The sequence below is a fragment of the Salvelinus sp. IW2-2015 genome, linkage group LG17 (genome assembly GCF_002910315.2).
Source record: "Salvelinus sp. IW2-2015 linkage group LG17, ASM291031v2, whole genome shotgun sequence".
Classification (NCBI taxonomy): Eukaryota; Metazoa; Chordata; class Actinopteri; order Salmoniformes; family Salmonidae; genus Salvelinus; species Salvelinus sp. IW2-2015.
The window spans coordinates 22,716,028-22,788,116 of record NC_036857.1 but is presented as its reverse complement, the minus strand read 5'-3'; the positions used below and the strand labels follow the sequence as shown (position 1 = coordinate 22,788,116).

The following is a 72,089-nucleotide window of genomic DNA, read 5'->3' as shown; positions in this document are numbered from 1 at the left end:
AAGGAGATGCATTTACTGCTTGGATAGTTCCATCTGAGCCACTGACTTAATCTGGCTTTAATTCCATTTTGTCTACAAATGAATAAATAATATATTGGATTCATGTCTCCATCTCAACCAAAAATCTAAATAAAGAATAGGACTAAATCAAATCAAACCTTAAATGCACTTTAAATCAATTTTGATTTGATTTAGTCCTATTCTTTAACATAGATTTTCGGTTGAGATGGAGATGTGAATCCAACCTATCAGTTATTAATTTGTAGACAATGTCACACCTACTCCTGCTCCATCCCTCAGAAGCTCGAAGTTGCCGGTCTACTAAACACCGGCAATTAAATTATGCACACACCTGTTCCCCATCATTACGCACACTGGTCATCATTTTCTCCTTGATAACTCTTCATTTAGTGGGCCATGGCCATAGAGCCCACTTTTGACTCAACTGTCCATAAAACTCAACCAATATACTGACTCAACTCCAGCTCACTTTAATAATGGAAATTGATGGAAATTGATCAAAAATGTATCACTAGCCACTTTAAACAATGCCACTTAATATAATGTATATGTATATACTGTACTCTATATCATCTACTGCATCTAGCCATCTTTATGTAATACATGTATCACTAGCCACTTTAAACTATGCACTTTTATGTTTACATCACCTACATTACTCATCTCATATGTATATACTGTACTCGATACCATCTACTGCATCTTGCCTATGCCGTTCTGTACCATCACTCATTCATATATCTTTATGTACATATTCTTTATCCCTTTACACTTGTGTGTATAAGGTAGTAGTTGTGGAATTGTTAGGTTAGATTACTCGTTGGTTATTACTGCATTGTCAGAACTAGAAGCACAAGCATTTCGCTACACTCGCATTAACATCTGCTAACCATGTGTATGTGACAAATAACATTTGATTTGATTTGATTTGATAGCACATCGCTAATAGTCGGTGATAAATATCATAGCTAAGCTGGGCTTGGTTAAAACCCAAGATAGGACACCCAAGGGTAGCTGTATATAGAGCAATTCTCCAGTAGGAGATGCTGCCCAGTCTTTTTTAATGATAGTGGATATAACTTTGAAGATCTGACATTGTTTTAAAGGTACAAATTCAACATATTTTATAAGGTTTGTCTATGTTGAAATTTGATTACCATGATGACAATCCTATGGTTGAAATTTCACCGTCAGTTTACTTTGATTATTTTTTTCAAATCCAATGTATTATCCACGTAGATTCCACATCACAATACGTTGACAAATTACGCTGAAACAACGTTGATTAAACCAGTTTGTGCCCAATGGGTAGCTTCAGTTGTTGTCTTAAGAATTGCCTTCATGTTGTCCATTGTCTATACTGCCATCATACTATAGTTTGAGTGTTTGGGACAAGTCACACAACATCAAACGAGGCCAGTAGCTGTAGTGTAGACCCACCCACTATTCTTCTCCTGTGTGGCAATGTTGATCTGTATTCTCCGCTATATGAATATCTTCCCACTCAGTCGTACAACCCGATATAGTGCCATGTCATGCTGAGGTCTAATATGTGGTAAATTGTGTTTTGACAGCATGAAATCTTGTTTTCCAGAGGAACTGATACTGCATAGCCTATTGTGTCACCCTGCAGAGGCTCACTGTGCCTGCTCCTACAGACCCCTATCCTTAACCTGCTATTCATAGTTTCCACACTGACAGGCTGGCATCAACGCTCACAGTTTATTAGACTGCTCCCTGAAACAACGTTCACTTTGTGTGGAGAGGTGGCATTCTCGTTGTACTAAAGACGTACCAAAATATTGACCTTCATTGGAAAAATAACACTAATGGTGGATATTAACCCTTTTTGTGTGCAGTGATAAGCAGCAAGTAATCTAAAGGCCTATCCTTATCTACTTCTGTAAATTGCCCACAAATTCCACAAAAAGAGAAGAAAAGCACTGGTGAAAATGCTTGACAACAAAATGTCCTTCTAATAAAAGTGGAACTGCGAAAATCGTAGTTCACAGAGTTCACACAGATGCACAAATAGACACACGCCATTTTCCCACACAAGTGAGTGACGTGTGAATGTGTCTCTATATAAATATGCCTTTAATTCCCTATACTACTGCTGAACGGTTTAACAGGATGCAATGCAGTGTTCTGCTGGTCTCTCAGATGAACTTCTAGAGAAACTACAACAGCTGCAAGCTCACCCCTCTGAATCCACTCTTTATGGAGGGAGAGAATGCATCTGTTCTATGTGGCAAGCTTTAACCTTATATGATGGGGTCAGAGTAAATGTTTTACTTTGATTTACCAGAACATCTAAGATTCCTTACAACAGGAAGTGTAATCTGTTTTAGATGTTGTGGTGGAGGTGCAGCTGGTGAGTGATGGGTTTCAGATCTAGTTATCGGTTTGTTAATGGGGGTTCCTCTTTCTAATAGGTTTACAATGTTTGCTCACAGAAACCGTTATGGATTCTGCCAATGTTCGCTCTTTCTCTAATCTCTCTCTGCTCTAACTCTCATTAAAGGGGTGTGAATCACCACGCCAAAAATATAATTCTATACAGAATACAAATGGGAATTTGCAATGACTGCTTCCGACTACTCTATTCAAGAAATCTATGTTTAGTGTGAAGCGTTTCATTTCAGGACCACTTTTTTGAAAGTGTAGAAAACATGGACAACTGACAACATTATTCATTTTAATCTGTACTCCACTGAGTTTGCACCGGTCAAAACGTTTTAGGAACATATTTAGCTAACTTTTAGGACATTAGTAACCAGGGAGATGTATTACATAATGCTTTTTCAACAGTTGTGAGGAGAGAGTGTCTGATGTAAAATGGACACATTTCAAATGAATTTCTCTCCCTCCCATTCTGAGAATGCCCTCCTCACACACAATAGCAGGAAGTGACTCAAGGCGAATGATCTTCGTCAGAGCTGGACTCACTCTACAAGTTTGGAAATTTCCAAAATGTACATGTAATTTAAAGATCCAAGATAACCAATATTGTTGGTAATATTTATTACTGGATATTAGTCCAATATAGGAATCCAAAGACAATGGCCATTCAACAATACAAAGACACATTGTTATTGCAGTTATTGCGCCACTATGCTTTGTCCTAGCATGTCTCAACACAGTGACAAAGGGGGGTCTGACACCTACGGAGATCTGAGGGACGCTTTCATGGCTGTACTTTAGCACTTCTTAAAGAGGACGTCTTTGCTGGGTTAGAAGCACAAGAAGGGAAGCGGTGACAGTAACCGTTTCCTGTCTCTAGAGAGAGGGGAAGTAGTCGGGTTCAGGCTGTTCTGGAACTCAGAGCGTTCTGGGATGTTGAAGAAAAACAGTCACATTCATACTGTACAGTACAGCACACAGAGTACCAGTCAAAGGTTTGAACACACCTACTCATTCAAGGGTTTTTCTTTATTTTGACTATTTTCTACATTGTAGAATAATAGTGAAGACATCAAAACGATGAAATACATTACATATGGAATCATGTAGTAACCAAAAAAGTGTTAAACAATTCAAAATATATTTTATATTTGAGATTCTTCAAAGTAGCCACCCTTTGCCTTGACAGCTTTGCACACTCTTGGCATTCTCTCAACCAGCTTCATGAAGTAGTCACCTGGAATGCATTTTAATTAACAGGTGTGCCTTGTTAAAAGTTCATTTGTAGAATTTCTTTCCTTCTTAATGAGCCAATCAGTTGTGTTGTGACAAGGTATGGGTGGTATACAGAAGATAGCCTTATTTGGTAAAAGACCAAATCGATATTATGTCAAGAACAGCTCAAATAAGCAAAGAGAAACCACAGTCCATCATTACCTTAAGACATGAAGGTCAATCAATCCGGAAAATTTCAAGAACTTTGAAAGCTTCTTCAAGTGCAGTTTCAAAAACCATCAAGCACTATGATAAACTGGCTCTCATGAGGACCGCCACAGGAAAGGAAGACCCAGAGTTACCTGCAGTGGATAAATTCATTAGAGTGAACCTGTCTCTTATACACATCTAGATGTGTATAAGAGACAGGTGGAAATCTGTCCTTTGGTCTGATGAGTCCAAATATGAGATTTTTGGTTCCAACCTCTGTGTCTTTGTGAGATGCAGAGTAGTTGAACAGATGATTTCCGCATGTGTAGTTCCCACCGTGAAGCACAGAGGAAAAGGTGTGATGGTGTGGGGGTGCTTTGCTGGTGACACTGTCAGTTATTTATTTAGAATTCAATGCACACTTAACCAGCATGGCTACCACAGCATTCTGCAGCGATATGCCATCCCATCTGGTTTGCGCTTAGTCCCACTATCATTTGTTACTATCATTTTTTTTTCAACAGGACACCTCCAGGCTGTGTAAGGGCTATTTGATCAAAAAGGAGAGTGGTGGAGTCCTGCATCAGATGACCTGGCCTCCACAATCACCCGACCTCAACCCAATTGAGATGGTTTGGGATGAGTTGGACCGCAAAGTGAAGGAAAAGCAGCCAACAAGTGCTCAGCATATGTGGGAACTCCTTCAAGACTGTTGGAAAAGCATTCCATGTTAAGCTGGTTGAGAGAATGCCAAGAGCGTGCAAAGCTGTCATCAAGGCAAAGGGTGGCTACTTTGAAGAATCTAAAATATATTTAGATTTGTTTCACACTTTTTTCTTTACTACATTATTCTATGTGTTATTTCATAGTTTTGATGTCTTCACTATTATTCTACAATGTAGAAAATAGTAAAAATAAAGAAAAACCCTTGAATAAGTAGATCTGTCCAAACTTTTTATTGGTACTGTACATTCCAGTGTTAGAAGCCTAATCTTCCACCATTTCAAGCATATGTAAATCAACCAAACAAGCAGAGACTTGGAAATGGATGTACAGACTGTGAAAACAGCCACCACTGCACTTCGCTGTGTGTCAGTACAGTCCTGAATGTGTCAGTCCAGTGTTTGTCCATGAAGAGAGAGGATGTTGACTCACCAGGGTTTTCCAAGAGCCAGCTCCCGGAAAGCAGGGAGAGGATGGAACTCAAAGATACTGTACTGTGTTCCCAGACGCTTATTGTGTTTGTAATTCCGAAGAATTGTGCACACAGAGTCCCAAGCACAATACGCAGCTCTTTGTCCATGGGCCAGGCATGGCTGTGTGTGTACATTGTTTGAATGTGAAACAGATAACACATTGTTCCATTAATTTCCGGTAATGATGCCAGTCTTTGTCTAAGATTGACAGTAAACCAGTTCTGAAAGTACAACTTCATTTACAACAGCATTTTAATAACGAGTGATGATGCATATACAGAAATCTCATACGTAGACAGATTATTGTTGATTTTAAACTGATTAATTGGCCTAAGGAGCCATCAAAATCCAATGCTTAAATAATGTGTTCCATGCAGATCCTCAGTGCTAGGACACTGCAGCTGTTCTCGTCACAGATTACATGTTAATTTAGTCATCTCCTCAAAAATGTCAAATGGAGAGACTCCAAGTCAACACTGGTATAATACTTGCTGTTGCATTGTGCTTCACAAACAGGCTATAAGCTCTCAAGAGCTACACTCACTGTCCCACACACCCTCCACCAGAGAGAGAGAGGCCATAACATAATGCCAGAAGGAGAATATCAGTCACTAAGTCAACTGTGATGTGATATTTCAAGAGAATCACCGATCCCAAGGGGATCTGTGACGACAGTGAAAGTGGAAGACTCAAAACAAAGCAAACTGATGACATTAGTGACAGCATTTGCATTTGAGCATTGTTTGTAAAAGTTGTCACAGTGGAATAGGGGAAGTGAGGGTGGCTGGCGTGTGGTTTCTGTACGGTGTACGTTTTCGAGTTTCAGATGGTGGTGATCTCTGAGCGTGACATATTCATGCCCACATAATTAAATACAACACTATCACATTGTATCTCTGTGGTTATGCCAGGGATGTAGTACATCACATATCACTCTCACTGAAGCAGTGGTATTGAAATACCCTGTAAAGTTTTAAGCAAAAATACTTGAAAGTACTACTTAAGTAGTTTTTGGGGGTATCTGTACTTTACTTTATGTGAGCGGACCAAGTAATTGGGCGTCACTCTAAAGCGGGAAGGTGGAACAAACGAGTCAGGAGAAGGTTTTCTTGATTGAACACAGTTCTATATTGAGGGCATTTGGTCAACACAAACACTCCAACATAATCAATGAAAATCTCCCAAGGGGAAAAAAACATACATCTTCTTCTCCAGATCAAACAGGAACACAATACGATTGTCTTTAAACTACAACAAAAGTCACGGGATTGTCACCGTCTTAATGGTTCTTCATAGATAGCTCCTCTGTCTCAGTGGCCATCTTCCAGAGATAGTTCTTCCCCCTCACCCTGCTGGTTCCATACTCTCTCTTATAGGGGAAGGAGAATATCTCATTAGTAGTGTCAGCTTAATTGCCTCTGGTTACCTTGTCTCCCATGCCTTGTTGGGCTACCATCCGTGAGCCCAGCCTGTCCTCTGGTGGTCCTTCCACATTTACTATATATACTTTTGACAACTTTTACTTTTACTTCACTACATTCCTAAAGAAAAGTATGTACTTTTTCTCCATACATTTTCCCTGACACCCAAAAGTACTTTTGAAAGCTTAGCAGGACAGAGAAATGGTCTAATTCACACACTAATTCACACACATCCCTGGTCATCTCTACTGCCTCTGATCTAGCGGACTCACTAAACACAAGCTTTGTTTGTAAATGATGTCTGAGTGTTGGAGCGTAACCCTGGCTATCCGTAAATTTAAAAAACTAGAAAATGGTGCCGTCTGGTTTGCTTAATACTTATGATACTTAAGTATATATTTAGCAATTACATTTACTTTTGATACTCAAATCTATTTAAAACCAAATACATTTAGATTAGGATTTTACTGGGTGACTTTTACTTTTACTTGAGTCATTTTCTACTAAGGTATCTTTACTTTTACTCAAGTATGACAATTGGGTACTTTTTCCACCACTGGTTTTTCCCAACCTTGGTTCTCAAGTTCCCCCAACAGTACACATTTGTATTGTAACCCTGGACAAGCACACCTGATTCAACTTGTCAAGTAATCATCAAGCCTTCAATGAGTCGAATGAGGTGTGTTTGTCAAGGGGCACAACGAATCTGTGTACTGTTGGGGGTACTTGAGGACCAGGGTCTATGTCATGTAAAGGGCAGGTGTTCATGTTTTGTACACTCAGTGTAGGAACTAGTCAAGGCAGTGTTTGTCCTTCTTCTGGTCTCCATATATTTCCCTCTACAGAGTATGAGGCAATAGTTTTCAAGATGTATCATGGACATAACACCAAAACAGATGGTAACAGTCATAGCCATGGGAAGACACCTATATCAGTCCGCTTTAACAGGACTAGTAAAGGCCCAGGGCACTACTTGTGATTTTTAAATTGTTAAATTTTTACTTAATACCTTTTTTTATTATTTTTTAAGGGATGCTGCAGCAGTAACAGTACTGTGCTCACATGATGTGAGTTGGAATTAAATATGTTTTGAATAGAGATGCCCAACAAGGTTGTGCAAGCTTGTCCGCATGAAACGTTATAACCTGGATGGCTGGGTAGGGATAGCACAGGCCAAACTCACTTTAAGTCCACTTTATTTTTAAAGATTCATGAAAAAATCGGAACAAATACAGCTTTGTGTTATTATGGGGGATTTTACCTGCGTCACTGTTGCTCAAATCGATAATGGCCTTAGAGAAGAGATTAAATTAAGAACACTCTCTGTAAAGTCCCTATTCACTCTCAAAGAGGCAGGCAGGTTAAATTATTCATGGGGCAATGACCTTGGGCAGGTCCAGGAAACGTTGAGACAATAACAGCACTATTTCATCTATGAGCTCCACCTGGACTGGCTACAAAAGGAAATTCACCTAAGAAAAAAAGAAAAAAGGGCTAGCAAAAGAAAGATAGCCGATATCCAACATTTGTGAGTCAGAATGATGGGTTTTATGCCCAGCATTGGAGAGAAATCAAAACAAAAGCATGCCTCTGACCCACCGGCGCTCCACACCACACTGCAGCTAGGGTCTGACAGAGAGCTGAGGGGGTGCTGGAGGTTTCATTGCCCCCCCCTTCCTTTCCTGGCTCGGCCTGACGTGTGTTTGGGCCTCTTGTAATACTTTCTCTCTCTTTCGTGGGACTCTGGGAAATTGGCTAATGTACACTCCCTACCCTGGGCCCACATCTCTACTGAGACACAGCAGGCAGCAGCACCCAGCCATGACTGCCTTATCAGTTATGGGTGAACACCACAAAGCCAGTGGCTGGAGTGGAGAGATACAGTATATAGGTGTAATACACATTACACTTTTATAGATTGTGCTACCTGTGGTTATTGCCCCCGCAGAGTTGACTCTGTGATGGGCAATTTCTAAGTATGCAGTATGCTGAGCTCAGGGATTCATGTGTCTGAATGGGGAAAATGTTACATTTATGCATAGGGATTTTGGTTTTCTTTCACCATTATCAATGATGAGTTTAATATGTTATGTTGGCCTCATTGGAACAAATATGAGACTGTATGGTTTTTGGTTGTGAACAATTCAAGCAGATCCTAACATGAGAACAAATTGAATTGTCCTAAGTTATTTTGCTGAATTTTGGAATTTGGTATTCTATCCAATAACAAGCTATCAAAATAATGACGTCAATAGATCTGGAAACCACTATTGGAACACTCAGTGAGTCTCATTTCTCCATAAGCCAAGTTGTGTGACCCATGGTGGGTGTGTGGGTAGTAGATGGTGAAGAATGTTGGGAGTGGGAGGGAGAGCTCAATAGAGTCATTCTCATACAACCTATTAAATATACAATGACAGAAAATATGTTTTGTACCCAAGTGCAACAAAAGCCAAATCAGAAGAGAGACTACATGAGAGATCACAATTCAATATGTTGTAGAGAAATGTCCATGATGAATCCGATACAGTATTCAGTTCAAATTAACTTCATTTTAGGACATTATTAGTAGAGAATTTGATCAATTCTTATGCATAGGCTACACAACAACAGGATTGAGCCTGTATAAACTACACTCTAAGCCTACATCCATGATAAACTCACATAGACTGTTGGTGAGTAGGCTATACCAACAAAATTACCGATGTGTTACTTATATATTTGCAATGCCATGTCTGACCATTTGCCTGGTGTAGATGAGTTCAGCTGAGTTCCTGAAAGCCTCAAAAATGCTGTTTCGAATGGTCAACCTGAAAATGTGTCCCACAATTGTGGATCAGCCAAGGCCGTGAGCTCACTGTGCCCCCATGTGGACAATCTGTCACAATCTAACTCAACTGCAGTTTTGTACAATATGGACCGACTGCGCCAGGCACTGGGGAATGGCGCCATGCAGCGAACAACTGCCGGGGGAAACCAACCCCCTCTTTCAATTGGCTCCTTGATGCTACTCTTTCTAATGGTTCCTGGCTACTTTCTCGTTCTACGGGTCGCAGTAGCAGCCAGTTTTACAGACGAGAGTTTCGACTTAAGTTTTTAAGCCATAGATGATGAGTCAGATTTCACTGTTAATTTTGGACACAAAATAAGTATAACAAGTGATGGGAAACAGAGGCTTTATGAAGGTTTCAGCGCGTTCACCAAATTGTGCCAAAAAAACGTTTAATTACTCGGAGCTTCATTATCTGTTCCCAATGCACATTAGGGACATCTGCTGGTCAGCAATAAATAGCAGCTTGTGATGATCAGATAGACGTGTTTTCTCTCCACTATCTTCATCAAAACTGTGGCTCAGCGGTAAGTCGTTGGCTTTAATAGCCTATAATTAGTTGGTATACAAGGTTTACCTTGAAGTTGACTATTTCTCAAAAACGGAATATGTGGCATTATTTAGGACACTTAACACAGAAGCTTATACTATACTAAATAAAACAAATTATTTGAACAACAGTGCAGAAAGTGTGGTTTCACATAAAACAATTTTCAAAATAGTGTGCCTTCAAAGGAGTCGACCTCACACCTCCACTGTCCTGAATTTTCCATAGTTCACTACTCTAGCTGCTAAGCTACCAGTCAAGTGAAACTTTATGTACAAAATCCTAATTATGCTTGTAAATATGGTGTCCAGTAGAGGTATGTGTTTGAAAGTAGCTTGGAATCGAAGAAAGCACCAGAACCAATGCGAAATCAGTGGCACTCTAACTGAAGTTACACTGCAAACTTACTGCAGTAAAAAAAACGAGTTATATTGGATGCGGTATTTGCAGCATACTGCAGTTATACTGCACTCTAACTACAGTTGTACTGCAGATATACTGCACACTGACTCCAATCTTTTTTCGTAAGGGAAGTTTGAAAAAGCAAGTGATAAAATAAAGCTTCGGACATCATTGATGATGCCAGTTGGACATACTGCCAAATTCTCTAAAACGACGTTGGAGGCGGCTTATGGTAGGTAGAGAAATTAACATTACATTCTCTGGCAACAGCTCTGGTGGACATTCCCGCAGTCAGCATGCCAATTGCAATCTCCCTCAAACTTGAGACATCTGTGGCATTGTGTTGTGTGACAAAACTGCCCGTTTTAGAGTGGCCTTTTATTGTCCCCAGCACAAGGTGCACCTGTGTAATGATCATGCTGTTGAATCAGCTTCTTGAAATGCCACAGCTGTCAGGTGGATGAACTATCTTGGCAGAGGAGAAATGCTCACTTACAGGGATGTAAACAAATTTGTGCGCAACATTTGGGAGAAATAAGCTTTTTGTGCATATGGAACATTTCTGGGATCTTTTATTTCAGCTCATGAAACATGGGATCAATACTTTACATGCTGTGTTTATATTTTTGTACAATGTATATTTCAGTTTGGGCCAAATATATTGGCACCCCTGCATTTTTCTTAAATAATTCCCTACTTCTTCTAAAATAAGTTTAAAAAAAATATATATATATATCTCCTAGCCTACATGCATATAACAGTATATACATATTGTATTGTAGGCTTACAATAATATCACTTTACCTCCAGATGGTAATTGAGAAATACACTGTGTGTACAAACCATTAGGTACACCTGCTCTTTCCATGATATAGACTAACCAGGTGAATCCAGGTGAAAGCTATGATCCCTTATTGTTGTCACCTGTTAAATCCACATCATTCAGTGTAGATGAAGGGGAGGAGATAGGTTTAAGAAAGATTTTTAAGCCTTGAGACATGGATTTTGCATGTGTGCCATTCAAAGGGTGAATAGGCAAGACAAAAGATGTAGGTGCCTTTGAACGGATAATGGTAGTAGGTGCCAGGTGCACCGGTTTGAGTATGTCAAGAACTGCAACGCTGCTGGGTTTTTCACGCTCAACAGTTGTCCAGCCAACATGACACAACTGTTGGAAGCATTGGAGTCAACATGGGTCAGCATCCCTGTGGAACGCTTTCGACACCTTGTAGAGTCCATGCCTCGACGAATGGAGGCTGTTCTGATATCAAAAGGGGGTGCTGCTCAATATTAGAAAGGTTTTGTACACGCACGCCTCGATCTCACCGACAAGGATTTTGCGCAAACTGGTACCGAGCATTATATGGATATGTGTGCAACAAAAGTTAAACATTCGCCTTCTGATACCATTTCTGTCAAGCTGTGTACACATAGTTTGATGCATACGTTCGATAAATCGAACATATGCACCACCCTGAACGCTCTGTAACGCAACGCTGTAAGGCAAACACAGCGTTCATTTGGAAATTAATGTACTTCTGGTGTACCAAAATGCAATAACTCTGTAGGGTTATATCAACCCGTATCGCTCCCATATTATAATCATCATCATCAGTCCCATATTGCACCACCAGATAGAGCATGTATGGTATATACCAGTACTCCTGTGGTGCTAGCACAGATGGAACAATGAGACAGATATTTCACCGGATGTATAAATGTGAAGTACCCGCTTGGTGTTTCCACTCACTACCAAATATGGTAGTGATAGGAAGCCCATTTGGGAGATGGAACGTTTAATCTCAACACCATTTCCTGTTCCCAGAACTAGAATATGTTATAAACAGAGTGGACTAAGTTTTGTAGACCTTACCCTTAGAAAAAAAATTGCGTTGTTTTGGAGTGCAAAGGCGAATTGAGTTATTGCGCACTTCACAGAGGAGGCGCGCCCTAATGGAAATATGCAGACGCATACTAGAACACACCTATACGATCTCTATAGCTGGTGCTTGACTCTGCCCACCTCCTTGCTTGTTTAGCCCACTATGACTCATTTGTTCCCATTGCAAACGACAGGCAGTGGTCTATCTTGGTTTAGTTATAAAAATCTTTGCTGCTAGCCTCAGCATAACGGGAAAGCCTTGAAGTGATGCCACTGTTCTCCGCTGAACTGGAGGGGCAGATGACTTCTACAGCCCATTCGTTTCACATGGGGTTGAGTTGGCATCTACTGAGCTTGGACATGATAGGGTACAGATGAAGATCGAACAAAGCTTATATGTTATTGCACTTTTAATTTAGTCATTTCAACAGCCCATTCCCAAGTAGCCAACTAGTTAATACAAATCACACAGCTCAGCTAGCTAGCTAAATTAGAATGGTCAGGTCATAAGGTCATGTCAAATCATATGCATTAAATTAGACTTTCGTGTCATTGATTCATCTGTAGGCAAAGATAGCCTAAATATTAGCAAAGATAGCCTAAGTGCTTTAGTGTGTGTGGGCATCATTATAGAGATATTGTCCAGTGGACCCATTGAAGTGTGAATTAAATTATTATTACATTGGGTGCATTACATTGGTCGCATTACAAATGAGTGAAAATTGGCTTGTGCTCAAAAGATTTGATGGTTCAATGTCTAGGCCTACTGCCGATGTTCTTTAATGGGCACGTCTCCTCCTGGTACGTAGTGAGATGGCCTTAGATTTAAGGGGTGGAGTTGTGATGAAATCTTGGTAAATGTCCAAGTTTCTCTCAAGGGATCACCCGGGTTCATGGATTCATGGCGGGGACATGTGGTCTGCAGACGGTAACGAGGGAGTTGAGTTCAACAGGGGGGCGGCTAGTGCTCAGCTGTGAAGGATCATCATTTCAGTTGTATAAATTTAAAACGCTTCATGTATTTACTTGTGATTCTTTTTTTCATTTGAGTAACAGATAGTGGAACCTGATAAGGACATTGGTGACGAATGCAGGAGCTCTAGAAAGCATTCTAATAGCAGCTTGTCCTCTCACGAAAGCGTTTATTCATGTTATATGAATCACGACAAGGATTCTTGGAAGAAGCTATTTCTGTACATTTTCCTGGTTGTGATCTCTGCTGTGTTAATATTCATTTAACAGATGTCATAAGACCATTGAAGTGAGCAAGTTAATACACAGGTCTACATGAAATAAGCACTTTTGACCAGACCGTCAATGTGCTTCTGTCTCCTCCGCCCAAAATTGATTAGGTAGGTCCATAGGGATGTACTCAGATGAAAGGGTAGGCCTATTCAGATGGTTTACAGATGATGACTGCTGTGCTTTCTCTGACAGCTCTGACACGGAGCCAAACACATTCACACACACACACACCTATTTAGCCTACACCAATTTTCTGTTTTTCTCATTGCTACATCCTCCATGACAATAAATAACTCAAACCCATTGAGATATCCATACCTCTATAATAACATAAAATGTGTATGTGTGTGTTTTAAGTTATAGAATTAGACGATAGTCTATTCATGCAGTCAAATACTGTATACATTTGCGAATCAGTCCTTTTTGACACACAACATTCCTTATTAGATTAATCCCACTCTCAAACACAATGCAAGACTTACAGTATGCACTAGATTGTTGATATCTTTCCTTGATGCTTTCATATGTGCCCAACTAAACTCAACAAAAAAAGAAACGTCCTCTCACTGTCAACTGCGTTTATTTTCAGCAAACTTAACATGTGTAAATATTTGTATGAACATAACAAGATTCAACAACTGAGACATAAACTGAACAAGTTCCACAGACATGTGACTAACAGAAATGGAATAATGTGTCCCTGAACAAAGGGGGAGGGGGTCAAAATCAAAAGTAACAGTCAGTATCTGGTGTGGCCACCAGCTGCATTAAGTACTGCAGTGCATCTCCTCCTCATGGACTGCACCAGATTTGCCACTTCTTGCTGTGAGATGTCACCCCACTCTTCCACCAAGGCACCTGCAAGTTCCCGGATATTTCTAAGGGGGAAAGGCCCTAGCCCTCACCCTCCGATCCAACAGGTCCCAGACGTGCTCAATGGGATTGAGATCCGGGCTCTTTGCTGGACTTTGCAGAACACTGACATTCCTGTCTTCAGGAAATCACGCACAGAACGAGCGGTATGGCTGGTGGCATTGTCATGCTGGAGGGTCATTTCAGGAAGGGCATGCAGGAAGGGTACCACATGAGGGAGGAGGATGTCTTCCCTGTAACGCACTGCGTTGAGATTGCCTGCAATGACAACAAGCTCAGTCCGATGATGCTGTGACACACCGCCCCAGACCATGACTGACCCTCCACCTCCAAATCGATCCCTCTCCAGAGTACAGGCCTCGGTGTAACTCTCATTCCTTCGACGATAAACGCAAATCCGACCATCACCCCTGGTGAGACAAAACCTCGACTCGTAAGTGAAGAGCACTTTTTGCCAGTCTTGTCTGGTCCAGTGTAACAGTTTAGCTTCCGTCCCTCTTCTCACCCCTACCTGGGCTCGAACCAGGGACCCTCTGCACACATCGACAACAGCCACCCTCGAAGCATCGTTACCCATCGCTCCACAAAAGCCGCAGCCCTTGCAGAGCAAGGGGAACAACTACTTCAAGGTCTCAGAGCGAGTGACGTCACCAATTGAAACGCTATTAGCGCGCACCCCGCATAACTATAGCCATTTCACATCGGTTACACTCACCCCCCTTTTGACCTCCTCCTTTTCCGCAGCAACCAGTGATCCAGGTCAACAGCATCAATGTACAGTTTAGCTTCGGTCCTCTCTCCTCGCTCCTACCTGGGCTCGAACCAGGCTGCTCTGCACACACCGACAACAGCACACCCTCGAAGCATCGTTACCACTTGCTCCACAAAATCAACGGCCTTGCAGAGCAAGGGGAACAACTACTTCAAGGTCTCAGAGCGAGTGACATCACACAATTGAAATGCTATTAACGCGCACCCCGCTAACTAGCTTGCCATTTCACATCGGTTACACCAGCGATGGTGGGTTTGTGCCCATAGACGACGTTGTTGCCGGTGATGTCTGGTGAGGACTTGCCTTGCAACAGGCCTACAAGCCCTCAGTCCAGCATCTCTCAGCCTATTGCGGACAGTCTGAGCACTGATGGAGGGATTGTGCGTTCCTGGGGTAACTCGGACAGTTGTTGTTGCTATCCTGTACCTGTCCCGCAGGTGTGATGTTCGGATGTACCAATCCTGTGCAGTGTGTGTTACACGTGGTCTGCCACTCGAGGACGTTCAGCTGCCGTCCTGTCTCTGTAGCGCCTGTCTTAGGCGTCTCACAGTACAGACATTGCAATTTATTGCCCGTAGCACATCTGCAGTCCTCATGCTCTTGCAGCATGCCTAAAGCACATTCACGCAGATGAGCAGAGTCAATAGAAAGGCCTCTTTAGTGTCCTAAGTTTTAATAAAATCCTGTGACCTTAATTGCCTACCGTCTGTAAGCTGTTATTGTCTTAACGACCGTTCCACAGGTGCATGTTCATTAATTGTTTATGGTTCATTGAACAAGCATGGGAAACAGTGTTTAAACCCTTTACAATGAAGATCTGTGAAGTTATTTGGATTTTTACGAATTATCTTTGAAAGACAGGGTCCTGAAAAAGTTTTTTTTTTTTGTTGTTGTTGCTGAGTTTATATTACTTCCTGACAAAAAGTCATTTGACAAGGAGGCACTTTTCCATTCATCCCTCAACCCTCCCAGACCCAAGGTGATATTACAAACAGGGATTCCACTGATGTTACCATATACCAAGTATAGCCTATGTCACTGGAGACACTACCCTGTTGTTCTGTCAGACAAGTAACTAGGTTTCTTTTTTTCTCTTGGCACATTTAACTACAGAGGAAGAATCAGAACACAGTAAGGTATAACTGGAATAAAGCCTGGTGCGGTCATCACATGCAGGCAGCACGGGTCTCCTCAGTGAGACTGAGGCTGGCTTCCTTCAGAGAGTAATGGTCTTGATATTTAGACAGGAATGTGTCATGTGTCAGGGTTTTAGGTAGCCCACATGCTACCCCTACCATTGCATTAGTTCCCATTGGTTATCTGTTTGAGAGTTAATTTCCTAATTAGGCTAGTCAGTCCGTAAATAATGAAGCTGCAATTTGCCGCCTAGGCTAGAGACCAGGTCTTCAGCTTGTCAGGCTAATTGTGTGTTGTTTTGATGGCTCAATGCCGATTGAGTAAGGAACTCGTTTGTTTGTGTGTCCCACTACACTCAGCTCATTTACAGATTAATAGTTTTGAGTACTCCAGAGGGGTCATGGAGTTATGGATGCTATTCACAGGCAACCAGCACAATATAAGTGTGCAGTACAGGATGTGGCAGGAAGCTAAACTGTAGGGAAGAGTGGGGTAAGTTGAGCCACCCCTTGTTTCTAGGAAGCCCTACACAAAATGAATCATTTGACGAAATATTTAGGAAGAGGTCATCATTCACAGACTTCATGAAATGAAGAAACCACATGGAAAAAGTGGTAACCAAGTTACGTCCCCAAAAATAATTTTCACCAAGTCAAATGAACGTATTGTGTTAAAGGTTTCATGATGCTTGTATCTAAACCAAAGTAGATCATTTTAAGATTGTTCTATACATCAGTTGGGGTCTCTATAAGCTTCGATATGAGGTTCTGAACCTAGAATGAAAGAAAAAGGGCATACCTAGTCAATTGCACAAATGATTGCATTCAACCAAAATGTCTTCTGTATTTAACCCAACCCTTCTGAATCAGAGATGTGCAGGGGGCTGCCTTAGTCGATGTCCACGTCATCGCCGCCCGGGGACCAGTTGTTGTTGGGGGTTAACTGCCTTGCTCAAGGGCAGAATTGCAGATTTTTCTACCTTTATGGCTCGGGAATTCAAACCAGCGACCTTTCGGTTACTGGCCTAACTCCCTTAACTGCTAGGCTACCTGCCACCGAAAGTGCATCCTTGTAGCTGTGTGGGCTAATAAAGTCAAAATGTTTTCCTTGGGGTTGAGCAAATTGAAGTTGAGCAAATTGAAGTGTTTTCTTCCCAGGCATAACGCAAGGCATTATCGCTGGGATATGAGTTAACACCACGGCCTGGCCTATATTAAAAGTATTTGTTAGGTGTTAAGCCTGTATTAAATCTTTAAAATTATTAAAAGACAAAAAAGGGATTGTGTTGAATTGTGTTTGGGAAGTAAAGATAGACATGGTTTTAAAAAGGTAGTGGTAATATTTAATTCTGTACATACATTTGTAGCCAACTCAACTTACCCTGTCCCTATGCTCAACTTACCCCATACCCAGGGTAAGTTGTGCCAAGACACAATAAATAATAAAATATAAGAACACTAAATGGCTAAGTAGAATAGAATAAACATTTAGCATAAGTATAATACAGAAAAGCATGTGTTTTGGGAAAGGGGGGATTGGGGGCAAGTGTTTACATTGTGCAGTGTTTAGCAGTCATAAGAGTCTGGACAAGCTATGTTTTCAAAACTGTAATGTTTACATGTATTCTGATTATTTCCAGGGATACGCAACATCCTGAAATATATGTAGATATCTTTGTTTGAAAGAATACTATATTTCCCTTGACGGAGTGATGCTGAATGTCTCAATTTACCCCACTCCCCTACATAAGGAAATTCGAACTCCAGGCATGGAAAGGATATATATAACAGCCTGCCTGGATTGTGTGATTTGAGCCCATCACCGAGACTACAGTATGTTCATAATGTCGGAGATTAGGCCCCAGACTGACACTGAGATACTATGTACATAAGGTCTGCCTGCATGGAGGCTGCACCACACCCGGGCAGACTGCGTCACATCCGGTCGTGATTGGGAGTCCCATAGGGCGGCGCACAATTGGCCCAGCGTAGTCTGGGTTTGGCCAGGGTAGGCTGTCATTGTAAATAAGAATTTGTTCTTAACTGACTTGCCTAGTTAAATAAAGGTTAAATAAAAAAATACAAAATGTGCCTCTCCATTACAAGTTTTAGTTCACCACATCCTCTTCGACTGCCTCTCCTGCACATGTACTATATGGTACATGTGACATTATGAATGACAGTAAAATATATATATATATGTATATATATATATATATATGTATATATATATATATGTATACACAATATAATTGACCTTTATCAGCATGTAATGGCCAAGAATAGTCACTGTAGCAGCAAAACATGTGTCAAGGGAAAGGAAATACTGACATGACAAGCATACATATAGGCTAGTACAACTAAGTTAAACCAGGCTGAGGTAAGCAGGTGTGATAAAGGTGCCCATTTGTCATATCTATCATCTTTGATTGGCCGAATCAACACCATTTTACCACCTATCTTTAAAATTGGGTAAAAATGCAATAAATGTTTTTCGTTTGTCGCTGCTTCCTCATTTTGTTTAAGCGAGCATACCTGATTATGTTTGTTATAATTGCCCAAAGAGCGACTGAAAGTTGTTTTGTGTCATCGAAAGTTGCCGTTTTGTTTTGCTCTGCGTAAAGTTATCTGTTTTTCTATATATATTATTTTTTTCCTCTCTCACTGTGTTTGTAGCAAATGTGGATTATATGACTCTGGGGACGTTTGCATCAATGGAATCCCGCAAGCGCGTCACTTGAAAGGACGTCTGACTGAATACGAGCTGATTGGCTTCAGATCCTCGCCCCTGCATTGCTTGTATGGGAAATTACACTGCGCTCAAAACAACAGGGAACTCCGATTTCCGACTTCAGTGCATTCAAGACAACTGGGAACTCTGAAAGAAACGAGTTCCGACTGGGAAAAATCGTTTTGAACGATCATCCAACTAGGAATTCCAACTCGGGAACTCGGGCCTCTTTCTAGAGCTCCGGCTTTCCGTCCTAAAGATCACTGACGTCATGATTTCACCTCGTATTCTTCCGAGTTCCCAGTTGTCTTGAAAGCCCCATTAAAGGGGGCGTCCCTCTGACGTAATGGTAAAATAAAATTGATTGTATAAATCTGTTCCCAAGATCTCAATAACAGAACTACAGAGCAACTTCAGATGCAAGGTAACTACGGATATTGCTTAAAATACTAGTGAGATATAAACAGGTAAGCAAGCTCTCAGCTTTCAGGTATTGCTTTCAGTATGATATTACAGTGCATTCTCTAAGTACATTTATTTAGGTAATGAATCATCCTTGCTATTTCCTTTATTATTGACATTAGAACCATTTTGTCCTGAGATGCATAAATCTAAAAAGGCATAAATGCAAAATACCTTAGAACTGGAGGGGCATGCCATCCACAGTTGATGGGAGATAAAATAAAAGTTAGTCAGAAATATATTTGCCAGTCAATTGCTGCAAGGTAAGTCAAAAATAACAACAAATTATCATTATACAATCATACGGTATGTTAATACTGTTATTCAGTTATAAGAATGCTGCATGCACCTGTCAGCACGTAGTGGATAAGTTGTTAAGACCGGTATGAGGTACTACAGGTGTTCCCACATAGTTCCTCTGTTGTGCACCTTCTGTGTCCTAATCTAATGCACTGCCAGCTACACTATTTATAAAGCAATGTAACAGTCAGATAAAAGCATACTAGTGTGGCTACAAGGACACAGATACAGAGTCTCCCCCACTTTAGTTGTGCTGACAGACATTCAAATCAGTCTGTTACATTCAGTAGGGGTTCTACACTCCTCTTCCTTCATTTGAGTCCCAGCTCTGAAAGCCAACCCCTTCAGATGTGTCAGACATGTAGTTTGGTGTGTTTTTAAACTTCAAGGATTTCCAGATAATGGAGATGTAGTTCACGAAAACACTTAACTATGCTTTCTCAGAATCTATGGGCAGTCAGGGAGGCTCAGACTGCCTTTTTCAAGTTTCAAGTTTTATTAGTGGTATGTATACACCCTCCAACTAAATTTTTACTTGTAGGTTCCTTCTCGACAATGCAACAACAATAAGAAATATGTAATAAAAGATAAGAATACGACAAAGTAAATAGCTCAGTAGAATAGAAAACAGTTAGCATACGTTTAATACAGGAAGGCACAAATTATAGTCCAATATTTACACGTTTTTTGGGAAGGGGGGATTGGAGGGCAAGGGTTTAAATTGTGCAGGATTTAGCAATCATAATAAGAGTCTGGTAGCAGCTGGTGTGGATGTGTGCATGTCTGTGTGGGTGTGTGCGTGAGTGAGTGCATGTGTGCTAAGGTGAAGAGAATCAGAGCATGTGGTCAGTCCAGTTCAAGTGTTCAGTAGTCTGATGGCTTGTAGATAGAGACTGTCTCCGAGCCTGTTGGTATCAGAGACAGACATATCATCTGCCCGACAGTACGGGACTAAGCAGCTCGTAGCTGGGGTGTGTGTGGTCCTTGATGATGCTGTGGGACTTCCTCAGGTACCGTTTTTGAGTAATGTCCTGGATGGGTGGGAGCACGGTGGGTAGGAGCACCTACTACATGCTAGGAGGAGGGGGACAGTTATACAAGTTATGTGGCTTGTCCTGCAGGGGAGGGGACAGAAAATCTGGCACCCAAGTACATTTATTTTACCAATTTACCCTGGAACCTGAAGTGAATTTATTTGAAGTCTTTCGATGACCTATATTTGACAGTCCTCTCTATTCAGGGATTGGCAACCCAGGGGAACAGGATGTCCACTCCAAACTCATGACTAGCTTCTAGAAGATTGTAGTATCTCCTAAAGTAAACTCACACAGACCCTCTGTAAAATTGCCATAGTCCATTTTCTCACAGATCGTTGTCTGCACCTTGAATCCACAGAAATGAATAATGTCCCCCCACATGGAGCTCAGCCTTATGAGAACAGCCTCTACAACTCAGAATCTCTGAGCCTGGACCTTACCTCCAGGTTAGCTATGGATGTGAGTAGTCATGCGGACCAGCTCTCTGCCCCTTCCCTGACTAGCATCAACTCCCTGGTGGGCACTTACGCTGGTGAGTTTAATGCCTGTCAGATTGCCACAGCTCCTACCACCGCCTCGGACCCTGAGCCGCTCTTCAAAATGGATGACTTCCAGGTTTACGGCTGCTACCCTGGCACCTTGGCCCTGAGCTACTTCGACGAAGCCCTGTCTTCTGGTGGCTCTGACTTTTTCGGCAGCCCTGTGTCAGCCCAGTCTCCCTGTACTCCAGGTTTCCAGACCCAGCCTGCGTCAGTTTGGGACTCGGCCTTCGGTCCATACTCTCCCAACCCGGGCAGCTGGGTGGCTGATAAGACTGCATTAACACAGCCACCCTCTTTCTTCACCTTCTGTCCCGGCTCAGTGGAGGATCTGTCTCCTCTTGGCCAGCCACAGCCCCAGCTGGCTGAGCAAGACCCCTTCTCTCTGGGCCAGCAGCACCCCTCCCCCCTGTCCTTCTCCCCTCTAACCCAGGATCCAGGCACCCTAGATGTCTCAGGCCTCATTGAAGGGAGAATGTCTGCGAAACCGCACAGCCCTACTGAAAACGAGGGTCTCTGTGCTGTTTGTGGGGACAACGCCTCCTGCCAGCACTATGGGGTTCGCACATGTGAGGGCTGCAAAGGTTTTTTCAAGGTGAGAAGCTTTTTCTTTTCTCTTCAGTTCATTTCTTTCCATAACTGGGTGTCAGTGCTTGACTTGAACTGAAAAAGGTGCCGGTACTCATGTTGGGTGCCGGTACTGTTAATATTTAGGTGCATGAGCTTCACAATACTTTTGAGCTTATATTCTAAAAGAGTAGCAGTAGACAAATGCTGGTGTCGGTACTCAGCTCCGGTGAGCTCCTACCCAAGTCAAGCACCAGGTCTAATACATTTTTATTCAATGCAAAACACATTTTATACATGCATCGCCATTGCTGGACTGGTATAGAGACTGAGCTACCATAGCTAAGCTTATTTTCTGTGTGCTTTGCAGCGTACTGTACAGAAAAAATCTAAATACGTGTGCCTTGCCAACAAGGACTGTCCAGTTGACAAGCGGCGACGGAACCGCTGTCAATTCTGTCGTTTCCAGAAGTGCCTGGCAGTAGGCATGGTGAAAGAAGGTGAGCCCTTCAGATTCATTTTACTACCACATCTCTCACCATAACCACTGTTCTTTCTCAGTTGCTAAGACATTATCAATTTCTCTCTCTCTCTCTCGAAGTTGTGAGAACAGATAGCTTAAAAGGTCGAAGAGGTCGTCTGCCCTCCAAGCCAAAAGCAGTCCAGTGCCTATCGTCTGCTGTGTCTCGAGTCGACATCATTGCCTCTCTTGTGAGAGAATACATTGAATCAAACTCTGGTGTTGGGAAACTGGACTACTCCAAGGTAAGGACAACTGAAAATTCTCCATTGTGGTCTATCTATTATTGTTTTTGGGGGTTATTAGGTCGCTGTTGGTACCGTTTCTAAGGATAGAGCCTAAATAGAACCATGAGAATGCAGGGCATTCCCCTAATGGAACTAAGAACTAACTTCTCTCCTTCCTTTCTAATTCAGTACCAGGAGACTGTGGCCAGTCTGTCAGAGAAAGAGGACACTTGTGACATCAAACAGTTCTACAACCTCCTCACGGAGTCCATGGACGTGATCAGAAAGTGGTCTGAGAGCATCCCTGGGTTCACCTCCTTCTGCTCCGAGGACCAGGAGCTGCTACTGGAGTCAGCCTTCTTAGAACTGTTCATCTTGCGACTAGCATACAGGTGAGAAGAAGAACCAAATGTTATCACTGTTAAAAAAATAAAATGCTCCAAAAAGACCAGCTTGCATAATCAGAGCCATGGCTTTGTTGTTTTCACATTACTCGCTCTATTGCTATGATTATACAGTACATACATTATGGATATGACTGGATTGATTGCACCCACAAACTAACATTGTGCAGATATTTTTGCTATAACAAACATGGACCCCCCCCCCAAAAAAAAGTTAATCATCCCTATTATATTCTCTTCCCAAGGTCCAACCCTGAGACGGACAAGCTGATCTTCTGCAATGGCATGGTGCTTCACCGGATGCAGTGTATACGGGGCTTCGGTGACTGGATAGACTCCATCATGAACTTCTCCCAGAGCCTCCACCGCATGAACCTGGATGTGTCATCCTTCTCCTGCCTCACAACTCTGGTCATAATCACTGGTGAGAGCTCAACCCACCTATGCTTACACGTCAGCCTGCCAGGCTGTGCTAATAGAGATATGACACCATAAACCAGTACAGTATGAGGTTGCAACATAGAGCCTGCAGTCAATCTTTATGCTCACCCTAACCTGAGCTGCCTGAACAAGCTGAATATGCATGAATCTTGACACATAGACCTACATAATGTTATTGTGTTACAGAATAATGTTAAAAATGACCTCTTTTTGGTGTTCACTCTGCTTTACCTGGTCACACACTCATGCCCTTTCTGTCTCCTGATTCTCCACAGACCGCCACGGCCTGAAGGATCCAAAGCGGGTGGAGGAGTTCCAGAGCCAGCTAATCACCTGTCTCAGAGATCACGTCTCCAGCTGCGCCCCCGACACCACTGGGCCCAACTACCTCTCCCGCCTTCTGGGAAAACTGCCCGAGCTACGGACTCTCTGCACCCAGGGCCTGCAACGCATCTTCTATCTCAAGCTTGAGGACTTGGTCCCACCACCCCCCATAGTTGACAGAATGACCATGGATGTTCTGCCTTTATGAGAGCGAGAAAAGACAATACCGACTGTGCACTTGTGCTGCTAAAGGGAAGATAAAGGGACGTCAAATGATCAAGCGGTCTCAGTGTTGAGTAGGGACAAATTAAGGAAACTATACTCCCAAAGATTTCACGTGAAAGTACTGAATTATACTGTAAGACTTAAAAAGGTATGAAGCTATTCAAGCACTATCGTACTTGAGGAAAAATTGGCCTCTCTCGTTCATTAGCAATGGCTGTAGTATGGTGATGAAAATGTGTTATCATTGAAATAGTTTTCCTTGTTTTAGTGCAGTATTTCAGACTTATGGCTTTGAGTGTGCACTAACTGTTAGTGTGCCACCAATGATCCACAACTAAAATGGTTGACAGTGGTCAACTGTGGGAGGTGAGGTGGACGTGGTTCATTTACACACAGCTTCAGTAGTGTAATGGAGAGGGAATATCTACAGAATAGTTGTTTTATACATACATAATTCTATTTTTATATCAATTTAGAAAACAAACAAACAGACCTTGTGGGAGATCTGTTAGATGACTGATGTGATGTAGTTGTTGAGCGGCTTCACTGCAAGTATATTGTATGTTTTAAACATTCAATATATATATATATATATATATATTTTTTTTTTTAAAGACCATGAACCAAAAGCAGACTGTTAACAACTTAAATACCACCATGCTGTGCTATAATTGAGAGTCTATACAGTAGATTCTGATCAACATAAAGGAATGTATTACATTTACACAGGCCCTATGACTGCATCGTCTTACTATAACATCAAAGTTTGTATATTATGCCTTAGCTATGGTCTTTTTAAGATTCAGGTTCAAGATTGTACTGGTATTATAATGGTGTTATTGCATATACACAATGAATCGACTGTAGCATTGTGACTGAAACATGTTACAATCATAAGGAAATCTGAGAAGGTTCCCTGACCTACCAATTGGAGATAGTGCTGATTATCATGAAGATTATGCTATATTTGTCAGTAATGTTGTGCAAATATCACTGAAATATGGCAGCTATGATTGAACAGCTCAAACAAATATTACAACCGTATTATTGGTTTTTGCTTCTATGAATATTATACATAGCTTATTGTGACTATTTCTGTGTAATACATGACAATGAATGTCTTTAAATTAGCATGGGTTACTTAAAGACACAATATGCAAGATGTGCAGTCCATGACATTTCCAGATGTAAAGAGCACTTGATTATAAAATGATTAAAGTGCTCAAGAAATTATCAACTTGATTTAAAGCTATTGTACATAATTTGTTCACAGTTTCCTTTGCCTGCAAAAACATACAACATTTAGTAATAGGTTCGTAGTTACGATAACGTGAGTCATATTTTTCAAAATCAAGAGGATTACAGTACTTCCTTATTTGAAATTTCTGGAAATCTTAGTCTGTGGCTTTAACATTTCATATGTATTGTGATACAATCTTATTTAGTTTTGGGCATTACATTTTTTACATAGACAGAATTGTTCATCTTTAACGCTGCAGCTCCATATACCATTTTTTTTTTAAATAGTTCTGTAACAGAATTGTTCTCTCTAATATAATTGTTGTTCTCTCTATTTCTTTCTCTATTTTTCACAGCCTGAAAGTCCAGTAGTGTGAATTTAGGTCTGATTAAATGAGTACCAACACCTATTTTAGTCCACTTCAAGCATTGATAAAAAGCCTTCTAGGCATTAGGCCGATGGTGCTACTTGTAGAGATTGCACTGGAGATGGTCCAAATGAGTCTGCTGGCAGTTACTTGCTATCGGTGTAATCAAGCTGGTTGTACAAAGTGTTCATATTGGCACATACAGTATATGGGCCATCAGTCCATCCATCTTATGCCTCCAATGGGGCTTTGCAAGGCACATTGTGCCAACAAAATATAAGGTGATGAAATCAACAGGACACAGTCACCATTGCCAGGATTAGCTTTGGGCGCCTGGATAGTACATTGGGCCTGGATAGTACATCAGTTTACCTTGGGGGTTCCATGTCAGGGTCCGTCTAGTGAAATCTTGCAAAAGGGTTCTGTGATTGTCGCCATAGGAGAATCCTTTTTGGTTCCAGATAGAACCCTCCTGGGTTCCATGTAGAACCCTCAATGGAAAAGGTTATAAATGGAAGCCAAAAGGGTTCTACCTGGAACCAAAAGGGGTTCTTCAATGGGTTATCCTATGGGGACAGCCAAATAACCCTTTTTGGTTCAAGATAGCACTTTTTTTCTAAGAGTGTATAGCTTTCTGGATTCTGTGTATGGCCAACCCAGATCTGTCTCATATGTCAATGGTTTCTCTCACTTGTGATTGGATACCTTTCATTAAACACGGGATAGTCTATACATAAAACTGTATGATTCAATCATAAATTAGGTTCAACGCACGTTACCTTCCTTACAAGTAAAAAGAAAGCCAGCATAATGACTGTTGTGACCTTTTTATTGACAAGTCTTTAGTGAGCTAGCCAGCTACTTTTCACGTTGTGAAATGCTAGTAAGCGTTAGTTCACCAGGGAAGGGTTATTTAGCTAGCTATTTAACGTTTACTCACCGTTCATGTAGTCAAACTTGCTAGGTAACGTTAGGCCGGTGTTGTGCAGAAAAGCTCCCACCTACCAGAAACTTTCTGTGGCACACACTACTGGTCAACATGAGCTACCAAAATTATTCAGACGTGTGCCAGGCCTTGCAGACCCAAAATAGAAGGGAGGGAGAGAATTTCTGCAGGCAAGAAAATAGCCTTTCCTAAATCCTCTGCCCCTTCTAATTTCCTTAATTTTGTGGCACACATCAGTCAAATACTTTCTATAGAATAAACTTCTTGTTTGGCAGGGGGGAGCTTTTCAGCACAACACCGGAAAACCCAGTGACAATACTCTGGTCTGTAGCTGCCATTTTCCGGTGAGAGAGAAATGGCCCTGTATTTACCATAAAATGTAGCTCATCTACCATGGCAGAAGAGAAAGATCCAGACTGTTGATTGGGAAAAAAGAACAAACAATAACGCATGAGGATTGAGTGTTGAGGGACCACTTGTCACATTGTCCAAGGTGTGTTTGTGTTATGATAATTAATTTTCCATCCAGATAAAGATGTTGATACGGCATTGAAAAAGACCCACCACTGACCAAATGTCTCTTTGTTTTCCAGTCTAATAGGAGTGCATCCCTCAGGCCATCCGGTGCATGGACATCCTGTGCCAGTGTGATCCGAGCGCGAGCGTCCAGTTGTAGAGACTACAGCGGATCGAGCATGTGGACGGACAGGTCAGTTACTCATCAAATATGATACAATATTGTGTAAAACATTGAATTTGTAGATGCATCGACATTTTGACTTTATTACCCCTTTTCCCTACGTTTTAGACATGAGGTGTGACATGCGGAACATCAGGCTCAACCCACTAGAAGCAGTGCATGATCAACGCCACCCTCAGCAAGGAGATGTGCTGGAAGTGATGTACTCTCTAACTCTAGGGGTAAGACATAATTTAAACATCCACAGATATACAGTACCTTCCACATTTTGTTACGTTATAGCCTTATTCCAAAATTGATTAAATAAAACCATTTCCTCAGCAATGACAAAGCGAAAACAGGTTTAAAAAAAACAGAAATACCTTATTTACATAAGTATTCAGACCCTTTGCTATGACACTCGAAATTGAGCTCCGGTGCATCCTGTTTCCATTGATCATCCTTGATGTTTCATCAACTTGATTGGAGTCCACCTGTGGAAAATTAAATTGATTGGACATGATTTGGAAAGGCAAACACCTGTCTTTATGAGGTCACACAGTTGACAGTGCGTGTCAGAGCAAAAACCAAGCCATGAGGTCGAAGGAATTGTCTGAAGAGCTCCGAGACAGGATTGTGTCGAGGCACAGATCTAGGGAAGGGTACCAAAACATTTCTGCACCATTGAAGGTCCCCAAGGACACAGTGGCCTCCATCCTTCTTAAATGGAAGAAGTTTGGAACCACCAAGACTCTTCCTAGAGCTGGAACCCGATGGTCACTCTGACAGAGCTCTAGAGTTCCTCTGTGAAGATGGGAGAACCTTCCAGAAGGAAAACCATCTCTGCAGCACTCCACCAATTAGGCATTTATGCTAGAGTGGCCAGACGGAAGCCATTCATCAATAAAAGGCACATGACAGCCCGCTTGGAGTTTGCCAAAAGGCACCTAAAGGACTCTCAGACCATGAAACCCCACCTCTTTAAGGAATACCTAGGATAGGATAAAGTAATCCTTCTAACCCCCCCCCCCCCCTTAAAAGATTTAGATGCACTATTGTAAAGTGGCTGTTCCACTGGATGTCATAAGGTGAATGCACCAATTTGTAAGTCGCTCTGGATAAGAGCGTCTGCTAAATGACTTAAATGTAAATGTAAATGTAATGAGAAACAAGATTCACTGGTCTGATGAAACCAAGATTGAATTCTTTGTGTCATGTCTGGAGGAAACCTACGGTGAAGCATGGTGGTGGCAGCATCATGCTGTGGGGATGTTTTTCAGCTGCAGGGACTGGGAGACTAGTCAGGATCGAGGCAAAGATGAACGGAACAAAGCACAGAGAGATCCTTGATGAAAACCTGTTCCAAAGCGCTCAGGACCTGGGGCGAAGGTACACCTTCCAACAGGACAACTACCCTAAGCACACAGCCAAGACAGCGCAGGAGTGGCTTCGGGACAAGTCTCTGAATGTCCTTGAGTGGCCCAGACAGAGCCCGGACTTGAACCCGATCTAACATCTCTGGAGAGATCTGAAAATAGCTGTCCAGCAAGGCTCCCCATCCAACCTGACAGAGCTTGAGAGGATCTGCAGAGAACAATGGGAGAAACTCCCCAAATACAGATGTGCCAAGCTAGTAGCGTCATACCCAAGAACACTCAAGTCTGTAATTGTTGCCAAAGGTGCTTCAACAAAGTACTTAGTAAAGGGTCTGAATACCTATGTAAATGTAATATTTCAGTTGTTACTTTTTAATAAATTAGCAAAAATGTCTAAACCTGTTTTGCTTTGTCATTATGGGTATTGTGTGTAGATTGAGGGGGGAAGAAAACATTTTAATCCATTTTAGAATAAGGCTGTAAGTAACAAAATGTGGAAAAAGTCAAGGGATCTGCATACTTTCTGAAGGCACTGTATATTCCCACTGTAAATTCCCATGTAAAATGCTATGTGAATTTTGTTGTCCTACTAAATGAAACTGAAGACATGCACTCAGACCAGCCTTTGTGATTGAACTTTCGTTAACTACATTACTTTAGTTGGCTGCTTTCAGCAAAACTTATTATATTCTGGGAGCGTAGTGTGTGTGTGTATGAATTGTGAAATATTTTTGGACCATTGGCTACCCTGAAAACATGAGGAGCAATATGAGTCTGTCAGAGGTTGCCACGCTGGATGGTGATGGTGATTGAGACTTTGGTGGTCCCTACAACGAAGAAGCAGGTGTCCCTTCCAGTGATGCGGACCTTGGACCTGGTGCCATTAAGGATAGTCTTCACGGAGGCTGTAAGACCCTCCCTCCTTCTTGGTCTCCCGAGTGGCGCAGTGGTCCAAGGCACTGCATCGCAGTGCTAGCTGTGCCAATAGTGATCCTGGTTTGAGTCCAGGCTCTGTCGCAGCCGGCCGCGCGCACAATAGGCCCAGCGTCGTTAGGGGAGGGTTTGGCCGGCTGGGATGTCCTTGTCCCATTGCGCTCTAGCGACTCCTGTGGCGAGCCGGGCGCATGCACGCTGACACGGTCGCCTGGTGTACGATGTTTCCTCCGACACATTGGTGCGGCTGGCTTCTGGGTTAAGCGAGCATTGTGTCAAGCAGCAGTGCAGCATGGCTGGGTCTTGTTTCGGAGGACACACGGCACTCGACCTTCACCTCTCTCGACTCCGTACGGGATTTGCAGCAATGGGACAAGACTGTAACTACCAATTGGATACCATGAAATTGGGGAGAAAAAGGGGTACTTAAAAAAAAAAAACTCCCTCCTTGATATTGAAATCCTTTCAACTGCCTATTCAATGGTAATGTCCCTTGCACTATAGGGACACTTGACCACCACCACTGCTATGGTGACCACAAAGCCCTGACTTCTCACATCCATGCCTGTTGCCATTTGAATGCCTTGATGCCCTCCTCTTTGTTATTTGTGCCCCACTTTACAGAACACCCCATCCAACGACTGATCTGAGGACCCTTTTTAGCAGCGGCGGAGTAACGCGCTTGGCCCTTACCACTGCTCCATAATTGCTGGCCGTCAACCTCCTTTTCCTCATGGTGTGCCTGTTGGAGTTGGTGCAAGGGTAGCGGTTGTTATGGCTCCTGTTCAAGAAGACATGCTATTCCACTGAACCTGCCACAGAGACTGTTCCTTAGCCACTGAAGATCCTGCTCTGTGGGCTCTCGGGACAGAAGGTTGTAGTCTTCTGCCAGGTACAGGTCCTCCACTGATTGCACCTGGTTGGACACCGCTGGTTTCCTCCACTTGCATTCCACATCCATATGCCTGATATTGTGAACCGACAAAATAGGCTGCATGGCAAGACTTATGAGCTCCACTGAGGCATTCCCATGTGGTATAGAGAATCCCCATGTCAGCTATAGAGACCTGCCAAGAGGAAGGATTTAAAGTGCCACATGCCTTTCAATGCATGACTTGGAACATCTTGAAATGCATTTATTGCAATAAATGTGCTAAATAAATAAAGTTTGATTTGATCGAGGATATTACAGCTGTAGAATATTTAATAAACACGTTTTCACATGAGGACATGTGAAGTTTTTCCATAAACCTTTAATTGATATAGGGCTCCCGAGTGTCGCAGCGGTCTAAGGCACTGCATCTCAGTGCAAGAGGCATCACTACAGTCCCTGGTTTGAATCCAGGCGGAATCACATCCGGCCATGATTGGGAGTCCTACAGAGCGTTGCACAGTAGTCCGGGTTTGGCCGGGGTAGGCTGCCATTGTAAATAACAATTGGTTCTTAACTGACTTGCCTAGTTAAATAAAGGTTACATTACAACCACAACAAAAAATATATAGTGGGAAGGATCCTATAAATCAAGACTGGATAAATACTCCAAATCAATAAATACTGTGCCTTTGAAGATTTGTCATGAAACTACAATACAGGCTGGATGTCTAAACAAAGTCAATTCTGAATGTCAATATATTTTTAGATTAATTCTCATCAATGACAACATTCTAGAACTGAGTTATCACTCATCGAAGTCTGGTATCTGGGGTAATCTGGTTAATGATTATATACAGTGGGGCAAAAAAGTATTTAGTCAGCCACCAATTATGCAAGTTCTCCCACTTAAAAAGATGAGAGAGGCCTGTAATTTTCATCATAGGTACACTTCAACTATGACAGACAAAATGAGAAGAAAAAAAATCCAGAAAATCACATTGTAGGATTTTTAATGAATTTATTTGCAAATTATGGTGGAAAATAAGTATTTGGTCACTAACAAACAAGCAAGATTTCTGGCTCTCACAGACCTGTAACTTCTCTTTAAGAGGCTCCTCTGTCCTCCACTCGTTACCTGTATTAATGGCACCTGTTTGAACTTGTTATCAGTATAAAAGACACCTGTCCACAACCTCAAACAGTCACACTCCAAACTCCACTATGGCCAAGACCAAAGAGCTGTCAAATTTGTCTACAAAATTGTAGACCTGCATCAGGCTGGGAAGACTGAATCTGCAATAGGTAAGCAGCTTGGTTTGAAGAAATCAACTGTGGGAGCAATTATAGAAATGGAAGACATACAAGACCACTGATAATCTCCCTCGATCTGGGGCTCCACGCAAGATCTCACCCCGTGGGGTCAAAATGATCACAAGAACGGTGAGCAAAAATCCCAGAACCACACGGGGGGACCTAGTGAATGACCTGCAGAGAGCTGGGACCAAAGTAACAAAGCCTACCATCAGTAACACATACGCCGCCAGGACTCAAATCCTGCAGTGCCAGACGTGTCCCCCTGCTTAAGCCAGTACATGTCCAGGCCCGTCTGAAGTTTGCTAGAGAGCATTTGGATGATCCAGAAGAAGATTGGGAGAATGTCATATGGTCAGATGAAACCAAAATATAACTTTTTTGGTAAAAACTCAACTCGTCGTGTTTGGAGGACAAAGAATGCTGAGTTGCATCCAAAGAACACCATACCTACTGTGAAGCATGGGGGTGGAAACATCATGCTTTGGGGCTGTTTTTCTGCAAAGGGACCAGGACGACTGATCCGTGTAAGGGACAGAATAAATGGGGCCATGTATCGTGAGATTTTGAGTGAAAACCTCCTTCCATCAGCAAGGGCATTGAAGATGAAACGTGGCTGGGTCTTTCAGCATGACAATGATCCCAAACACACCGCCCGGGCAACGAAGGAGTGGCTACGTAAGAAGCATTTCAAGGTCCTGGAGTGGCCTAGCCAGTCTCCAGATCTCAACCCCATAGAAAATCTTTGGAGGGAGTTGAAAGTCCGTGTTGCCCAGCAATAGCCCCAAAACATCACTGCTCTAGAGGAGATCTGCATGGAGGAATGGGCCAAAATACCAGCAACAGTGTGTGAAAACCTTGTGAAGACTTACAGAAAACGTTTGAACTCTGTCATTGCCAACAAAGGGTATATAACAAAGTATTGAGAATAACTTTTGTTATTGACCAAATACTTATTTTCCACCATAATTTGCAAATAAATTCATTAAAAATCCTACAATGTGATTTTCTGGATTTTTATTTCTTATTTTGTCTGTCATAGTTGAAGTGTACCTATGATGACAATTACAGGCCTCTCATCTTTTTAAGTGGGAGAACTTGCACAATTGGTGGCTGACAATACTTTTTTGCCCCACTGTAATTGATTAAGTGTCTTTTTCCTTGGAGAATGTTGACAGCTGTATAGAACACATTGTATTGCTAAGATGCTTAAACTTAATTTAATAGCTACACTTACCGACACAGGATAAACTTTATCCCTCATGCTGGCCCTGACCAAACCAGTAGGATGCCCGTCAATAGCTGTACTTACAGTGGTCTTACAGTGGTCTTCTCCACATGGCCAGACTTACAGTGGTATTGTCCCATTTTAATGTTCTTATGCTCATCCTTGAAAAATGCCTTAAGGCCTGAAATAGACACCATGGTTGATGTACTGTAAAAAACAATTATCTAGGCTAAGATCTACTGCTCTGCTAACTAGCTAGCTAAAGTGGTGTCAGTGGTTAGCTAACACATAAGAGGTTCATTGATTGATTTATTGATTGATTGAACACAGAAGGTCTCTCTGATCGCACTGGTTAGTTAGTAGTCTTGCTGAGGTCTTCTCTGTTGCTAATTAGCATTTTGAATTTTTGAGAGTAAATTGAGGAGAATTTATTGATAAAACTCGCCTGGTCCGTGAGAGAATTAAACGGTTCTCAAAACGTCACGCCAGGATAAGACTACACTAAACACAGACCTTATATGAAGTAGTTCTAAAATCCCAGATGCAAAAATGACTGGTGAAAAAACAATTGGAATCATTACCGTGTTTTACCGGTTTTATAGGTATTATGACACGTGCACTGTGCCGGGCTATACAATCAATACTGTGTCTGTCTGTATGACTACTGCCTAGTTCAAATGACTATAGAGATATAAGACTCACATTCTTTCACAGATTATTTCACCTTGTCCCATTAAGCTACTCCTACTGCATGCATGTGTCCCATCTAAGCCTTTACAAGGGGCTTCAACTAAGAGACAGGTGGTAGTGATACTGTACATGTGCAGGTGTTTTAGTTTCCCATTGTCTGATATTGAAAAACTCCTAAACCTGAACATATTCTGGTTTAATATGCCTTACTATTAGGGAAGGACAAGAAACCCAAATGACAGTGTTGGGAAGAGGTGCATATTGAGCAGGGAGGGAATGTTTTTCGCTTGATGTTCAGATTACGAAATTCAATGTCTGCTATGGAAACCTAATATGAACCTGTGAAGGTCATGGCAACCTTATAATAAAAAATACCAAGACTCATCCAGCAAGAGTAATTGGATAGAGTCACTATCACTCTGATTACAGCAGTTATGTGGGTGATGGCATGCTGTGGTGCGTATGAGTACCCCACCATTTGAAAAAGAGAAATCACGTTTCTTAAAGAGCACATGAAGAGAACTGAAAAGGCATAGATTTACAATCTTCAGAAGGGTAAGAGTACAGGGTCACTCCAGCCCAGACCCCGCCACCGACTGTCTACCAACCATGCACTGTTTTGGAATTGGGGTGGCTGTGAGAACATGAGAATGTTACAATTCTAAAACAAGAGTGACAGGGAGGCTTGGGCTCCACTTCTCTTGGACGCACGCCTGAAACTTGTTTGCGGCAGGCACACCACCCAGACATCCAGCCAGCCCAGGCATGAGGAGGTCAGAGGGATCACATGCCAGACACAAGCAGCCACGTGAAATAAAATAAAGCTAAGGCCCAGAGCGGTCAGAGGCAAATGCAAGAGTCTGGAAATATATAATTTTATACTAATTAAATTTCTCAGAAAAAAATTGACTTTGTTTAACAAGTAAAAAATAAACAGTGGTGGATTTGGCCTCAAAAGAAGGATACATATGCAGAAAATAACCTCATACCTACAGCAAAATATGGTGGTGGATATTTGATGTTATGGGGCTATTTTGCTTCCACAAGTACTGGGGCCCTTTTTAAGGTCAACAGCATCATGAATAAGTAAGAGGACATTTTAGGAAAAAACGTGGTTGCGTCAGACAGGAGGCTGAAACTTGGTGGATCTTCCAGCAAGACAATGTTCAGTGTACAGACTTGAACCCCTTTGAAAACATGTGGTTTAAATTGAAGAGGGCAGTCCATAAGCGCTGCAGACCAAAGGATATCTAGGATCTGGAAAGATTCTGTATGGAACAATGGTCTAAGATCACTCCCAATGTGTTCTCCAATCTCATTAAACATTACAGAAACATACTAAGTGTCATTATTCTTACAAGGGGAGGGTGCACAAAGTATTCAAAATAGGGGTGCCAATAATGTCAACACCTATCTGAGAGCAATTGTATTAGTATAAAATAATATATTTTTCAAAAAATGTTGAGTATACAGTATGGCTCAGTATTTTCATTATTTATGTATTGCTCAGTATTTTCATTATTAAATGACTATCGCCCCGTAGCACTCACTTCTGTCATATTTAAGTGCTTTGAGAAGCTAGATCATATCACCTCCACCTTACGTGACACTCTAGACCCACTTCAATTTGCATACCGCTCTGATAGATCCACAGACGATGCAATCGCCATCACACTGCCCTATCCCATCTGGACAAGAGGAATACCTATGTAAAACTGCTGTTCATTGACTACAGCTCAGCCTTCAACACCATAGTACCCTCCAAGCTCATCATTTAGCTCGGGGCCCTGGGTCTGAACCTGCCCTGTGCAACTGGGTCCTGGACTTCCTGACGGGACGCCCCCAGGTGGTGAAGATAGAAAACAAGACCTCCACTACGCTGATCCTCAACACATGGGCCCCACAAGGGTGCGTGTTCAGCCCCCTCCTGTAATCCCTGTTCACCCATGACTGCGTGGCCACTCACACCTCCAACTCAATAATCAAGTTTGCAGACGACACAACAGTAGTATGCCTGATTACCAACAATGACAAGACAGCCTACAGGGATGTGAGGGCCCTGACAAGGTGGTGCCAGGAAAATAACCTCTGCCTCAACGTCAACAAAACGAAGGAGCTGATTGTGGACTTCAGGAGACAGCAGAGGGAGCACGCCCCCATCCACTTCGACGGAGAAGGTGAAAAAGCTTAAAGTTCCTCAGTGTACACATCACTGACAATCTGAAATCATCCACCCACACAGATAGTGTGGTGAAGAAGGTGCAACATTACCTCTTCAACCTCCGGAGGCAAAGACACTTACAAACTTTTACAGATGCACCATTGAGAACATCCTGTCGGGCTGTATCATCGCCTGGTACGGCAACTGCACCACCTGCAACCGCAGGGCTCTCCAGGGGGTGGGGTGGTCTGCCCAACGCATCACCGGGGGGACACTGCCTGCCCTTCAGGACACCTACAGCACCCGATGTCACAGGAAGGCCAAAAAGGTAATCAAGGACATTAACCACCCGAGCCACTGCCTGTTCACCCCGCTATCAACCAGAAGGCGAGGTCAGTACAGGTGCATCAAAGCTGGGACCGAGAGACTGAAAAACAGCTTCTATCTCAAGGCAATCAGACTGTTAAATAGCCATCAATAGCCGGCTACCACTCGGTTACTCAACCCTTAGAGGCTGCTGCCCTATGTACATAGACATGGAATCACTGGTCACTTTAATAATGGAACACCGGCCACTTTAATGTTTATATACTGTTTTACTCATTTCATGTGTATATACTGTATTCTACTGTATTCTAGTCAATGCCACTCTGACATTGCTTGTCCTAATATTTATATATTTCTGAATTCCATTATTTTACTTTGAGATTTGTGTGTATTGTTGTGAATTGCTAGATATTACTGCATGGCACGGAACTAGGAACACATAGATTTTGCTACATCCACAATAACATCTGCTAAATATTTGTATGTGACCAATAACATTTGATTTTATATTATACATTATTTTTTGTTCATCTTTTTCAAGGGTGCCAATCATTTTGGAGGTGACTGTAAATGTCATGTGATGAGAGATTGGTGGCGTTGGCATTTGATCAAATGCACCCATTGCATTCTTATCCATTGGTGGCACCATAGACCGTAGTCTCTCATGCTGGGACAAGGAGTAAGGCTACCAAAGCTGTTAACAGACACCACATGTTCAGATTCAGCAAAAGTGTAGATTCAGTGCCTTCAGAAACTATTCACACCCCTTGACTTTTTTCACATTTTGTTGTTTTACAGCCTGAAGTTAAAATGGATTAAATTTAGATTTTGTGTCACATGCCTACACACAATAACCCGTAATGTCAAAGTGGAATTATGTTTTTAGAAATGTTTACAAATGTATAGAAATGAAAAGCTGAAATGTATTGAGTCAATAACTATTCAACCCCTTTGTTATGGCAAGCCTAAATAAGTTCAGGGGTAAAAATGTGCTTAACAAGTCACATAAGTTGCATGGACTCTCTGTGTGTAATAATAGTGTTTAACATGATTTTTGAATGACTACCTCATCTCTGTACTCCACACATACAATTATCTGTAAGGTCCCTCAGTTGAGCAGTGAATTTCAAACACAGATTCAACCACAAAGACCAGGGAGGTTTTCCAATGCCTTGCAAAGAAGGGTACATATTGGTAGATTACAAAAAAAAGTGCAGACTTTGAATATCCATTTGAGCTTGGTGAAGTTATTAATTACACTTTGGCTGGTGTATCAATACACCCAGTCACTACAAAGATACAGGCCTCCTTCCAAAATCAGTTGCCGGAGAGGAAGATAACCGCTCAGGGATTTCACCATGAGGCCAATGGTGACTGTAAAACAGTTATAGAGTTTAATGGCTGTGATAGGAGAAAACAAAGGATGGATCAACAACGTTGTAGTTACTCCAGAATATTAACCTAAATTACAGAGTAAAAAGAAAGAAGCCTGTACAGAATAAAAATATTCCAAAACATGCATCCTGTTTGAAATAAGGCACTAAAGTAAAACTTCAAAAAATGTGGAAAATAAATGTACTTTATGTCCTGAATACAAAGTGTTGTGTTTGGGGAAAATCCAGCCCAGCACATGAATGATTACCACTCTGTCACATCTGCTCCTGTCACGCCCTCTAGTGCTCATCCGGTGTCTCCTTGTCCTGCCGCCACTCCCCCAGTGCTCTCTCCCTCTCCCTCTCCCTTTCTCTCTGTGTGCGTGTGTGATTGTGTGGGAGGAGACAGGTGTGCCGGAGTCAGAGCAGATCCCCACCAGCTGCAAACTGTTCCATAATCAAGACCTCTACAAATACTCAGTCCTGCCACTTCCACACTGCCAGATCGTAATCTCTGCCCAGTCAGTCTATGTTTCTAGCCTTTTTTTCCTGTTGTGCCTGGTTTCCCTTGCCTGATGCTGTTTTCCTCTCTGCTACAGTTCTGCACGCTCTGACTCTGGTCCCTGTCTCCAGTCCGAATTCATGTCAGTCCTGCTACTCTGTCCTGAATTCCACACTTTACGCTCCCTTGGATTCCCCTCCAGACCTGCTTACCCTGTCCCACACCTCTCGCTCCAGCCTCAGCCTCCGCACCTGGTTTCCAGCAACCCGTCCAAGCTTCCCCTGGCCTGCACTCAATCTTCCCCCCGTGTTTCATTAAATACCTTGGTTACCTCATCCCAGTCTCCTCGTCTGAGTCTGCTCTTGGGTTCACCTGTTCCGCTCCTCGTGACACACTCTTCATACTTTCAAGCATGGTGGTGGCTGCATCATGTTAAGGGTATGCCTGTCATCGGCAAAGACTATGGTGTTTTTCAGGATAAAAAGAAACGGAATAGAGCTAAGTATAGGCAAAATCCTAGAGGAAAACCTGGTTCAGTCCACTTTCTAACAGACACTGGGAGACGAATGCACCTTTCTGCGGAACAATAACCTAAAACACAATGCCAAATATACTCTGGAGTTGCTTACCAAGACAATATTGAATGTTCCTGAGGATCCTAGTTACAGTTTTGACTTAAATTCGCTTGAAAATCTACGGCAAGAAATGAAAATGACTGTCTAGCAATGATCAACAACCAACTTGACAGAGCTTGAATTATTTTTAAGGAATAATGGGCAAATATTGTGCAATCTAGGTGTGCAAAGCTCTTAGTCTTACCCAGAAAGACTCACAGCTGTAATCACTGCCAAATGTGATTCTGACATGTATTGGCTCAGGGGTGTGAATACTTATGTAAATGAGATATTTCTATATTTCGTTTTCAATACATTTGCAAACATTTCTAAAAACATGTTTTCACTTTGTCATTATGGCGTATTGTGTGTAGATGGGTGAGATTTTTTATTTAATACATTTTGAATTCAGGTTGTAACACAACAAAATGTGGAGTAAGTCAATGGGTATGAATACTTCTGAAGGCACTGTATGGGCTGGCAGACAGATCGAGGAACCTCCCAGTCAGAGCAATGGTGGCTGATCAGTTAGAGCACCTGCTCAATGGTTATTCTAAACTAGGGGTGGCCAACAGTCCTCCCTGAGACCTTAAGTTAAGGTGAGGCCAGATATGAGTCAAAAACAGCAGGTTCATGAGGATTGCCCCCCCCCCCACCCCTTCTGGAATGGTTGGTTGAGAATCACAGATCTGCTCTTGCACATAAACAGCACAACAACCAAAAATCTTGAGCTCTGAATAAAACCCCACTTTGCTGAAAATTCCTACCCCTATTGAAATACAGAGATATGTTTGTGTAGGCCAAGGGAATCCCAAGCCATGTGTCTAAACCAATTACCATCTCAAGTAGTTGTTAGGCTAGAAGGAACCTATTTGTGAGTTTCTGATGTCCACATATTGTAGGATTTAGGCCTACATATAACAATATCATTTTAGCAGCTCAATCAATGCAACGAAAATGGTATTTCATTAAGAATCACACATATTCAATGGCTCCAACTATAAAAGGGATTAAAAAGAAATTAAACTAGTTGAAGTAAGTGCCAGTCATGTTTTATTCAGAGTATAGGCCTACGCCATGTTTTAGGGGGATTCAAATGATCTCAGCCCAGATGGCGACAGGGAAGGAGGCAGGCTGTCATCTGAACACCTCCAATATTAGACGCCAATTTTAAAATAGCCAGTCATCACATGAATTCAATAATGACACTTGGATGAGACTCAGTATGTGTCGGCAGGGCAAATCCCAATTCTAGGATTAACGCACCACTTGTGGCCTTGGAGCTCTGTAAATGTAATTTGAACCGCTCATGCTTGCATACCTGTGGCTTGAGAAACATTAAAAAAACACCAATTGGAACAAGGACATTTTGGAGATATGAAATAAAAGTGCCCATGAGAGATAACACAGTATCACCAAGGTCCTAATCGAAGCAGACTGGACAGGTTTTTCCAAATTCTAATCGATATAATCCGTTCGGTTGTTGAAATTAATTATATGAGTAGTCAGTGGAAAGAGGAAAACATCAATAATAGGCCTAGATGTATATGGAGACGATGGGTTTCAAAATATTATTATATTCTTTGTTTGCTTGTGTGCATATGTAACGGATGTGAAATGGCTAGCTAGTTAGCGGGTACGCGCTACTACCGTTTCAATCAGTTACGTCACTTGCTCTGAAACCTAGAAGTAGTGTTGCACCTTGCTCTGCAAGGGCCGTGGCCTTTGTGGAGCGATGGGTAACGACGCTTCGTGGGTGTCAGTTGTTGATGTGTGCAGAGGGTCCCTGGTTCGCGCCCGTGTCGGGGCGAGGGGACGGTTTAAATTGAACCGCTCATGCTTACATACCTGTGGCTTGAGAAACATTAAAAAAACACCAATTGGAACAAGGACATTTTGGAGATATGAAATAAAAGTGCCCATGAGAGATAACACAGTATCACCAAGGTCCTAATCGAAGCAGACTGGACAGGTTTTTCCAAATTCTAATCGATATAATCCGTTCGGTTGTTGAAATTAATTATATGAGTAGTCAGTGGAAAGAGGAAAACATCAATAATAGGCCTAGATGTATATGGAGACGATGGGTTTCAAAATATTATTATATTCTTTGTTTGCTTGTGTGCATAGAAAGTCAAGAAAATAGAATACTCCGCTTCAAATTCATTAACACTGCCATCAGGTGGACATGACAAGTGACGCAAAGGCGGCCCAAGAATATCGAGAAGCGCGCGCGAACACACACACACACACGCCTACTTTAAAAGCCTCGTGTCAGAAACATAGCTTGGCAAAGAACCTTCAGAGAGCAGTGTGTCGTTACACTAAAAAGAATGGAAGTCTTTGCGGTCTCGTTTTTATTCAATAAATGCTGAACCTTTTATTAACCTTCATCTGACTTGAACGCTGACCCTCGTGTCATACTTTATTTAGTTGTTCTTGAAATATCATAGTTCGGGGAGTAGCCTATTTCACTGGGAATTTGAGAATCATTTCACCCAAGAATCACATTTTCTGAGAATCATGAAACATTTGCCATTCTGCGCCTCTAGCCTACAGAAGACGATTGAGTAACTTCATAGAGTTGGATAAGTCCGATTTAATTGAAGAAAAAAGAAAGCAGGCAATTTATTGCAGGAAAAAAACGATTTCAACAACATGGATGTCGCCGGGAAAATACTGAATAAAACAGTGTCCGAAGAAGAGCACTCTGGATTTGACACTGTGCGTGTATGCTGCAACGTTTCAGCAGCAGCAGTTATCACCGACAATGGATTCGGTGCGTCTCATCCAGAGGAACATGACCTCTTCATAATGCGTGTGGTGCAGATCGCGGTCCTGTGCGTATTGTCACTCACTGTGATTTTTGGCATATTTTTCCTTGGTTGCAATCTTCTAATTAAAACAGAAAGTATGATCAGTCTTTTTGTAGAAGACCGGAGACCGTCTACGGACAATGATATGATCATGGTTGCCTCATAGGATTGTAGGCCTACTTGTTTTTTAAAGTAATGTATTTAAAAAAAAGCATCTTTATTTTATTTTCAAATCATAAAGTTTCCAGTATGTTTCTTGAATATTATTATTCACTGTTCGTATCACCATTTTGTTGAAAGAGAACCCTTTAAAAGTTTAATTGTCAAAATCGGGCTTGTTTTCTTTTTACAGCCTATACCTACCCTATAGAATGTTTTCCATCATTGTAGGAATACCAATAAAAATCTATGTGTGGGATATCAGTAAACTTCTTTTGCTTCTTTTGTGCGAGTTTAAAAACAAATGACATTATGCAGTTGAATGGAAATAGCTAAAGTCAAAGGTAAGGCATGTGACTTCTTATAAACGTGCTGCTGAAGGCCACCACTAATCAGGAGGTTGACCAACGCGGGTGGCAGTGGAAAAAACATAATCCAAATAAGGGATTAGAATGCCATACTATATAAAATCAATTTGCCCCCCCCCCATCCTATAGCTCTCAAATCTTACTACAGACTTTTTAGCACTATAGCTTTCAGCAGTCATGTATTACAAGCATCATGTTTTACTAGAGAGTATCTTGGTTTAGGTGATCACGATCAACCACAACCTGGTTAATCCATCTTGTTTTGGAGCTATGCAATATATGGTTGTACTCGAGGCTTTTATGCATAGCCTACAGTTTTTCCACTCACAAACAAATATAGTAAAATTCAAAGGGAGTGAGAGGTGTACTAAGCCACAGCAATGCACCCATGCAACCTCTGATTATGGAATGGATCTATACGTTAATCTTCAGTAGATAACCAACAGTAATTTACAGTCTATTGATGATTTTTAACGAAGATAGCACAATGCGATAATTATTTTCTGTCTAATGCACTGCTACATGCCAAGGGCTATGTCAGACCATTCATCTTTGGTGATTTGATCATGCGTATTTAGTTGCTCTGACCGATTGCTATTAGGATCGTGTCTTTAGGATCAGACTGCCAGAGGAACTCGTCCCCCATATTTCAAGTAGAACAGTAGGACTCCTAGAGCTTCAACCTTGAGCTCATCATCATCATCATCATCATCATCATCATCATCATCATCATCATCATCAGTGAAAACAGCTGCAATACCTTCCCATCACGACAAGGGCAGAACGGCCCGGCACTCCAGTCATGTGTTATGAATAGGAAGCGACAAGGGAGTCCCCCCCACCCCCCATCTGTTTCCATTTTGTTCCTTGTTCAGTCAATTTAAAGGTGATTGCCAGCAAGAAAAAATATCCACTTGGACACTTATGACAGAAACATAAAGAGCATACTAAGATGTGTGTACACACAGTGCATAACTCCTTGTCACTTTCTTTGAGAGTTGATTCCCTGTGGTTTAGCTATACACACAGCTACAGCTTTGCTGTAAAATGCAAATACGACAACATTACCAGCATTTTACCTTTTTAATCATATTTTCAGGAAGCAGCCACAACAAAAGCGCAAGACCTAACCATGTTAACGGAATTTTGCTACCCATGACGACCATGTTTGATAGAGAAAAATAAAACGTAGATGCATTTTCCACCAAAGGCAAACAACTTCAAGAATATAGGCTAGCACAGGGGGGCAGACAAAAGCTGTCATCGCAGTCCCTCTTACCAGAGAACCCACTTGCTCAGAGCTGGTGTGCTCAACTGCCACAGTGGATTAAATGAGCCAGCTGAGATGCGTCTGGTTAGGGCAGACCTGTGGCTCTGATACAAATTTAATGGACATTGACAGTGATGACGCTTGCAGTAGCTAGTCTTTATGAACAGTACATCAAGTCCAACTTAAATCCAATCTGCTCAAATGCCCCTTCCATTTCACTCCTTCAGTTCTCTGTAGCACAACATGCAAATTAGTAGACATGTAAATGTTCATGGGGACAGAACATTACTCCACCTCACATTATGAAACATTTTTATAGGCCAAAATCCAATTATATAAAACCAAATCACTGAAAGATCAAAGCAAGATCCATTGAGGCTAAATCAACTTTACACAGTCAGAGTAATGAGCATCTCGAAGAGGTCTAATTATGTGCAATACAGTGGAATATCTTAATCTCTCTGCAGGAGGGCGTCAGGAACATACATTAACAGCCTACATGCAGAGTTTGTATAGGGAAACACTTCCGCAAAAATCATATTACAAAAGGGGAACACACAAACACTAATCACCATGTCAAAGGTTAGGTTACAAACCATGCATTTATAGTCAAACAAAATAGTCAATGTGATTTATTTTCTCAAATGTGCATAGTCAATAAGTCAAAGTGAAGTAACATTTTATTTAACCGTTATTTAACTAGGCAAGTCAGTTAAGAACAAATTCTTATTTACAATGACGGCCTACCCTGGCCAAACCTGGACGACGCTGGGCCAATTGTGCGCCGCCCTATGGGACTCCCAATCATAGCCGGATGTGATACAGCCTGGATTCAAACCAGGGACTGTAGTGACGCCTCTTGCACTGAGATGCAGTGCCTTAGACTGCTTCGCCACTCGGGAGAATAATATAGCATGCATCTATATAAAACATAAAAACTGCCAGAGTGCCTCTTAACTTCAATTTATGTAATTCATTCTGCCTTTATTGTCAGTCCTGGGAGAGAGGGGGGGGAGCAACTCGATATTAGGAAGGTGTTCCTAATGTTCCCCGCAGGTGAAGAAGCCAGATATGGACATCCTGGGCTGGTGTGGTTACATGTGGTCTGTGGTTGTGATGCAGGTTGGACCTACTGCCAAATGAGTGGCCTTTTATTGTCCCCAGCCAAAGGTGCACCTGTGTAATGATTATGCAGTTTAATCAGCTTCTTGATATGCCACACCTGTCAAGTGGATGGATTATCTTGGAAAAGGAGAAATGCTCACTAACAGGGATGTAAAGAAATTTGTGCACGACATTTGAGAGACATTTTTGTGGAAAATTTCTGAGATCTTTTATTTCAGCTCATAAAACATGGAACCAACACTTTACATGTTGCATTCATATTTTTGTTCAGTATAGTTTTAGTCATCATGCTAGAACTTAGCAACATAACAAAATGTTGCTAGACTGCGGCACGGCAAACATTGGGTACATTACGGTAATCATACAGCCAATCACGCAGAGAGAAGCTGTCAATCTGCCCTTCTAAAAATGGCGTTGTCCTGTGCGGCGGTGTGCCGCCGTTTCTTTGTGGATTTGTACGGAATCAGAACTAATAGGGTTACAGTTATATACTCCTCTTTCGCGGCCACCTCTGGAGCAAGGTATGAAAACCCATGCAAGACGTTATATACTTGTATCGTGATGTTGTTGAGCCGCTGTTATGTGGCACTTCTCTGGAGTAAACTCATTGACTGTTCGATCTGGGCGGGCAACACCCATCCACTGTTCACTGTCAGATAAAGGCTAGTTATACAACATTTTGAATTCTAACGTTACATTTTTGGCATGACAACAACTACGAGAGTTGTTGGACATAAGTCGGCACAAATGGATCTGAACCAGCTTGTAATATTAAAGTTCTGTTTTTTTTTCAATCTTATTTTGATACTGTCTGAGTTGTCAAACAGTACTACTTTTAACGACAAGTCAAACTATTAAGTACTTGAACGTATCAGCCGCTCTTGTTTCATTACAATCGTTTTGTGTCCTTTACAGACTGCCCTTGTACAGACACTACTCATCCCCCAAATCCAGGCTAGGGATTGGCCTGCAAATTGTGTCGAGGCTGCAAGGGGCCAATGCCAAATATGAACAATTCCTCCAAAGATATTTTCCTCGCTTTTATGTTCTCTATCACACTTTCACGAAAGGTAAGACTACTTGCCATAGAACTATGTTAAACTTTATAAGTGATATTGATTGGTCATCAAGCCTCCTTAGTTTATCCTTTGTTTGGCATAATGCATCTCTTTATTTGTATCTATTTGCAGATCTACATTACCTTAGCAAAATTATCTAGATACATTAAACCAATAAGATCTCACGTTTGAAGGCAAAAGAACACACACGTGGCCTAGCTCAATATGTAACAATTCCATGCATCACATAGGCAGGCTTCTGTGCTGCCAGTACACTGAAAATTAGCCATCTTTTGTATTATAATTCTTCAGGTATTCAACTCCTTTTGCAAGATGCCAAAGAGGTGACAGTGATAAAAACAAGGATGCTCACCAACAGTGTTGAAGTCCAGGACTTACCCTATCGTGATATGGAGAAACTCAGGCAGGTCGGTCGAGGCTAGGGCATACACTTGAATAACAAGGAAAGTTCTTGATAATGTGGTTAGCAGTCTTTAATCTGCATTAAAGGCTTTGAACTGTAACACTTTGACCTGCAATACATAGTACTACTTATACTATTTCTGCATGTCCAAGTCTGAAAAGTTCCCCTTAGCATGGGTTATAGTAAATGGTAACTTTTTCTTTCTTTGTTTCTCAGTTTCGCAGAGACATGATCAAAGCCATTCCGCTGCTGTTAATTTCTATTCCTCCATTTGCCAACTACTTGGTTTTTGTCCTAATGTGAGTTAATTTCAGTCATCTCCTCAACATCCTCCTTTGATTCATATTTTGTTAGAAAATAGCCTAATTCTCAAGTCAATGGGAGTTAAAAGGTTGATAAATCATTGTAAACATACAGTATGCCCCCAATGATAATACATTGTGCCCCCCCCTACAATGTATTAACCCCCCCCCCGTGTCCTGTCTTCCCTTCATCTCCCTGCCTTACATATTCCTCCATCTGCTCCTCCCTCTGCTTCCCTCCTCTCTTTTTCACTACCAGGTACCTTTTCCCCCGCCAGCTCCTGATCCGCCACTTCTGGACCCCCCAGCAGCAGACTGAGTTCCAGGGATTGAACCATTCCCACAGGGCCCAGCATCACTGGGCTGTGCTGAAGGGGCTTGAGAGTGCAGGTTCACATGTCAAAGATGGCCGCCTAAAGATCAGCCTACTAGACCTCTGCAACAAGGCGGGTGATACAGAAACACTTAACCCCTCCCTTGCATACGTCAGATGTTCAAATGTGTCCATTGTCCAACATTTTGTTAACTGTAATGCAGCTCATAAATGCTTCTAGACACTGATGTCAAATAAAATTGTCACATGCGCCGAATACCTTACAGTGAAAAGCGAACTTACAAGCCCTAACCAACAATGCATTTTTTTTTTTAAATACCTAAAAAAATAAGAAGTGAAAGTAACATGATTAAAGAGCAGCAGTAACATAACAATGTCTGACCGGTTCCATGTGTTTTTTTAGGTGCAAAGTGGGGTACACCCTAACATATCTGACATCCAGGCGATTCGAGGCTTGTTTTCTGGAGCTCCCCTGAGTATCAAAAGAATAAATGCAAATCAGATGGTCAGTTTTTCCTAGTAGTCTTTATTCAGAAATTCCCTAAAACATGAGTCCATGGGTTTACTGTATGTACAGTACCAGTCAAAAGTTTGGACACACCTACTCATTCAAGGATTTCTTTATTTTTACTGTTTTATACATTGTAGAATAATAGTGAAGACATCAAAACCTATGAAATAACACAAATGGAAGAATGTAGTAACCAAAAAAGTGTTAAACAAATTGAAATATATTTTAGATTCTTCAAAGTAGCTACACTTTTCCTTGGCAGCTTTGCACACTCTTGGCATTCTCAACTAGTTTCACCTGGAATTCTTGAAGGAGTTCCCACAAATGCTGAGCACTTGTTGGCTGCTTTTCCTTCTCTGCGGTCCAATTCATCCCAAACCATCTCAGTTGGGTTGAGGTCAGGTGATCTGATTCAGCACTCCATCACTCTCCTTCTTGGTCAAATAGCCCTTACATAGCCTGGAGGTGTGTCATTGTCCTGTTGAAAAACAAATGACAGTCCCACTAAGCCCAAACCAGATGGGATGGCATATCGCTGCAGAATGCTGTGGTAGCCATGCTGGTTAAGTGTGTCTTGAATTCTAAATAAACCAGAGTGTCACCAGCAAAGCACTCCCACACCATTACACCTCCTCCATGCTTCACGGTGGGAACCACACAAAGACACGGCGGTTGGAACCAGAAATCTCAAATTTGGACTCATCAGACCAAAGGACATATTTCCACTGGTCTAATGTCCATTGCTCATGTTTCTTGGCCCAAGCAAGTCTCTTCTTATTGGTGTCCTTTGGAGAAATGTGATCATGAAGGGCCTGATTCACGCAGTCTCCTCTGAACAGTTGATGTTGAGACATGTCTGTTACTTGAGCTCTGTGAAGCATTTATTTGGGCTGCAATTTCTGAGGCTGGGAACTCTAATGAACTTATCCTCTGCCGCAGAGGTAACTGGGTCTTCCTTTCCTATGGATCTCATTAGAGCCAGTTTCATCATAGCGCTTACTGGTTTGTGATTAAAAAATGTCTGTATTGACTGACCTTTATGTCTTAAAGTAATGGACTGTCATTTCTCTTTGCTTATTTGAGCTGTTCTTGCCATAATATGGACTTGGTATTTTTCCAAATAAGGCTATCTTCTGTATACCACCCCTACCTTGTCACAACTGATTGTCTCAAACGCATTAAGGAAAGAAATTCCACAAATTCACTTTTAACAAGGCACACCTGTTAATTGAAATGCATTCCAGGTGACTACCTTATGAAGCTGGTTGAAAGAATTCCAAGTGTGCAAAGCTGTCGTCAAGGCAAAAGGTGGCTGCTTGAAAGAATATCATAAAATATATTTTGATTTAACACTTTTTTTCTTACTACATGATTCCATGTGTTATTTCATAGTTTTGACGTCTTCACTATTCTACAATGTAGAAAATAGTAAAAATAAAGAAACCCTTGAATAAGTAGGTGGTCAAACTTTTGACTGGTACTGTATATCAGACTCACTGTATTTGTATCAGCTGAAAAATATTACATCAACATAAGTCCCTCTCTCTCCAGAGGCAACTCTGTCCCCTGTTCTTCCTGACTCCCCGCCTCCCAACTCCCATGATTGGCACTCGACTGAACAGCCACGCCATAGAGCTGCTACAGCTGGACCGTGCTCTCAGCAGACATGGCCTGCACCAGTTGGATGACTCTGAGCTGAGACAGGTCAGTGCACATCACTTGACCTCCTAATAAATACAGTGGGTATAGCAAGTCACCACCCCCTTTTCAAAGTGTTCATCTTTTGTTGCCTTACAGCATGAAATGAAAACACAATGTGACTTTTTCCAGCTTTATTTACACACAACCCACAATATCCAAGTATTTTTTTTCTCAAACTCTGAAAATCTATTAACAGTAAAATACCCTATTTGGATAAGTCTCCCCCCCCCCCCTTAGAATTGCAATTGCAAACTTTGAGGTATAACCAACCACCTTCCAGATCTCAAATCAAGCTGATTGGCTTCCATCTGTGATCAATTGTAGTGACTTTGATTAGTTCAGAATAAAAGCAGTTCATAGAGGACTGCACTGCTTAGTAGTGCATTTCAAAGCAAAGAATCCACAATGGTTGGAAAGGCACAAGTCAGGAGATGGATGTAAAAGGATTTCAAAGGCTTTGTCTATCCCTCGGAGCACAGTTTCGACCATTATTAAGAAGTGTAAGGCGTATAGCACCACCCAGACCCAGCATAATCAGGCCATCCCTCCAAACTGGATGACCGGGCAAGGAGGAGACTGATCAGAGGCTACCAAGAAACCAATGGTGACTTTGAAGGCGCTTCAGGCCTTTATGGCAAAGACTGGTTAATGTGTACATGTGACCACTATCACAAGCGCTCCACAAATCTGGCCTCTATGGGAGGGTGGCAAGAAAAATACCGCTCCTCAAAAAAATCCACATCAAGTCTCGTTTGAGCTTTGCCAAAAAGCACATTGTAGATTCTGAGGCCAAGTAGAAAAAGGTGCTTTGGCCAGATAAGAAAAATTGAACTTTCTGGCCTGAACGCAAAACGATGTCTGGCGAAAACCCAAAGACCACCATGCCTACAGTGAAGCACGGCAGTGGCAGCATCCTGTTGCGGTGGTGTTTCTCATCAGCAGGGACTGGAGCACTTGTCAGGATAGAAAGGAAAATGAACAGTGAAATATACCAACAGATTTGAGAACATAGACCTCTGCCGGGAAGGTGTTGAAACGTGAACCATGACAATAACCCAAAGCAACCATACAGTGGCTGAAGGACAAGGTGAATGTCCTTGAGTGGCCTAGTCAGAGCGCCAACCTAATCCCAATCGAATCTGTGGAATGACTTGAGTGCAGTCACCATGCAATTTGACTGAGCTTGAACAATCCCGCAAGGAAGAATGGGCAAATATCAGTCTAGGTGTGCAAAGTTAGTAGAGATCTATTCAAAGGGACTCATGGCTGAAATTCAAGCAAAAGGTGGTTCCACCAAGTATTCACTCAGGGGGGGGGTTAACTTATCCAAATAGGGTATTCTAGTTTAATTTTAATAAATTGAGTTTGTTTTTCCTCCCACTTGGATATTGTTAGTTGCTGTGTGTAAATAACTGAAAAGTCTTTCAGGCTGTAAGGCAAACATTTTGACTTTCTATACCCACTGTATCTATGTAATCGGAATCATGTCAGCAAAAACCCACATGTACAAATGGAACACATACTTGTCATATTGATAACTTGACCCTGGTCTCATCAGGCCTGCTATGTCAGGGGGCTTGATTCTGGCAGTCTCAGCATCAACCAGTGTCAGGAATGGCTTTCACAGTGGCTCCAGTTCTCCTCTCACCTGAAAGGTATCTAATGTTTCCCTCCCGATAGCGTGCTGTTCAATTAAAATATTGTGGGGGAGGGTGATATGTTTGTCCTCATGACTCTCTCTGTCCCAGGGTCAGAGGTGTCTCTGCTTGTGCACAGTATGGTCTTGCTCTCTGCCAACTACCCAAAGCCCTCCCACCATTGACAGGAAGGAACAAGGAGTGATCTGCCACTTCCATTAATTCAGCCATCTCTCACCATGCTGGGCAGGGTAACTTTTCCATGGGGTGCCAACATCTACCAACGGAAGAGATGCTAAGCTTTACAACTTGCTTTTAGAAGGACAAAGTGATTACTTAATGCAGTGGATTTGTGGTGAAGGAAATGTGATTACATAGCAACTGTTGCAATATCTTGAACTGGTCAATGTTTTCAGGCTCAATCAAATCAGTTGTCAAGTGCACAGGATACAGCAGGTGTAAATGGTACAGGGAAACACTTACTCGCAATCTCTGCTCAAGTGCAGTACTCAGCCTTGAATGTCGTTTTGTTTACTTGTAAAGCTGATGTTTTGACATAAGATGTGGAGCATAGCTGGGGGGGGGGGGTCAATCTTCTGTTAAGCTAACCATATTAACAGGTTACATTTTGAAAAATTGATTGCAGACATTCCAACCCACACCTACTACATAGCCTTCTGAGAGCATATGGTGTCATTTTACTGGCCATAGTACTGTACCAGCATAACCCCCTCTTAAGTATGCTTTTCAGATTGGGGATGAGCAACTTTGAGAGTCGAGTAGATAGAATGTTGTTACATGCAGTAAGGTGACACTGGGGAATGCCATTCAGCAGATGCTTTAATCAAAAGCGATTTAGTCATGTGGTCCTGGGAATTTAACCCGCTATAAAGGACACACTGCAATTCAACAGGCCTTTAACATGTTTCAGTTGTGACAGCACGCTTTACTTGATCAGGAATGCATTTAATTTAGGTGGAACCTTTCTACCAACAGTCGAGTAATTGCACAGCTACAGTGCTGTTAATGTTTTTTTACCTGGAAATACTGGGGGGAAAAAGGAAACACCCTCATGTGCCTTGCTGCAATCAAATTGAAATGGGGTGGTTTTGAAGTTGCCAATAAGATTCTCATACCAAATATGCAAACTAATGTTCTTACTCTATCTACTTGTTCAACTCCTTTAGATTGTTTTGAAATCAGTTCTGGTGTGATTGGTGTCAAATAAAATGTACTATCTGAAATACTTGTCAATGTAGAGAAATGCTATTTACAGGAAGAAGAAACGAGTTAGATTTGCACATTGCATTTTTACAAGCATTGTCACCAATTATTTACATCAGCCTTGTCCATAGATTCAGTCAACTGTTCTGCCCAGTGAGGAGCTACAGCAGATACAACACTAGAGGGCATCAGTCAATGAACACTAAATTGAAAAGGTATTGACTGAAATCTTTAATAAAAGTCCTTAAAATTGGGGAACCACGAAGAACGACATTACAGATTAAATAGCTTTAATGAAAAATACATTCTAGGGTAGAATATGTTCATAAGATCAAAAGTTAAGAACGTTTCACTTTCAAAAACACTTGAATGCTGCCCTATTTAAATAAAAAATATACTTTTCTAAAAAATAACTAAACATTGATATTCTTGGCAGGAGTCATATTCGGCGTCAGTGCAAAGGCACGTGTTTTAACATCTTGAATAAGTAAATTTAAAAAAGTTATTGAACATAACTTGACAGTCAGTTGCACTGTCAGCCACTCCTCTGCTATTGGCCAACTGATCACATGACTTCGTAGCCACTGCGAATGCCCCCCATCAACATGCAGGCGAATATGATGCCCATGATCTGAAAACACACAAAAACACAGTTAGAAAACATGCAAAATTGTGTGTGTGTTGAACTAGCATCTGTATGTGCAAATGTATATACTTGGTTGTGTGTGTTTGCTCCTACCTGCAGGAAAGCGATCACCAGTGCTGCTATAATCACCCACATGAGGTTCTTCTTCAACAGCTTCTCTACAACAGTTTCACACCCCTACATAGCAATCCGAGACAGAAATGTCATTCGACCCATTCACTGTTCTGGAGGTATTTTTGCTTGGATGAATTGGTATTTTATTTCACATTTTCATAAAATCAACCACTGTGTTGGACCTTACCGTCTGGTGTATCTTGAGTGCATCCCCCATGGCCCCCTGACCACAGCTAGCGGTGACATTGATGCAACAGGAGTCTGGAACAGAGTTTGGAACAGACCCAAACTTGCCTATCCAGTCAGTGGCGTTAGTCACGCCACAACATTTCAGCTGGATGAAGAACAGCAAGAATGGTGAGAATAAGTTTGAGCATGACACAGGTAGACAGATGGAGGAAGAGACAACAGCAAAATGAGGTAGTAAGGTTGTTGGTTAGAGGGGAAAACAGACCGGAAGCAGGGCAGGATATTGCTTAATAATGTCAACAGAAGACGAGACAAGATAAACATGGCATAGAAGACTCACACTAAAAGGATAGAGTAATGTTACATGGGGAGGTGCCAAATTAAGCAAATAAAGTCCAAAATACATACACAATGCATCTTAACATTATGACAAATGTCTCAATACAGTGCCTTAAGAAAGTATTCACACCCCTGGACTTTTTCCACATTTTGTTATGTTACAGCCTGAATTTAAAATGTATTAAATTGAGATTTGTCACTGGCCTACATATCAAAATGTGGAATTATGTTTTTCAATGTTAAAAAAAACAACAAATTAATAAAAAACAAAAAGATTGAATGTCTTGAGTCAATAAGTATTCAACAACTTTGTTATGGCAAGCCTAATTAAGTTCAGGAGTAAAAACATGCTTAACAAGTCACATAAGTTGCATGGACTCAACGTGTGCAATATTAGTGTTTAACATGATTTTTGAATGACTCCCTCATCTCTGTACCCCGAGCAGTGAATTTCAACCACAAAGACCATAGGTTGTTCAATGCCTCACAAGAGCACCTATTGGTAGATTAAAAGAAAAAAGAAAGCTGACATTTAATATATCTTTGAGCATGGTGAAGTATTACACTTTGGATGGTGTATCAATACACCCAGTTATTACAAAGATACAGGCAGCCTTTCTAACTCAGTTGCTGGAGAGGAAGGAAAAAAAGGAAGGAAACCGCTCAGGGATTTCACCATGAGGCCAATGGTGACTTTAAAACAGTTAGAGTTTAATGGCTGTGATAGGAGAAAACAGAGGATGGATCAACAACATTGTAGTTACTCCACAATAGTAACCTAATTGAGACAGAGTAAAAAGGAAGCCTGTACAGAATATAAATATTCCAAAACATGCATACTGTTTGCAATAAGGCACTGAAATAATACTGCAAAAAATGTGTCAAAGCAATTAACTTTGTCCTGAATACAACGTCATGTTTGGGGCAAATCCAATACATTACCGAGTACCACTCCATATTGTCAAGCATAGTGGTGGCTGCATCATGTTATGGGTATGCTTGTAATTAAGGACTGGGAAGTTTTTCAGGATAAAAAAGAAACAGAATGGAGCTAAGCGCAGGCAAAAGCCAAGAGGAAAACCTGGTTCAGTCAACTCTCCACCAGTCACTAGGAGATTAATTCACCTTTCAGCCATTTAAAACAAGGCCAAATCTACACTACTGTTGCTTACCAAGAAGACAGTGAATGTTCCTGAGTGGCCGAGTTACAATTTAGACTTAAATCAACTAGAAAACCTATGGCAAGACCAGAATATGGTTGTCTAGCAATGGACAACAACCGATTTGACAGGGCTTGAAGAATTTAAAAAATAATAAAAATAAAGAAAAATGGCCAAATGTTGCACGATCCAGGTGTGGAAAGCTCTTAGAGACTTAGCCAGAAACTCACAGCTGTAATCAATGCCAAAGGTTCTTCAACAAAGTATTAGTGTGAATACTTATTTAAAATGAGATATTTCTCCATTTAATTTTTCAATACATTTGCTAAAATTCCTTAAGACATGTTTTCACTATGTCATTATGGGGTATTGTGCGTAGATGGGTGAGCATTTTGAATTCAGGCTGTAACAAAATGTGGAATAAATCAAGGGGTATGAATACTTTACGAAGGCACTGTAAGTGGTGTCGTACATTACTACACCTAAAAATATCAAATGCATGTCAGTTGTTTCTTCGGTTAGATGTAATGGTTGATACTAACGTCAATTTGCAGGCTGTCCAGGGCTTTCTTGAATTCAGCGGTGCCATTGCTGTACTTGGTGACCATGTCATTGAGACCATCATGGACAATGACTGTCAGCTAAGTAGAGGACAGAAACAATTTAGTAATTCCACCTGTTAACTATGTTGACTGTACATGCAGTTACTGTAGAGACACAGATGTGTAAAAAAGCTGCCTGAAATACATGAGCATACTCACTTTGCCTCTGAAGACATATCCAGCGATGGCAGCACCAATCTCAGTGATAATGATCAGACCCAGAAGGATAGAAAACTTAGGAGAAAATATATGATCAAAATAAATATTAGCGCAGAGGTCAGATACACTACATGACCAAATGTACGTGGACACCTGCTCGTCAAATCTCTCATTCCAAAATCATGGGCATTAATATGGAGTTGGTCCCCCCTTTTCTGCTATAACAGCCTCCACTCTTCTGAAAAGGCTTCCACTAGATGTTGGAACATTTGCTGCAGGGACTTGCTTCCATTCAGCCACAAGAACAATTGTTAAGTTGGGCACGGATGTTGGGCGATTAGGCCTGGCTTACAGTCAGCGTTCCAAATTATCCCCAGGGTGTCCAGTGGGGTTAAGGTCAGGGCTTTGTGTAGGCCAGTCAAGTTTTTCAACACGATCTCGACAAAGTATGGCCCTCGCTTTGTGCTCGGGGGCATTGTCATGCTGAAACAGGAAAGGGCCTTCCCCAAACTGTTGCCACAAAGTTGGAAGCACAGAATTGTCTAGAATGTCATTGTATGCTGTAGTGTTATGATTTCCCTTCACTGGAACTAAGGGGCCTCGCCCAAACTATTAAAAACAACCCCAGACTATTATCCCTCCACCAAAATTACAGTTGGTACTATTCATTCGGTCAGGTAGCCTTCTCCTGGCATCTACCATAACCCAGATTCGTCCGTCGGATTGCCAGATGGTGAAGTGTGATTCATCCCTCCAGAGACCGCGTTTCCACTGCGCCAGAGTCCAATGGCGGCAAGCTTTACGCCACTCCAGCAGACGCTTGGCATTGCGCATGGTGATCTTAAGCTTATGTGTGGCTGCTCGGCCATGGAAACCCATTTCATGAAGCTCCTGACGAACAGTTCTAGTGCTGACGTTGCTTCCAGAGGCAGTTTGGAAGTCTGTAGTGAGTGTAGCAACCAAGGACAGACGATTTTTCCACGCTATGCACTTCAGCACTCCTTCTGTGAACTTGCATGGCCTACCACGTCGCGGCTGAGCCGTTGTTGCTCCTAGATGTTTCCACTTCACAATAACAGCACTTAGTTGACCGGGGCAGCTCTAGTAGGGCAGACTTGTTGGAAAGATGGCATCCTATGACAGTGCCATGTTGAAAGTCACCGATTTCTTCAGTAAGGTCATTCTACTGCCAATGTTTGTCTATGGAGATTGCATGGCTGTGTGCTTGATTTTATACACGTCAGCAATGGGTGTGGCTAAAATAGCCGAATCCACTAATTTGAAGGGGCGTCCATATACCTTTTTTTTTGTGTGTGTGTGTGTGTGTGTGTGTGTGTGTGTGTGTGTATGTATATATATATATATATATAACACACACAAAAGTATATATTAGCTCTTTTTTTAAGATTAAAGGACTTAACACATTGATAAGCTGATGAACTGAACATTAATTTTTTATTTTATTTTTATTTTACCGTTATTTTACCAGGTAAGTTGACTGAGAACACGTTCTCATTTGCAGCAACGACCTGGGGAATAGTTACAGGGGAGAGGAGGGGGATGAATGAGCCAATTGTAAACTGGGGATTATTAGGTGACCGTGATGGTTGAGGGCCAGATTGGGAATTTAGCCAGGACACCGGGGTTAACACCCCTACTCTTACGATAAGTGCCATGGGATCTTTAATGACCTGAGAGAGTCAGGACACCCGTTTTAACGTCCCATCCGAAAGACGGCACCCTACACAGAGCAGTGTCCCCAATCACTGCCCTGGGGCATTGGGATCTTTGTTTAGACCAGAGGAAAGAGTGCCTCCTACTGGCCCTCCAACACCACTTCCAGCAGCACCTGGTCTCCCATCCAGGGACTGACCAGGACCAACCCTGCTTAGCTTCAGAAGCAAGCCAGCAGTGGTATGCAGGGTGGTATGCTGCTGGCTAATAAGGATTTAGATTGAGCTACTGTAAAATCCTCTAATTCAGGTAACAAAATCTGTTATGTCTGTCTGGATGTAACAAACACTGCATTCACTACGGAATAAAAGGTTGCCTAGATGTAAAAGAGAAGTATGGAGCGTTGTCAAATGTTGGTTCAGACTGCTTTTCAACAAGATCAAACATGCATGCGGTTAATGTTTGCAGCAGCCCCCTCCCCTAATACAGGTTGTCATGTTATGTAAATATACCATGGTGACCATGCAATAGCTCTCCTTCATAAATGTTATGTAATGTTATATGTGTACATACCATGGTGACCATGCAGTAGCTCTCCTTCCAGGCTCCACAGCAGCCAAAGAAGGCGATGAAGAAGACGATGACCCCCACCACGATGAGGACCAAGGGGGCTGATGAGGCTGAGACATTATTGATCACTAGGGTGCTGTGGAGAGCCACCTGAACCAAAACACCCAGCACTACCAGAGCCAGACCACACAGCTAGAGAGAGAAATAAATGGAGAGATGGAAGAAAGAGTTTAATGATGAGGTCACAGAAATATACACTTAAATCATTCAAATTATTTAATATTAATTTACATCATGCATGCATGGGCTTCTACAAATCATTGAATATCTGTTGCGTTGTACAAACACTTTGAAATATGTAATGTGCACAGGATTGTACTTAGCCTAAACCCCGAACATGTACAGCCAAGTTCGTAGTCTGTACAACTGAATGATAAATTGGTATTGTATGAGGTCATACTTTTAAATGGCAAGAAAGTGCTTAAGTGTATATCAAATTTCAATCAAATGTGTTTATAAAGCCCTTCTTACATCAGCTGATGTCAAAGTGCTGTACAGAAATATGTAAATGTCAGACAAGTGTACATCAGATCCTGCCTTATTCCCGTTTAAGTTATTTAAATGAACTAATACAGGGGCCCTAATTCAAATAAGTCATTTACAGATTTTTTTTAAGACACTCATTCTAGAATGACAGTTACTATAATGGTTATTTGCTAATGGTGTCCAGCCCTAGTCATTTAAATAAACCAACAACCTGAGTAGGTTGAGTAAACAGGAGGGTCACACAAACACACCTCTGTATGCATTGGGTGACAGGTGCTGGACCGATTACATTAAGGCTGTACTACATGGAGACAAGGATCATTTATGTATTAGAATATAGGCCTAATCTCACTGGTGTGTTACAATCAGAGATGACAGGACAGGCTACTAGTTATGAAATTATGGAAATAACAAAAATCATATACTATATTACCAGATCCTAATTTGAGCCATAGTTTAGATTGGTTTAGGCTCTAGGTCAAATGTGGGTTATATAGCATGTTGATATATCATCACTTTCTGTTTCATAAAGGTGTTTTGACTCAGATTTTATGAAGACTTCCTTTTTCCCCCTTTCAAAAAAGTCCTGGAAATAAATGTGCAGTAGCTCCAGGAACAGCTCGGAGAATGTCGAGCAAAACTGGTCGAACCACAACCGATCTGACTTTGTCATGTATCAAGATAAAATACCTAGACAATATTGCCCAATGTTAACAGGAGGAAGAACCCAGCAAAACCTACACCCACAATGGCAGGTCAGTTCCGTGGAATATCACCTGACTGGTGTGATAAGTCATTGCCCTAGTTTTTTTTATTATCCAGGTGCATCCGGTCCAAACTCAGGTACTTTCATCACAGGTAATACCAATGTAAATATTTGCCATGGGTTAGGAATAGGATTGGTCAATGCCTGGTTTCTATATAGTGGAGATGGATGAAAATGATAACATGCAGAAGAAAGAGGCCATGACATTAATTGTAGCCTTGCAATACAAATACTCACTAAGATTATCATGTAAAAAGAAATGTAGTGTGCCATTAAACACCTGAGAAGAATATGAGAAGAAGAAATCAAATCGTATTGTCACATACACGCATTTAGCAGATGTTATAGTGGTTGTAGCAAAATGCTTATGTTTCTAGCTCCAACAGTGCAATAATATCTAACGATAAAAGAAAATACACAAAAATCTACCAAGTTAAATGTAAGAGGAAGATTAGGAAGAGCAGTCAGATGTCTGGATTATTAATATATACAGTGCATTCGGAAAGTATTATATTTACTTTTCCCACATTTTGTTACGGTACAGCCCTATTCTAAAATGGATTAAATAGTTTTTGCTCCTCAATCTACACACAATAACCCATAATGACAAGGCCACTGTGTCCTTGGGGACCTTCAATGCTGCAGACATGTTTTGGTATCCATCCCCAGATCTGTACCTCAACACAATCCTGTCTCGGAGCGCTACAGACAACTCGTTCGACCTCATGGCTTGGTTTTTGCTCTGACTTGCCTTTCCAAATCATGTCCAGTCAATTGAAATTACCACAGATGACTCCAATCAATCTCAATCAAGAAAGATCAAGGATGATCAATGGAGACAGGATGCACCTGAGCTCAATTTCAAGTCTCATAGCAAAAGGTCTGGATCCTTATGTAAATAAGGTTTATTTGACAATTTTAATACATTTGCAAAAATTTCTAAAAACCTGTTTTTGCTTTGTTATTGTGTGGTATTGTGTGTAGATTGAAGAGGATTTTTTTAAATTACTTATAGTCTAACGTTAAATTTTTTTGGGAAAAAGGTTGAGGGGTCTGAATACTTTCTGAATGTACTGAATGATGGGACATATAGACAGTATATGGATAGAATATGTAGTATATCTGTAGAATAGAATGGTAAATGTACAGCAATAGTTAAAGGGCCTTCAGAAAGTATGAACATAGGGCAGCAGCCTCTAAGGTGCTGGTTGAGTAACCGGGTGGTAGGAGACTAGTCACAGTGACTAAAGTTCTAGGCAGGGTACTGGGCGGAGGCCTGCTAATGGTGACTAACACACTGATGGCCTTGAGATAAAAGCTGTTTTTCATTCTCTTGGGCCCAGCTTTTAGATGGTTGTGGGGAGGTGGGGCAGGCCATGGCTGAGGTCCTTGATCTTCTTGGCTTCCTGTGACACCGGGTGCTTTAGATGTCCTGAGGGCAGACAGTGTGACCTCTGGAGAGCCCTGTGGTTGCGGGCGGTGCAGTTGCCGTATCAGGCGGTGATAGTGGCCAAAAGAATGCTCTCAACGGGGCATCTAAAAGTTTGAGGGTCTTAGGGGCCAAGCCGAATTGCTTAAGCCTCCTGAGGTTGAAGAGGCGCAACACCACACCGTCTGTGCGGCTGGACCATTTCAGATTGTCAATGTCTGTATCCTTTGGAATGTTTGTTTAATTCGATATTGTATTCCGATGACATTTTGCAATTACAGAACGATTTGTTTGTATAGATCAATGCCTAATTGAAGGCAGTGTCTGTATTTTTCTATTGTTTCCCCATGGTTGTTTGTTTGTCTGTTGGTTTTAGGTTTGTTTTGATCCACTACCAGAGGGATGTCACAAAGCATCACTAGGTTTAAGCAAGGTAATTCAAAGAAATGTTTTTAGTTTGGGTTATTTTCCTAAGCTATTATTGAATATGGGTTGTCTCATCAATTATTCCATGCCTATTTCTAGAAAATATTTACTTATTTTAGAATATACACCAAGGAATATTAAAAACTTTTCACCGTCACTGCAGCCCTGTTTATGTGGATGGGACGTGCTCCCTCTGCTGTCTCCTGAAGTCCACAATCAGCTCCTTCGTTTTGTTTATGTTATTTTCCTGGCACCACTCCGCCAGGGCCCTCACCTCCTCCCTGTGGACAGTCTTGTCATTGTTGGTAATCAGGTCTACCGTTGTTGTGTTGTCTGCAGACTTGATGATTGAGTTAGAGACATGCGTGGCCACGCAGTCATGGGTGAACAGGGAGTACAGAAGGGACTGAGCACGCACCCTTGTGGGAACTGTGTTGAGTATCAGCGTAGCAGAGGTGTTGTTGCCTACCTTCAACACCTGGGTGCAGCCCGTCAGGAAGTCCAGGACCAAGTTGCACAGGGCGGGGTTCAGACCCAGGGCCCAGAATTTAGTGATGAGCTTTGAGGGTACCTAGGTATTCCCCTTGTCCAGATAGGATAAGGCAATGCGATTACATCCTCCATGGATCTAGTGGGCCAGTATGCAAATTGCAGTGGGTCTAGGGTGTCAGGTAAGGTGGAGGTGATATGATCCTTTACTAACCTCTCAAAGTGTCTGTGACGTGGCTGGTTTTCCCTTTAGAGTGCGTGATCGTATGTGTCAGGGACTCCAGACATTGTGTCTGAGCCGCTGAATTGCGACTCCACTTTGTACTGACGTTTTGCCTGTTTGCCTTACGAAGGGCATAGCTGGACTGTTTGTATTCGTCCGTGTTCACAGTTACCTTGCCGTAGTTAAATGTGGTGGTTCATGCTTTCATTTTTGTGTGAATGCTGCAATCTATGGTTTGGATAGGTTTTAAAAATTGTCAGTGGGAACAATATCCCCAATGCACTTCCTGATGAACTCAGTCACAGAGTTAGTGTATACGTCAATGTTATTATCAGAGGCAACCTGGAACATATCCCAGTCCACGTGATCAAAACAATCATGAAGCATAGATTCCAATTGGTCAGACCAACGTTGAACTGTCCTTACCACGGATAGTTCCGGTTTTAGTTTCTGCATATAGGACGGGAGGAGCAAAATGGACGCGTGATCTGATTTGCCGAAGGGAGGGCGGGGAAGAGCTTTGTAGCCATCGCGGAAAAGAGAGTAACAATGGTTGAGCGTTTGAGGCGCGAGTTGCGCAGGAGAGATGTTGATAAAACTTCGGTCGCATTTTCTTCAGATTTGCTTTATTAAAAGTTCCCAGCTACAATAAATGCTGCCTCAGGATATGCGGTTTCCAGTTTGCACAAAGTTCAGTGTAGTTTCTTAAGAGCCGTCGTGGTATCGGCTTGAGGGGGAATATACACGGCTGTGACGATGACCGAAGAGAATTCTCTCGGGAGGTAATGCGGTCAGCATTTGATTGGGAGGTATTCTAGGTCAGGTTAACTTCTTATGGCTGAAATCCCGTTAACGGGATCGATTTGACATCAGCCAGTGAAAGTGCAGGGCGCCAAATTCAAACAGAAATCTCAAAATTAAGATTCCTCAAACATACAAGTATTATACACCATTTTAAAGATAAACTTGTTGTTAATCCCACTACAGTGTCCGATTATGTTAGGTCAGCGCTTAGTCACAAAAAGCAGAAATGGAGATAAAATGATTCACTAACCTTTGATGATCTTCATCAGATGGCACTCATAGGACTTCATGTTACACAATACATGTATGTTTTGTTCGATAAAGTTCATTTTTATATCCAAAAATCTCAGTTTACATTGTTGCGTTATGTTCAGAAATGCATTGTCGCAAACAAACATCCGATGAAAGTGCAGAGAGCCACATCAAATTACATAAATACTCATCATAAATGTTGATGACAATACAAGTGTTATACATGGAATTAAAGATATACTTCTCCTTAATGCAACCGCTGTCAGATTTCAAAAAAGCTTTACAGCGAAAGCATACCCTGCGATAATCTGAGTACAGCGCTAAGACACCAAAACAAGCCATACAGATACCCGCCATGTTGTGGAGTCATAAGTCAGAAATAGCATTATAAATATTCACTTACCTTTAATGACCTTCATTGGAATGCACTCCCAGGAATCCCAGTTCGACAATGTTTGTTTTGTTCGATAAAGTCCATCATTTATGTCCAAATACCTCCTTTTTGTTCACGCATTTAGTTCACAAATCCAAATTCACAAGGAGCAGGCACTTAGTCCAGACGAAAAGTCAAAAGGTTCCATTACAGTTCGTAGAAACATGTCAAACGACGTATAGAATCAATCTTTAGGATGTTTTTATCATAAATCTTCAATAATATTCCAACCGGACAATTCCTTTGTCTGAAAAGGAACGCAGCTCGCTCTCACGGCCGCACACATGACTTAGCTCAAGGCATTCTGCCAGACCCCTTAGTCAAACAGCTCTTATTCGCTCCCCCTTCACACTAGAAGCCCGAAACAAGGTTCTAAAGACGGTTGACATCTAGTGGAAGCCTTAGGAAGTGCAATCAGACCAAATGTACACTATCTTGGATAGGCAAAGACTTGAAAACGTACAAACCTCTGATTTCCCACTTCCTGGTTGAATTTTTTCTCAGGTTTTTGCCTGCCATATGAGTTCTGTTATACTCACAGACATCATTCAAACAGTTTTAGAAACTTCAGTGTTTTCTATCAAAATCTACTAATAATATGCATATCTTAGCTTCTGGGCCTGAGTAGCAGGCAGTTTACTCTGGGCACCTTATTCATCCAAGCTACTCAATACTGCCCCCCAGCCATAAGAAGTTAACAAAAGGACTTGAGTTCCTGTAAACTGCCACAATGACGAATAAAGGATACAATTTAGGAATGTCGTATTTCTGGTCAAAATGCTGCTGAGTGACCACAAATCTAATATCCAAAAGTTATAGGTAATAATGCAAAAAACTTTCTGAGCAAATAACACAAAAATATAAAGTGCAAAGTTGCTTAGGAGCTAGGAACAAGACAAAGAGATCCCACTCTTGAACTTCGATATGTCTGTACAGTATATTATGTTCAACGATATATTGAAAAATTTGACAAATAAACAAAATTGTACATGTTGAATATTCATGTTTATATTTTTCTACATTTGTAAATTAAGGTTTCAAAAAAAGTTTTTGAGATCAAAATGCTACTCACATTACAGAGCAAGTGGTAAAGCTTTATAGGTCACCAATGTTTGCTTTGTAGCAGAGTATGTGAGAAGAGTGGAGTGCGGAGCGAATTTCCCCAAAGACTGGAGCATTGGCCTTCTCGCCCGCTCCAATAGTGCACACTTCCGAGTTCAGGACACGCCCAGCTCAGCATGCATTTGTAGGCTACTTGTGTGCTGCTATAGCCCCTTGCTTTAACTACTGTCATGGAGTTAGCTAAATATTTTCATAAAGAAACTGATAAATCACAGCGGTGCAAAAATTAGGATGACTTACAAAGGAGGAAGGACCAAGAGAGGGAGTGATGTAGCATCCACAACTAAATAATCAGGAAACGTGTATTTTTAGAAAGCATGATGTTTTACTATGTGCACATGCTAACAGAAAGGAACGAGGTGGGAAGCTAGCTAAGTGTGTTGTTCTAGCAAAGTATTTATAAACAAAACCCCTAATCTCTTAAAAGTTGTTCTTGTTTGTTCTATTATCTATTCAATACGCTGTCATTGATTTTGGCACAATAGGCCTGACATTTTACCTCGTTCAAAGACGCTTCCCGTTTTGGTGTGGTTATTTTGCCTAAACCTTTGGCCGAACTATAGAAAAATACAAAAACAACTCTGCATCCATGCCCAGCCTGGCAAGAGTGGCCTGACGGTTGTTTAGCATCCCCAGTGGCTCTGCAAGCGCGGTATTTACCGCTACTGGCCTGCTCTCCAGGCACCATCACACGAGCCGCAAGCCACAGATTCTGGCCAAACTTGTGTTTCTAAAACTGAATTCAAAGGCATTGTAGACAACCGAATAAGGCATGTTTTGTTTCATTTGTATTTAACTCCGAGTAAGTCAAAGCCTATATGCACAATAATGATTTAATAAAAAGGAAATGTTTAAATGTTGGGCGCTTAATGTTCCTGTCAGCCTAGTGTGCAGCACTCGCAAAAGCTTCACAATTTATTTATTTGTAATCTAAATCCTTCTTAGTCACCTTCATAATCATATGGTTTGGTTTCAATACTTCAAAAACAAAATGGTAGGGCCAGGTAGTCACAAAAATAGATGGGTGTTTGTTAAATGGGGACAGAGCGATGCGCATTCGGTTTCTGACCTCTTATTACAACATAGCTCATGGATTAGTCAAGAGATCTTAACTTTCACATGAAGGCTTTGTATCAGTGAATGCAGACCATAAAAAAAAGGACAAGTCACATGATATTTTCATAACACTTTGAACAGGTCACAAGACTCAGATTCATCACATGCTCACTCACTCACTTCCACCCTCCCTCTCAAGTCATTACTTCCTCTTTCAATAGAATTTTAGAAGTTAAACATTAACACAATTTTTTATATTTCCAATAGGAGTTTGTGTGCGTCCTGGGTCAGCTGACAGACTCCTGCGTATTGGCCTTACAATAGGAGAACTACAAGACTAAGTAATGACAGTCTTGGCGAGTTGGAAATAAATAGATTTAAAAAAAATACACATAACCAGCTGTAGGCTACATATAAACTGGGTCAAGTAACTACAATAACAGTTTAATGCCAAACAATTAAGAGGCTCAGAAACTGAGGTAAGCTAATGGAAAGTAAGAAACCTTGCTCTCAGTCCCACACCAAACATAAACATTTCATTTTGTGGCATATCTAACTACATCACAACTGACAGTTGTGGAGGAGGCTTGTATAACTTTTACAGCTGTAAAGAGTCATGATAATCACATGCCCTTTTCCAGATTTGTAGATGTTTATTTACAGTATTAATGAAAGGGACTTTTCTTAGTAAGCCTACCAATTACCTAACTTGTCTTGAGCATATCACATGGACCAAACTAATACACCACATTAAAACTATTTCAGTTCGAGGAACTGTGAAACTTCCTTAATGAATCATGAGCTGTGTTAACTGAGTGTCAGAGGCATTTCACAATCAATCTAGATGCAGGTTGTATTAGTGCCACCAGATGTACAGAACTCAAAAGGCCAGAAGCAGCACATCCTAGCCAGTCAGGATTCCAAACCTCCACCTGCATTACTCACCCAGAAGATGAAGTTGAAAAAGAAGAGTAGGTACTTCACACATTTCATTCTTCCCTCGACACCCATGGTGAGTCCGGATCAAGACCCTGGCTCAAGACAAAGAAAAATATATTTTAACTAGTGAGACTAAAGAATTATTACTATTATTATTGTTATTATGTATTACAAATACAAAATGGTGTGGAGGAGTTTTAGGATATCACTTGTTGCTTCATCGCCTAGGCCTAGTGTGTTTAGCTCTGCTAAACAGATGCATATCTGTATTTCCAGTCAAGTGAAACCCATAGATTAGGGCTTAATGAATTTATTTAAATTGACTGATTTCCTCATATTAACTGTAAATCAGTAAAATATTAGAAATGATTGCATGTGGCATTTATATTTTTCAGTGTCTATTGGGTTCAGTGTCTATTGGGTGACACAGGTCATTAAGAGGCCACCATAAGCTATTAAATTTGGTTAATTGTTTGTAAAAATCGGTCCCATTTCAGATTAGGCTACCTTAGTTCACAGAGCTGGAAAGGCCTGCAGGGCCGGCGTTATGGGTAGGCCTTAGGGGGCCAGGCCCGCCCTACCGTACCTCCTTGCCAGTACAAATAAAATATTGATCATTTATTTGACTGAGACGCGCGCCGACAGAAAGATTCATCAATCTCAGTTAAAGCATCCGAGCGAGCGAAACAGCGCCCCTCTGTCTCAGTATGTGTAGACCTTGTATCTAATGCTGTCTGGACCAAAAGAGTATGGCATGTCACACTATTTCTGGCCAGGCAGCATCAGATACATGGGCTACATATAGGGAGGCGCTGTTTCACTCACCCAGATGCTTTCTCCGTTGATATAGTTTCAGCAGAGAGGAAGAGGCAAAGCGAAAGCGATCACACTTGCCAAAATATGTCCAGGATAAACCAAAATGAGTTTATATGGGAATTATATGCAGACCTAAGCTTGTCGCCTGCCTCTGGGACAAATACTCCCATTGTTAGGCGGAGACATGAGCATCTTGTCATTATATACAGATCTCTGGTTTCAGCCTCTTGCGAATTGGAGAGTAAAGTTGGCTGGTTCACAGTGCATTGTTAAGAGTCATTCATTTAGACGTTTTTCCAAGGAGATCTTAGATGTAAAGTTGTGACTAAGATGTTTGATGCAGTATTTTTTTATTCAAAAATGTGCATGAAAACAAGTCCTCTCTCGTTGAAGGAAATAATTGTGAAAAATCCCACTGTTGACCAATCAAGGGGCGTAGACGGAGGGGRGAAGGGGCGTAGACGGATACGACGCGTAGACGGATACGACTTTAGTTTGCCTCCAGAAAAATGTTGTGCCGGAACAGCCGAAAAAATGTGCTGAAGTCCAAAACGAACAAGAACGCCACAAATTGTTGTCATAATATATGCACAAACTCTTCCAAACTTTTTCGGCTGGCAAGCATGCAGGACACCTTTAGGATGCTGGATTGCCCAAAGTAAATTGATGTTTCGCCTAAATTATACAGTTACTCCTGTCTGAATAAAATCATTCAAAATACTTCACCAGGGAGCATGACCAGAGAATCATTAGCTTATATATATATATTTTTTAATTGCTGTTCAGTGGTGTAAAGTACTCAAGTAAAAATACTACTTACGTAGTTTTTTTTGTTGGTATCTGTACTTTACTATTTAGATTTTGGACTACTTTAACTTCACTATATTCCTAAAGAAAATAATGTACTTTTTACTCCATACATTTTCCCCTGACATGCAAAAGTACTCATTACATTTTGAATGATTAGCAGCTTCCTGCCATCCAGGACCTCTATAACAGGCAGTGTCAGAGGAAGGCCCCAAAAATTGTCAAAGACTCCAGCCACCCTAGTCATAGACGATTCTCTCTGTTATCACATGGCAAGCGGTACCGGAACGCCAAGTCTAGGTCCAAAAGGCTTCTATCCCCAAGCCATAAGACTCCTGAACAGCTAATCAAAGGGTTACACAGACCCCGCTTTTACACTGCTGCTACTCTCTGTTTATTATCAATGCAGTCACTTTAAATCTTGTACATGTACATATTACCTCGACTAACTGGTGCCCCCGCACATTTACTCTGTACCGGTACCCCTTGTATACAGCCTCGCTTTGTTTGCTGTATTGCCCAGTCTGAGATATGGCATTTCCTTTGCAACTCTGCCTAGAAGGCCAGCAGACCGGAGTCGCCTCTTCACTGTTGAGACTGGTGTTTTGCAGGTACTGTTTTGCGGGTACTATCTCATGAAGCTGCCAGTTGAGGACTTGTGAGGTGTCTATATCTCAAACTAGACACTCTAATGTACTTGTCCTCTAGCTCAGTTGTGCACCGGGGCCGCCCACTCCTTTATATTCTGGTTAGAGCTTTCTGTGAAGGGAGTAGTACACAGCGTTGTACGAGACCTTCAGTTTCTTGCCAATTTCTCACATTGACTGATGAGTTTCAGAAGAAAGTGCTTTGTTCTGTTTCTGGCCATGTTGAGCCTGTAATCGAACCCACAAAAGCTGATGCTCCAGATACTCAACTAGTCTAAAGAAGGACAGTTTTATTGCTTCTTTAAAATCAGAACAGTTTCCAGCTGTGCTAACAATTACAAAATGGTTTTCTAATGATCAATTAGGCTTTAATAATAAACTTGGATTAGCTAACACAAATGTGTCATTGGAACACAGGAGTGATGGTTGCTAATAATGGGACTCCACGCCTATGTAGATAGTCCATTAAAAAAATCAGCCGTTTCCAGCTACATTAATCATTAATAACATTGTATTTCCGATCAATTTGATGTTATTTTAAATGAAGAAGAAAAAAAATCTTTCAAGAACAAGGGAATTTCTAAGTGACCCCAAACTTTGTAATGGTAGGAATAGTTTGCCTAATAAAGGAACTTGAAATTGGGTATACTTTTACTTTTGATTCTTAAGTATATTTTAGCAATGACATTTGTTTTTTTATACTTAAGTATATTTAAAACCAAATACTTTTACTCAAGTAGTATTTTATTGGGTTACTTTCACTTGAGTCATTTTCTATTAAGGTATCTTTACTTTTACTCAAGTTTGAATAGGCTAGTTGATATAATATTGGAAAGTCGCTAGCTACAGCTTTGGGCCAGACCCAGTCATGATTTTAATACGTTGGACTTCAATAACTAATCAAGACAGATCGAAAGGGAGGCAGACAGGCGGAGTAGAGATTAATGTGATTGAAAGAACCTGCATTTTCATCCGGATATTTCACTGTTTTTAAATTGTCGGCTTTATGCCTATGCATTTTAGTTAGTTGACTATGGAAGATATGCCTACTGCTACACTGGCCTATAGTCTATCTCGGAGTTCTATGCTCTCATTTCTTTAGCCGCCAATGGAGCACAGTGCATTAATGTGTCCATATGGCAGAGGCTAGTGCTCTCGCCATAGTTGAAATTAAACTTTAAGATTTGTATCATTTTACTTCAGATTTTTATTATTAAACACATGACAATGACTTTGAGAAATGAAAACGTTATTGAAATATAACTGTTCCACGAAAATGCGCATATAAAAATGATCATAACTGGCACGCAGATCGGTAGAAATGGTAGGCTAAAACGTAAGCTTCCCCAAAATGGAAACACACGAGCTGCCTATGTTCTTTACTATTACACCCTTTAAAAAATGTCAACGCGCAAGCGCCTGCCCGCCGATGGAAATCAAAGATCCGTACAATTGATTCGTTCTGCCGCTAGCCCTGAAAAGCCTCAAGATTGACGTGACAAATGGGCTTATTAAATTAAAGAGAGTAAACAATTGATATTGGAACAATTACTGACTGGGGAGCCTAATAGGAATTCGGACTTTTTTTAAAATTAACGTTTTAAAATCAAGACTGCGACACCCATCGCTGAGGCAACAATGACCAACCAAACCGTTAAATCAGATGGCGCAGGATACAATGTAACTATTGTTCTAGCTTATCGTTCGTAACCAAATTCAATTAGTTAAGTTAACTACGAAGTAACCGTAAAGACAAAGGTATATTAGACTACAGCTTAAATGAAACGTGTCGTTTCCGCATTCTCAAAACATTTTTTTCCCCCTTTCTCTAACCTTTTCTTTCTTTATGGATTTCAGATTTAACAGTCATATTATAACATCAAAGAATTGAAAAAACAAACTTGAATGAAGTAACACACCTTTGTTTTCAAGTTGGAAAAGTAGAGGCGGCGAAGCGATGTGAGGCGTTGGTTGAAATTTGGAAACAAGTTGTTGGGGAAGTTGACGAAGCAATTCTCCGTTTTATAAGCCCCTCCCTCTCTAAATTGCCCTCCATGATCTAATCTGGTTCCAGAAAGCATTAAAAAAGTGGTCATGGAAAATGACCGTCAACAACTAGTTTCACTATCATCCACAGTACACACAGTAGCAGTTCCATTTGCACAACAGTTATTAGGCCTATCAGTTGAGCCTGTAATATTTCAAGGCGAAGCACTATTCATTTAATTTCATCAGTGATGCCCTAGCCTGTAAAATGCATACACTTCTTAATGTAACTGTAGGCCTAAAACAAATGTGTAGTAGGCTTAACTTAGTGACGACTGAAATAATTAAATCAATCCATTTGTTGCGCTCAATACAGAAGTGCTCGGACGAAACAGACGCGAGGCTACAAGACAAGTTTCACTAGTACAGACGGGTATGTTCCATGATATATTTGATAACATTGAGGAGTTACCACAACAGTCACAGGCTTCATCAATAAGTGCATAGACAATATCACTCCCCGCCGTGACTATAACAACGTATCCCAACCAAGAAAGATGCCATACAAGCAACATCCGCGCTGGGATAAAGGCTAAAATTACTGTTTACAATGAACGGGACATGGACACACATAAAATATCCCACTACGACCTCCGACGAGACATCAAACATGCAAAAGACATGCTCATCACTAAGATAAGGACTCTGGGACTAAACACCTCCCTCTGCAACTGGATCCTGGACTTCCTGACGGGCCGCCCCCAGGTGGTAAGAGTAGACAACACGTATGCCACGTTGATCCTTGACACTGGGGCCCCTCAGTGGTGTGTACTTAGTCCCCTCCTGTATTCCCTGTTCACCCACGACTGCCTGGCCAAGCACGACTCCAACACCATCATTAAGTTTGCTGACGACACAACAGTGGTAGGCCTGATCATCGACAACGATGAGATGGCCTATAGGGGGGAGGTCAGAGAACTGGCAGTGTGGTGACAGGACAACAACCTCTCCCTCAATGTGAGCAAGACAAAGGAACTGATCATGGACTACAGGAAAAGGCCCCATTAACATCGACGGAGCTGTAGTGGAGCGGATCGAAAGTTTCAAGTTCCTTGGTGTCCACATCAACGAACTATCATGGTCCAAACATACCAAGACAGTCGTGAAGAGTGCACGACAAAACCTTTTCCCCCTCAGGAGACTGAAAAGATTTGAAATGGGCCCCCAGATCCTCAAAAGGTTCCACAGCTGCACCATCGAGAGCATCCTGACTGGTTGCATCACTGCCTGGTATGGCAACTGCTCGGTATCTGACCGTAAGGCGCTACAGAGGGTAGTGCAAACGGCCCAGTACATCACTGGGGCCAAGCTTCCTGCCATCCAGGACCTATATCATAGGCGGTGTCAGAGGAAAGCCCATAAAATTGTCAGAAACTCCAGTCGCCCAAGTTATAGACTGTTTTCTCTGCTCCGTGGTACCGGAGCGCAAAGTCTAGGACCAAAAGGCTCCTCAACAGCTTTTACCCCAAGCCATTACTGCTGAACAATTCATAAATATCGCCACCGGACAATTTACATTGACCCCCCCCCCCCCCCCCKCKCACCTCTTGTAAACTGCTGCTACTCGCTGTTCGATAGTTACCTATACATAGTTACTTCGCCCCCACCTACATGTACAGATTACCCCAACTAGCCTGTACCCCTGCACACTGACTCGGTACCGGTGCCCCTGTATATAGCCTCGTTATTGTGTTACTTTTTATTTTAGCCTACTTGGTAAATATTTTCTTCTCCTTGAACTGCACTGTTGGTTAAGGGCTTGTAAGTAAGCATTGCACGGTAAAGTCTACACTTGTTGTATTCGGCAAATGTGGCAAATAAAGTTTGATTTGACTGCGTGGCCGCACACGACTCCAACACCATCATCAAGTTTGCTGACTACAAGACGGTGGTAGGCCTGATCACAAACGGCGATTAGTCAGCCTACAGAGAGGATGTGGTGCCAGGACAACAACCTCTCCCTCAATGTCAGTAACATGCTGACCAAACCGGATGCGCATGTGCGCCATCGCGCGCATGTTGATTTTGTACCCCCACACTAGACACGATCAGGACACGTAGGTTGAAATATCAAAACATACTCTGAACCAATTATATTAATCTGGGGACAGGTCGAAAAGCGTTAAAACATTTATGGCAATTTAGCTAGCTAGCTTGCTGTTGCTACCTAATTTGTTCTGGGATATAAACATTGGGTTGTTATTTTACTTGAAATCACAAGGTCTTCTACTCCGACAATGAATCCACAGATAAAACGGTAACCCGAATTCCTTTCTCGTCATCTCTCCTCCTTCCTCAGGCTTCTTTTTTACTTCTTTGGACTTTATATGGCGGTTGGCAACCAACTTTACGGTG

The 72,089-nt window shown here is 41.6% G+C and overlaps 4 protein-coding genes across 4 annotated transcripts; 3 read left to right on the top strand and 1 right to left on the bottom strand.

Moving 5' to 3' along the window:
• The first annotated feature begins 21,043 nt into the window (after window positions 1–21,043).
• Window positions 21,044–25,172, top strand: LOC111977129 (nuclear receptor subfamily 4 group A member 1-like). The gene is made up of 6 exons (XM_024006447.2): window positions 21,044–21,817; window positions 22,160–22,289; window positions 22,391–22,554; window positions 22,726–22,928; window positions 23,186–23,364; window positions 23,657–25,172. Exons 1-6 carry the CDS (start codon window positions 21,044–21,046, stop codon window positions 23,911–23,913), a joined length of 1,707 nt encoding a protein of 568 aa, XP_023862215.1. The 3' UTR covers window positions 23,914–25,172.
• Window positions 25,173–40,826: 15,654 nt separating this feature from the next.
• On the top strand, window positions 40,827–41,776 carry rprm3 (reprimo, TP53 dependent G2 arrest mediator homolog 3). The gene has a single exon (XM_024006459.2). The coding sequence runs from the start codon at window positions 41,210–41,212 to the stop codon at window positions 41,531–41,533; it is 324 nt and encodes a 107-aa protein (XP_023862227.1). The 5' UTR covers window positions 40,827–41,209; the 3' UTR covers window positions 41,534–41,776.
• A 2,895-nt stretch (window positions 41,777–44,671) lies between these two features.
• Window positions 44,672–50,961, top strand: LOC111976579 (LETM1 domain-containing protein 1). The gene is made up of 9 exons (XM_024005523.2): window positions 44,672–44,810; window positions 45,205–45,359; window positions 45,660–45,775; window positions 45,988–46,070; window positions 46,333–46,519; window positions 46,811–46,912; window positions 48,470–48,622; window positions 50,178–50,274; window positions 50,368–50,961. The coding sequence occupies exons 1-9, from the start codon at window positions 44,698–44,700 to the stop codon at window positions 50,439–50,441; spliced, it is 1,080 nt and encodes a 359-aa protein (XP_023861291.1). The 5' UTR covers window positions 44,672–44,697; the 3' UTR covers window positions 50,442–50,961.
• A 730-nt stretch (window positions 50,962–51,691) lies between these two features.
• Window positions 51,692–69,707, bottom strand: LOC111976580 (CD63 antigen). Its single transcript, XM_024005525.2, has 8 exons — window positions 69,608–69,707; window positions 65,425–65,510; window positions 56,937–57,125; window positions 54,690–54,764; window positions 54,471–54,569; window positions 52,428–52,574; window positions 52,220–52,303; window positions 51,692–52,111 (listed from the first exon to the last, which is right to left on the bottom strand). The coding sequence occupies exons 2-8, from the start codon at window positions 65,488–65,490 to the stop codon at window positions 52,046–52,048; spliced, it is 726 nt and encodes a 241-aa protein (XP_023861293.1). The 5' UTR covers window positions 65,491–65,510; window positions 69,608–69,707; the 3' UTR covers window positions 51,692–52,045.
• Window positions 69,708–72,089: the final 2,382 nt, after the last annotated feature.

Coding starts and splice junctions, on each gene's coding strand:
- LOC111976579 (XM_024005523.2), top strand. CDS start 44,698: ATGGCGTTGTCCTGTGCGGCGGTGTGCCGCCGTTTCTTTGTGGATTTG. Junction 46,520..46,810: donor TACTAGACCTCTGCAACAAG/GCGGGTGATACA, acceptor GTGTTTTTTTAG/GTGCAAAGTGGGGTACACCC. Junction 46,913..48,469: donor GAATAAATGCAAATCAGATG/GTCAGTTTTTCC, acceptor CTCTCTCTCCAG/AGGCAACTCTGTCCCCTGTT.
- LOC111976580 (XM_024005525.2), bottom strand. CDS start 65,490: ATGGGTGTCGAGGGAAGAATGAAATGTGTGAAGTACCTACTCTTCTTT. Junction 57,126..65,424: donor TTTTCAACTTCATCTTCTGG/GTGAGTAATGCA, acceptor TTCTCTCTCTAG/CTGTGTGGTCTGGCTCTGGT. Junction 54,765..56,936: donor GCTACTGCATGGTCACCATG/GTATGTACACAT, acceptor TTTTCTCCTAAG/TTTTCTATCCTTCTGGGTCT.
- rprm3 (XM_024006459.2), top strand. CDS start 41,210: ATGGATGTCGCCGGGAAAATACTGAATAAAACAGTGTCCGAAGAAGAG.
- LOC111977129 (XM_024006447.2), top strand. CDS start 21,044: ATGAATAATGTCCCCCCACATGGAGCTCAGCCTTATGAGAACAGCCTC. Junction 22,290..22,390: donor AGTAGGCATGGTGAAAGAAG/GTGAGCCCTTCA, acceptor TCTCTCTCGAAG/TTGTGAGAACAGATAGCTTA. Junction 22,929..23,185: donor ATCTTGCGACTAGCATACAG/GTGAGAAGAAGA, acceptor TCTCTTCCCAAG/GTCCAACCCTGAGACGGACA.